This window comes from Pelophylax lessonae, assembly GCF_965119305.1.
Source record: "Pelophylax lessonae genome assembly, chromosome: 5".
Taxonomy (NCBI): domain Eukaryota; kingdom Metazoa; phylum Chordata; class Amphibia; order Anura; family Ranidae; genus Pelophylax; species Pelophylax lessonae.
In genome coordinates, this window is record NC_138772.1 from 211,069,675 (window position 1) to 211,131,136 (window position 61,462).

The window sequence follows — 61,462 nt, forward strand, 5'->3', positions numbered from 1 at the left end:
CATTGTGTTTAAAATTTGCAGTATAGCTAGCTTTTACTGCATAGTGTGGGCTGCCCTAATGGAACATGTGTTAGCACTCGATGCAACGAATATTAATGCAATGCATAAGAATGGTGAGTTATGAGGGTGGCCTCTAAACTCCTGCTTGCTTTACGTCTTGCAAAGTGCATCTTCATAGGGATGAAAGGTACCCTATCCAAATACAGCCCATTCCACCATTGCAGTGCATTAGCGCACATGTGTTAACGCTCATTATTACAGCCTGTGTTGTATTAAGATGGCCCATTCATTTGAATGGGCTGAATGAAGCATCAAAAAAAGGTGTCATTAAGAATAACACATGTGAAAGTGTGTCTAGTAGCAAAAGGTGGGCTGCTGCACCCTGAAGACAGCTAAATCTATGAATGAAAATCAGCTTCAGCCTGTCTCCTCCCAGGCCACATACCTTTAACTAATACCCGCATTGATATAGCTACCTGTCTCCAGGCAACATGCCCAGATAATTAACAACAGTTGTGATATCTCCACTCCATGTGCTGATACTATGTTGTTAAATAGCTGGGTTTGTTGCCTGGAGACGGGTAGCTGTATCAATGCAGGTAGACGGCGTGGCTCCCCCCTACTGAGGAAGTCTGGACTTTTGGACGCAACGCGTATAGGACAAGGAATCCCGTACATGATGTCATCCCTCGGCCATCTTTACACTAAGCTGCTTGCCAGTGAATGTCACTAATGAGCAATATACAGTATTCATTGCCTATAGTGCTACAATTGTAAGTACAATATTTTCTCTTTTATAATAAATGAGAGTTCCAAACTGGGAACACTAGGATTGTGTGCTCTTTTTTTGTCCCTACAAGTATATTACTTTTATCTGAGACCCATCCACCCAGTGAGTGGCCATTCTGCACAGGTTGTGGAGTCACCCTTTTCAGTTTGGACACAGTGGTGATTTTCTTTGATTGAAGCAGGATTATCCTTATCAATTTATCACATTTTTTAATTACATATTTGGACAATTGTTTGGCTGTATTTCAGTTTTTGGAGGATTTGTGTATGGTACACAGAGAAGGAATTAGAACAAATTTTTTTTGTTTCCTTTTTTGCACATTTTAAAGGGAGGGGGGGGGGGGGGTTATATGTTTATGCACATTGTTTTTGAGGTTGCTGATACCTAGCAACGTTGGAGACTTTGTGCCAATCTGTTCTTTGTGGAGACTTGAGCTACACCATTTTGGGTATTAGTTTACATAATAAGTTGTTGAATCGCTTATAGGTGTTGGAAAACAATTTAATTGGCACTGTTTTTTATTATTATTACTAGATTGTGCTGATTGATCACTTATTTGCACATACCTTTAACTTCTTTTGCCCTGTGGACAGGGCTTAACCATAGAGGACAGGTAGGGCATCTGCCCCGGGCCCCACATTGAGAGGGGTGCCATGGCTCCCTCCTCCTTCATCCTCCGTGCTGTCAAAATTTCCGCTGTTCTCTTCAGCTTCACTGTTCCCTCAGTGAAGATTCTGCCAGCTCCGGCTCACTACTGTCACTTCTAACACAAAAGAAGTGACAACACTTCTCTCTGTATGGCTGCAATGAAACCTGCCCTATCTCCTGCCCTCCACTATGCAGCTGGTTTTTATGCAGGTGCCATTAAAGCCTGAGGGCCGGACGCCACCACTAGCGCCCGGCACCCAAGCTTTACAGGCACCTGCATAATCTCTCCAGGCCAAATTTTGCTGTGTAACAGAGCCGAGGAAGCTTTCACTATGCTGATTTTCAGCTCTACCATGTCTTGTGACAGACAACAGGGAGGAAGCTGGGAGTAAGTACATCTCCCGTCCGCATCAAGCCACGCTTATAGTGGCATTTGTACAGATGGGGGAGCAGGGGGGTTGTGATGGCAGGGGAATAGGATTTACACTGGATGTGGGGATGTCAATCCTGTCAAGAAGGGGGATGGGAGAACTCTGTACTAGGGGATCGGGGAGATTTTGTGGTTAAAGTGGGAGTCATCTTTGGTTTAAGGGGGTACACCTCTGAACCCTGCACTCTGTACATAGTGCACCCCTGGACCCTGCACTCTGTGCATAATGCACCCCTGAACCGTGCACTCTGTACACAGCGCACCCCTGAACTCTACATTCTTTGTGTAGTGCACCCCTGAACTCTGCACTGTTTACGTAGTGCACCCTTGATCCCACCACTGTATACATAGTGCACCCCTGAACCCTGCACGCTGTACAAAGCACATTCCTGAACCCTGCACTCTGTACGTAGCACACTCCTAAACTCTGAACTCTGTACATAGCGCACCCCTGAATTCTGCACTCTGTACATAGCGCACCCCTGAACTCTGCACTCTATACATAGCACACCCCTGAACTCTGCACTCTTTATGTAGTGCACCCCTGAAATCTACACTCTGTATGTAACGCACCCCTAAACCCTGCACGTAGCACACCCCTGAACCCTGCACTCTGTACGTAGCATTTTTCTGGACCCTGCACTCTATACATAGTGCACCCCTGAACCCTGCACTCTGTACTTAGCACATTCCTGAACCCTGCACTCTGTACGTAGCGCACCCCTAAACCCTGCACTCTGTACGTAGCATACCCCTGGAAAAGCACATTCCTGAACTCTTTAAGTAGCATACTCCTGGTATTTATTTTTCCTTTAAGACCCTCCCACTCTTATACTCAAAGTATAGCACAGACCAGATTGCTTTTCTGTTGGAATTTTTAGATATAGTTCTACAGCATATGTGTCAAACACAAGACCCGCGGGCCGAATCAGGCCCTCCAGGCCATTTTTGTGGCCCTCGCACCCCTCCTGCAGCTGCAGGAGAGTTCCAGCCCTCCTTTGGTCCTCTTCTAGACCCTGCACTTTCTGCTTCCCAGCAATGCCCCAACTTCTTCCCAGCAGCTGTGCAAAGTAAGGGGGTGTACTATGATGTAAGGGAGGGTGGGGAGCTTTTGACTTCTCATAGTGGGGGGGTCTTTTGACATCTGATGTAGGAGGGGTGGGGTGCTCTGGACATCTAGTCTTACCGATTAAACCGGCCCTTTGAGGGCAAACATAATGATGATGCGGCCCGTGAAGAAATTGAGTTTGACACCCATGTTCTAGAGGAGAACTTTTTACTTTTTAAGGATTCATATTATTTACAACTGGCCAGAGCAGCAATGAGTTCCAATGTTGCCACCCCCATATGCCAATGCATTCATGGATATGATTGAAAACGCATTCCTTTACAATTGTGATTTATTTACCAATAATTGTGCCTGCTGGTACAGATTCATTGATGATGCCTTTGTCATATGGGTGGACGACATGGACTCATTAATGATATTCAATTCATATCTAAACTATCTGGTTCCAGGCTTGAAATTCAATATGTGTGTGGATAAGACAAAACTTCAGTTTCTGGACACCTGTTTATCCATACATAACAGACATATTATAGCAACCTCTATAGGAAACCCACTGATCGAAATCAATTACTACATTACATTTGCTTTCATCCCCCAAGTGTCTTCAAATCCATTCCTCTGAGCCAATTTGCCCATGTCTCAAGGATTGTCGTGATTCTGAGACACAGGAAATGAGATTGGATGAGATGGAGGATAGACTCCAACAACGGGGGTATCCCAGATATATAGTTAAAAATGAACGAAAACACTTTGTGAATAAGAAAGCTAAGACAACTGGTTGTAGGATACCTTTCATCTCCCAATTTAATTTGTTTTCACATCGGGTGTTTAATATATTAAAGAAACATTGGTCTATTCTAAATTCTAATTATCCATTGATCCCCTAATTTGTTTTTCCACCCTTACCCTCATACAGACGAGGAAAGACATTGTATGATTGGTTAAATCAGATCAATATCGTCCACAAGCTGTCCCTGTTACATTTTTGGGTCCACTCAAAAGTGGCTCCTATCCATGTTTAGGATGTATACATTGTACCAATATGATTAAGGGAAATGTTTTTCCCATCCTCATAAGGGATATAGTATAGCAATAAAAGATCACTACACATGTCAATCCTCTTATGCAGGGGTCTTCAAACTATGGCCCTCCAGTTGTTCGGGAACTACAATTCCCATCATGCCTAGTCATGTGTGTAAATGTCAGAGTTTCGCAATGCCTCATAGGATGCGTAGTTTCACAACAGCTGGAGGGCCGTAGTTTGAGGGCCCCTGCTCTTATGTAATCTAGATGATCAAATGCCCTTGTGGGCTTGTATATGTCTGAGAACTACTAAAATTAAGGAGCGTATTGCGAAACATAAGTATTCTATTAGGGATAAATTAGACAAATTACCGTTGGCTCAATATTTTCTTGATAAAGGACACTCTGTTTCACAGCTTAAGTACATGGTAATAGATGGCATACCACTAAATAGGCGAGGTAGCAATAGGGAACTCCTTTTTATAAAAACGGGAGGTGACATGGATTCATTGTTTAGATACTCTTAGCCCAAAAGGGTTAAATTCTGATTTTGATTTGTATTTATTTATTTAGATTGATTTATTATATATTTTTTCTTCTTGATTTTCCCCCTTTTTTTCTTGTCTTTTTATTTTTTCCTTTTTATTCTCTTGGATAACAGGTGCCTTATTGATACGATTTCCTATGTATGGAGAACTTCCCATGCCCGTTAGAGCTTTAATTTTACTCATAGGTGGACGATACATGATTTTGATTTGTATTTATTTATTTAGATTGATTTATTATATATATTTTCTTTTTTTCTTCTTGATTTTCCCCCTTTTTTTCTTGTCTTTTTATTTTTTCCTTTTTATTCTCTTGGATAACAGGTGCCTTATCGATACGATTTCTTATGTATGGAGAACTTCCCAAGCCCATTAGAGTTTTAGATTTACTCATAGGTGGATGATACATGTATACATGACTTAATGCTAATTGAATAATTAATGAGATTGGTTCCCTGTGTTCTAGATGCTATATATATATATATATATATATACTTTGATTCAGACATTGATTATTATGTATTCGATTTGAAGAAGGGTGCTATCGATATCAGCCCGAAACTGTCACCAGGAATACTTGTGTAACTATGTAATATTATATTTGTAATAAAATTACATTTTGTGCAGCAACCCCTTTTTGGATTTTTTCTATATAGGACTAGTGGGAGGGTCTGGTTGCTTGCACATATCTGGATTTCCATAGTGCACCTCACCCCTTGATTTTTATTATATATACACACGTGTGTTTGCGCTTTGAAATGCAGTTGGCTGCATGCACCTATGCACAGGAGGGCTCCTGACAGAGAGGGGGACATCCGGGACTGGGAGAAGAGGGGCCCAGACTGTAGCCAGGTGATGGAGGGGATGAATAGCAAATTGCACCTTCACCTGTGTAGAAAAAAAATCCTTGTACCAGGCCTGCTGCCCAGTGCAAGGACAGCAGTCCACTTTTAAGGTAGGCTAAATTCATTTTTTTTTTACAGTGACATTTGTTTTAATAATCTAAGCCTATTTTAGGGGTACAAAAATGTTTTTGTCTTATTTAACTATGCCCCTTTAAGTCCCTCCCACTGGTAACGCTACATGAGCCGCACTAATACTCTCCTTGGGGCACCCAAAGGCATCCTAGGTCTTTTACAGTCCTATAGTTTCAAGACTCACCTCTGCAGCAGATTAGGAAGGGCGTTGCTGGGAAGGAAGAAGAGCGCTCAGAAGCAACACTTGGCTTACCTTCTTCCAGTGGTGCCTCTCCTAATCTGCTTTGGAAGTGAAGATTGTAATTGCTTAAACCTCACCTATGCAGTGATTGTGTAGGCCTTCTCTCTCGGGTGGGTGGGGTGCCAAAGTCTTTTCCCCGGGTGAAAGAATGTCTAGCTTCGCCACTGCAGAAGAGTGTGGCCTGGGACTAGACAGGCTGAAGCTGTTTTTCATTTATAGATTTGGCTGTCTTTTGCATGTAGCGTCCCACTCTCTGCTACTAGATACTCTTGAGTAAGCTGGGATGAGCATCTTGGATGCCACCACCCACTAGAAGTTAAAATCCCCAGATGTGTCTAGGCTGGTGCGGTGAGTGGTGCCCCATGTGTTTTGGTAAAGGTCACATGTAATATAGTGAATGGGGTCCTTGGGACCATAAAACCAATAAATATAGACTTAGTTTTGCTATTCTAATTATTCATTTAATAATTATCCTTGGTCATTCTATCGTATAGGTACTAAGCTGATAAAAAGCAAAACATATATTTTTAAGTATAACCAAAGGCATTTTATTAATTTTGGATACAATGGAGAAGAATTAGAACACCTGTCAGGTTTTTATTGCTATGTTCCTATTAGGGATATTCACTCTCTCTGTTTGTCATGTTTACCGTTATCATTGAAAGTGAAAGAAAATCCCAAACTTTGGGTTGTCCCCAGGACAGTAATAGAAAGGAAATCTTCCAATGGGGACACTACTAGTTCGGGTGACCCTGGAGGCAATCAGAGATTCCCTCACTTTGTAGGGATTTTCTTTCCTTTTCTGTTTTGGCTATGGGACAGGAAGTGAAGGGAAATTTCCCAAATGGGACACATGGCAAAAAAAAAAAAATCTTATAGCCCTCCCTTACTTAAAAATAATGCCTTTAGTTCTCCTCCTGTTATTTGCTTCCTATTAGTCTGTTAAATATACCATATGATCACGAGGTGAAAGAAGAAGAAGAAAAAAAAAAAAAAAAAAAAACAAATGCAACCACCATTTCTGGTAAACTGCAATATATATATATATTTTTTAGATATCCTTTCGTTTACTGCTATTTTACTGAGTTATTGGTATTTTATAGCAGTAAAAAAAAAGGTATGTGTTTTAGCCTTATGGTCTATATTAAAAAAAAAATTAGACTGCAAACATGGTTTAACACAAATGTATTATAGCAACAAAATGTGTACAAATAAGATATAAAAATTACAAAACACCCCAGTTGTTTGTTCTAATTTTTAAAAACCCGTTTTGATATTTCTATTCACGTTATGGATTTGTGATTGTATAAATTAAATCAATCAAGGACAGCTGTTTTCACTTGTTATCCATCATTTTCTTCACTCTCCACAATTATGGCTCCACTGTCCTCTTTCAGAAGTTTACCACCTGTTATGAGAAAATAAAAATATGGTTAAAAAAAGGATCCAAAGGATTCAAAGAATATGGGAAAAATATTAACACTTTAAAAAGATAGTTTATTCCACCACTTAGGCAGGCCATACATGTAGCGAATTTCTTTCCTGCAACCAAAAGATAGTGTTGCCAGGGGAATCCCTCCCGCCATGCCATTGTATTCTCCTGACGGGGGGGAAGACAGTTATTATTGCTAGCAGCTATGCCAGTCGCTATTGATAATCATATGTAAGATCCAGCTAGCAGGTTGTACGCAGGTTGATCCATCGATCAACTTGGTACAGTCATACTGCCCATACATGGTGGCCGAGATCCGAACGACCTATAGCCCCATTCACACTTGGCATGGTGGTAACATGCGTTCCTGCTCATGTTTTTTTTTTTTTTGTGAGTTTCTATGGGTCGCACATAGTTACATACATAGTTACATAGTTAGTGAGGTTGAAAAAAGACATCCGTCCATCCAGTTCAACCTATGATGTGTGTGTGTTTGCTGTTAACCATACATTGTATACCCCTCTATGTTGTGGTCTTTAAGGTGCCCATCTAACAGTTTTTTGAAACTATCGATGCTCCCTGCTCGTGGAAGAGAATTCCACATCCTTACTGCTCTTACAGTGAAGAACCCCCTATGTATTTTAAGGTTAAATCGACTTTTCTCTAGTTTTAGTGAGTGGCCACGTGTCTTATTGTATTCCCTTTCTCTGAAAAGTTTGTTCCTTATGCTAGGGTCGTCAGTACAGTATTTGTACTTTGATACCATATCCCCCTCTCGTCTCGAGAGAGAATAAGTCCAGTGCTTGTAGTCTTTCCTCATAGCCGATGCCCTCCATTCCCCTAATTATACATTCCCCTACATAGGACAGCCCATTTAAGTCAAAGTCTATGTGCAACAAACACGCTAAAGAAGCTCAAATCTTTTTGGGTGTAGACCATCAAGCAAAAAAAACGCACATTTGCTAACCACCTTTGGGGTACCTTTACGAATTAGTGGTACCCAAACACAAGTTATGCCTTTTTCCACGGTTTTAGTGTGATCTGGAATCCCAGGAAGAATCAAGAGATTCTGCCCACGATTCCCATACATTAAGGTGTAAATGTAAGACATAGATCACAGGTTCCTTGTTAGGGTTGATAAGCATATGATCTATCCTACCGGTGGCTTGAGAGAGGAAATTCTTTTGAGGTGCTGGAGGCAGGGCCATGCAAATGAGTTCTTGCACTGTGCAGGATTCAGTTTTTAGGGTCCATTCACACCAAGTAGGGGACTGTGTTGGACGAGAAAATGTCTTGTACCACTGCAGTGGCAAGTGGGTGACATGCGTTGGAAAAACATATGGCAGGTTGTACTTTTTTCCAAAGGAGCTCAGCATGTACACCACAGGGCAACCAATTGAACTTAACGAAATATCAATAAAGTTTGTTTAAAAATAAAAGTGAACAATGCAATGTATCGAGACAGGCACACCGGCACTGTAGTGATTGTGCCAGACCACACTGCACACCAGTCTTTGCATCGTTACCCAGCGGCTGGCATGAATTTGCCCTCAATCTGGTAACTCATTCTTGCAGATTACACTACATTGGAGGGGTAATCAGGGATTGCTTTTTTACACTTTGATTGCTGTTACAGTGATGATCATTGTAACAGCAATGTTTTGAACTGTCATGAATGGGTTTATTCACAACAGTTGTGATTACTAGTAATCTGTAATTGGCTACAGCTAATCACATGGCACAGGGTGCAGTGGGCCAATCACAGCATCACAATACTAAGCACAACAGTTATGAATAAAACCCATTCATAACAGTTTTGTTGACCCTGAGATCATGTGATCCCATAGCGGTCACATGACATCCCAGCCACTCAAAGCATCTGGTTTCTGTGATTTGCAATCTACAAACTGGACACAGTGGTCGCGGGAGCGGCATGCTGCGTATCCCAGGGGGCGCACTAGTGCGCATGTGCTAAGCGACATATGGGTATGTCGCTTAGCCGGCCTTTGCCACCCAGTTGCAGAAAATGTACTGTGAGCAGATAGGAACTGGTTAATCTGAGTTGTGCAGCTCAGACCACATTTACGGCAACCAGTCTGTGCTGTGGTGTAGTGACAGCCAGAGAGCACAAACCCAGAAGGAAGATGAGGCAAAGATGGAAGTGCCTAGGACCTGCTTAAATGGAGCGCATCGCTGGAAGGCTCCATTTGACAGGTCTGTCATAATGCAGTTCATATTAGCACATTATGGCATAAAGCTCATGGGGGCCCATAAAAAGAAAACAAATGTGACAGTTTAATACCACTTTAAGCACATTACTGTTAATATGCATGGGAATATCTGTGTTTACAACCAAGGTGCCATTCAATATGAATTACAGAATGATAAATTACTCAAAATGTCTATTATATTTGTAATTGTTTGTACTGAGTCTTTTGTAAGTATTTCAGTAATACACTAGTAATGATAGTCTTAAGCACACAGGTCTCAAGAGGCACTTTAGAAATGATTCCTGTAACAAAGGAGTCATCACATATGTGTTGTACCCTCATTAGTATTCATTAAACTAATTTCCTGTTTTCTATCCATATATATTATCCATTTTTCTTCATAATGTTGGTTTATTTTTGTATTAGATCATTACAATAAAGGCTAATTTGCATTGCCTTTTAGCATCAACAAAAGGTAAAAGATTTAGTCCTGATAAAAAACTGTAATTTAAACGGAACATCAAAATAACATTTTAATTTGTGAAATTGTTTGGTTGCATTTGGTAGTAACTATAATCAGTAGCATATTTTTTTAATAATATGTCCTACAAAGTTCATTCTCCATCTTACAGCATACATATGGAGATCAAACTTTCTCTATTGAATACAATTAAAGTGATAGTAAAGTCATTTTTTGAATTTGTATCTACAGATAAGCTTATATTAGGGCTTTCCCTTAGGTACAGTGAATATCTCCTAAACTTGCATTGTATAGGAGATATTCACACTGGATGCAGCCAATAACGCCGCTGGCGCATGTGCTCTGAAGGTGTGGCATACCATGCCAGACCTTCAGAGCTCTGTGCCAGGGCCGAGGGCTTCTGCATGCATGTGCGGGAGTGATGTCATTGTGGCTCTTGCAACCCATACAGCGGGAGCCCGGGAAACCGCAAGGAAGACTGGGGGAAGATGGAAGCACTGTCAGCGGTGAGAGTGCACTGCTGGAGAGCTTCGTTTTAAGATAAATATTTCATAATCTGCTAGTATGCAATGCCATTGCCTTGCAGGGGATTTTTTTTTACATTTACTACCACTTTAAAAACATGAGCCATGCTAGCGCTGTACACAAGAGGCACATGTCCGATATTACTTGCTGGTTGCCTTGGGTCATGATGCTATGATCACCCATCTTTATTCATTACAAGCCACCATCTTGATTAGACTTCAGATACCACAGCAGTAGAGAGCTCTTCTATGCTCCTTTGCTCCTTGTGCAGTGTCACATGAAGGTCTGTAGGGAGAATGGGGGGATGTTTGTTCTGCGGTGGGTTTTAAAGGGAAAAATCTAGATTAGAAGGGAGGAGAGATCTACAGTATGCTTGGAAGATGGGGGTTGGTGTCTCTACTGGGGGGATTTGTACTGGGAGGAGGGAGTCATTTTTTGTTTTACTGTGTACACTGGTATGTGTATTACTATTTTTGACTTGATGCATTCTGTGCCCTATGCACTCCTCCTGACCCCTGCGGTCATTGCATTACTTAATCCTGACCATTACGCTCTGTGTGTTGTGCACTCCTAACCCCTTTGCCTTATGCATTCCCAGTGTTGCTACCTACCAGATTGAAATTTACTAACACAACACCCAAAATTAGCTGGCAATTTACTTTTAGAAATGCCAAGTTTTTACTGGCATTTCTAAAAGTTACAAAATTAGTTTTTAGTGCAAATTTCAGTTTCCTGTCAGTCTCCATGGTAGCCTACGTGTGGGTTAACCCCGCCTCCACTCCAAGGGTATAGGACCCCCCTCCCATAAATTTCAGCTTTCAGGTACAGCAGGTGTTCCTTTTTTGTCCTCCTCCAGGGACCTACAATTCTGATGTCTTACTTTGTCCAGCTTACCTCAGGATACTTTGGATGATGTCTGCATGTCCAGGGCCCAGCCACGGGCGGGTGAGTGACATTTAAAATTCCCCAGCTCTCTGCGGTTAACTGAAGCTTGGCCGGCATTCTCTGACAGGGTCTGAAGATTCTCATTACAACTCTTCATGGCAGCGGTATTTGTGATTTATGTATGCTTTGTTTGTGTCTTTCTCTATCGCTGTGCGGCGTTTGTTATGGCCCCAATGGCGCTGGAACGCTTCCTGCGTTCCAGCAACCCTTCCTCTTCCTCCTCTGCTTCCTGCGACCAATCGGTGGACGTTTCGTAGTCCCGCACATGCGCAGTGCGTCACGAACGAAGCCGAGGCTTGGTTCGCGCATGCGCACTAGCGATCGCGGCCGCATCACCGCTGACGTCATTCCGGCGGGAGATTTAACCAGCTGTCGGTTCCCCTGTACTTCGGGAAGTACTGTGGGTGTTGCGGCAGCTTCCCTGTGTCTCTGGATTCCTTGCTACAGGTATGTGCAATGGATGCTTGACTGTAGAGGGGGGGGGGATGGTTTGCTACCTCACACTATATCACCTTGGTGTCTGATGTGTATTACCTTTTCTTTATCAGTCTGGTTGTTGGCCTGAAGTATGGATCCTACGTCACCGCCCTCCTGTGGCCAGCCCTCTCATAACAGGTGGGTGCTGGCATTTTCGGGGGGGGGGGGGGCGGGGGAGGGCTAGCTGGTCCCTGTTTCATGGCTATATCCAGTGTCTCCCCGACTTTCTCTTTTTCCATCAGCTCTTCCAGGCCTGGTTTATCCCAAGAAAGAGACCCTGTCAGACCTCGTGGGAGTTCATCCTCCAGATCAAAGCGCCATGAATCTCCATCAGGGAGTAGGCAGCAGGGGAGATGCTCTAATTCCTCCCCCAGACATCACAAACAACACCAGAGTCACCGCACATACCAGAGAGCCTGTTGGGGTTGTGGGGCGCATGTCCCGGAGGACAAGTCCCTATGTGAGCCATGTTTTGCTCAGGCAGCCGGTGAGAGGGAGCCCGAGGACCATAGATTGGAATCCCTGGTAAAGAGGATAGTGCAACAGTCCCTGAAAGAATGGGGTACGGTCCCAGCACTTGGTCCCACTACGTCTAGTTCTCCAGCTGAAGCGCTGGAAGATCAAGGCCCCTCTCAACCGAGCATTACTTCTGCAAAATCATCTGACAGTGATTAGGAAGAAGAAGGGGCAGTAGGCGGCTTTGAGTTTGCCCTGGTTTCACCCCTGATCAGAGCCATTAACCACTTGCCGACCGCCGCACGACTATCTACGTCGGCGGTCAGCCCCTCACAGGCAAAGTGACGTAGGGCTACGTCGCTTGCTTGTGAGGGTCTAGGGAGCGAGCGCGCGCCCCCGGAGGCGTGCTCCCGCTCCCGCGTGGTCACGGACCCCCCCCCGCGCGTGTGACCGGCGGACCCGATGTCCGCCGGCCACTTTGCGATCGGCGGGGGAGAGGGAGAAAGTCAGGCGGCTTGTGTAAACAAGCCACCTGTCATTCTCCTCGGTGTAAAAACACTGATCACACGGATCTACTATGTAGATCCGTTGATCAGTGTCCTTACAGCTCAAGCCACAGCCAATCGCAGTAGAAAGCACGCCCCTAGGGACACACACAGCCCCTCCCTCTCAAATAAAGTTAACCCCTTCACTACCAGTGTATTTTTACAGTAACAGTGCATATGTATAGCACTGATTACTGCAGTAATGTCACTGGTAACCCCAAAAGTGTCAAAAATGTCAGTCAAGGGTCCGATCTGTCCGCCGCAATGTCGCAGTACCGCAAAAAAAATTGCAGATCGCCGCCATTACGCGTTAAAAAAAAAAAACAACAAAAATGACAAAAATCTTTCCCTTTGTTAGTAAACGCGATAACTTTTACGCAAACCAATCAAAATACGCTTTTTGCGATTTTTTTTACCAAACATAGGTAGCATAAAACACATTGGCCGAAAATGTTAAAAAATTTTGATTTTTACATTTTTTTTTGGGGGGAATTTCATATAAAAAAAAGTGAAAAATATTGCTATTTTTGCAAAATGTACGTTCTTTTTTTGTTTATAGCGCATGATCAAAAAATCGCACAGGTGATCAAATACCACCAAAAGAAAGCTCTGTTTGTGGGAAAAAAGGACGCCAAATTCGTTTAGGTACAGCGTCGCACGACCGCACAATTGTCCGTTAAAGTCACGCAGTGCCGAATCGCAAAATACCCCCTGGTCAGGAAGGGGGTAAAATCTTCTGGGGGTTAAGTGGTTAAGGAAGCTCTAAAATGGGAGGAGCCTGTGTCTCCCCAAAAAAAGCAGCGAAAGTTCTTCAAGCACCTCGGCAAGGAGCGCGTTAACTTCCCTTCCCTCTCTGAATTTCAAACCTGAAGATGTCGCCCGTCTAGAATCTGCTCCCCTTGTGGATGCTGCAGTCACAAGATTAGCAAAGCATGTTACTCTGCCCCTGGATGATGCGGTTTCCTTCAGAGATCCCTTGGACAGGAAAATAGACCTAGACCTAAAGAGGATCTATGTTACGGCCGGAGCGGCCTGCAAGCCTGTTATGGCATTAGCGACGATGTCTAAAGCTATGGAAGTTTGGGTGTCTGATGTCGAGACTAGACTTGGAAGCATCTCGGAAGAAGCTGTTGAGAGCTCTCCTATTCATGAACTCAAGTTGGCTTCAGTGTTTCTAGGAGAAGCATCTATTGATGTCCAGATCAATGTTATCATCAGTGACGGCAAAAAGGACCTTGTGGCTCCGCCCCTGGCTTGCTGATCCAGCCTCTAAGCAGGCATGGTGTAAGATCCCCTTCGAGGGTACTTCCCTTTTCGGGAATAAATTGGACAGCGCCATTGCAAAGGCCACTGGCGGAAAGTCAGGTTTCCTTCCGGAGGATAAACGCCTATTTGGCCAGAAGAAGCCTCAAACTAGGAGGCAATATACTGAGAGATCAAGAGATGCCCGCTCTTACAAACCTACTAGAGAGACTTTCGGAGAAATTGGAGAGGAGGTCAATCTTCTTCTCGAAGATCATCCAAAAATCCAGCGCCTGCTGGACAAGAATCTACTAAATCTTTTTGAGATTAGGCCCGTTCAGACATGCCAGGTGGGGGCACGCCTTCTCCATTTTCAGCGTGTCTGGACGGCCTCAATCACGGACTTTTGGACCGTCAGGGAGATCTCTATAGGCCACAAATGGTCATTTCTGGCAGATCCGGTTCCACGGTTCATTCCAACTCACTTGCCCTGTCTAGAAGAGAGAAGAGAAGTCTTGCTCGCCTATGTAGACGCTTTGGTGGCTCAAGGAGCAGTAGTTCCGGTTCCAGAGCAGGAAAAATTTCAAGGTGCTTATTCACCCCTCTTCTTAGTCCAGAAGAAGAACGGAGCTTGGAGGCCCGTTATAGATCTCACATACCTGAACAGGTTCATAAAGAACGAAAAATTCAAGATGGAAACCCTCTCCACCAATCAAAAGGCAGTACTGCCAGGAGACTGGCTCGCCTCAATAGATCTGAAAGATGCGTACTTTCATGTACCTGTGGCAGTCGACTTTCACAAATATCTCCGCTTCTGTGTTCTGAACCGACATCTTCAATTCATTTGTCTACCTTTCGGCCTCTCTACCTCGCCCAGAGTGTTCTCCAAAGTTCTCCTGGCTGTAGTGGCCCTCATAAGATTAAAAGGAATACGTCTACATCATTACTTAGACGATCTTCTGCTGCTGTCTCAAGAAAAAGATCAGTTATTGGCACACAGAGATCAGGTCATATCGACCCTCAAAGAATTTGGCTGGCTGTTAAACCTACAAAAGAGTCAGCTGGAGCCCACTCAACGCCTAGTCGGGCGCAATTCAACACCATCGAAAATTCAATCTCTCTCCCGTTAGAGAAGATACCGATGGTGCGGGAGAGAATTCTTCCAGCTGTTTCTTCCTCCCGGCTGAAAGCCTCTCAGTGCCTCAAAATCATTGGCACCATGGTGTCCACAGCTCCGATGGTCAAATGGGCTCTTTGGCGTATGAGGCCCTTCCAGAAATGGTTCCTACAACAGTGGAACCCGGAAGAGAGGGAGCAATACATTCATATCTCCTCCAGCATGAGATTCAGTCTTCTTTGGTGGCTGCAACGCAAGAATCTGCTCAACTGCCACTCTCTGATTCCAGTCTCATGGACCATAATCACAACAGACACCAGCAACTCAGGTTGGGGGGCTCATTGTCTGTCGGAAATGGCCCAAGGAAAGTGGTCTTCTCAGAGACACACGCCAGTCTCCAATATATTGGAGCTCCGGGCAACCTATCTTCGTTCCTTTCAACACCTGGTGGAAGGGAAATCTGTAATGATTCGGATGGACAACACCACGGCAGTGTCTTATGTGAAGAGACAAGGTGGGACACGGAGTCTCTCTCTACTACGAGAATTAGACCCAATTATGTCTTGGGCTCAGGCTCATCTAGTCGATATCTCAGCAGTCTACATTCCAGGTTCTCAGAATGTTCAAGCAGATTTTCTGTCCAGGGTCCAGTTGAACCACAACGAGTGGTCTCTCCATGTGGAGTCGTTCAAATGGATCCTGTCATTGGGAGTATCTCCCGAAGTCGACCTGTTCGCCTCTCCTTGCAACCACAAGTTGGAGAAGTATGTCACGAGAGGCAGATGCCATCAAGCCTATGGGACAGATGCACTAACCGACAGGTTGGAGTTCAGCAGGGCATATGCCTTTCCTCCAGTACCCATCATTCTCAAATTTCTGCAGAGACTTCAAGCGGAAGATGTAGAGATAGAGATGGTGGCGCCTTTCTGGCCAAACATGGTTTCCGCTGCTCCTACTACTAAGTTACCGGGACCCGATCCCTCTTCCCCTCAGACCAGACTTGCTCCTACAGGGAACATCAGTACACCCCTGTCCTGCAATAATCCGGTTGACGGTCTGGTTCTTGAGAGGGAAAGGTTGGAATCGCTCGGCTGCCCATCTACAGCCATTTCCACCTTAATGAATGCTAGACGACCAAGTACAAATAAGGTATACTGCAGAATCTGGTCGAGATTCATAAAGTCTGCATATCCAGAAGGTATGTCTTCCTCAGTTCCTGGGATTCAAGAAATACTAAGTTTTCTTCAGGCAGGCCTAGATATGCCCCTTTCAGTGGCTACTCTAAGAGTCCAAGTTTCGGCATTGTCTGCCTTCTCTGGGATCATGTGGGCTCAACACCCACTTATTCAACAGTTCTTTAAAAGAGCAGTCAGGCTCAATCCTCAAAGAAAACCTAGGTTTCCAAAATGGGACCTTCCTCTTGTCCTAAATGCCTTCTCAAAAACAGGTATAGAATCCTCTTCTTCTATCAAGGATCTGACCATTGGGACTGTCTTCCTGGTAGCCATCACTTCGGCTAAAAGGGTCTTTGAATTAAGTTCCCTCGGCTGTAGAGAACCATTCCTGACTTTCTTCCCAGATCGGGTAGTGCTGATAGCCATGCTGAATTTAAATCCCAAAGTCACCTCTGTGTTTCACCAGAACCAGGAGATCATCTTGCCTACTTTTCGGTCTTCTGATGAGTCTAATCCTCATCCGTTGGATGTAGGAGAATCCTTAAAAGTCTATCTCCAAGCAACTGCACCATTCAGGCAGTCAACCTCTTTATCCTGTTCTGGGGGAAGAACAGAGGTAAACCTGCTTCATCCAGAACTATTGCATCATGGATAGTGGCGGCTATCCAACAGGCTTATAGAGCAGAGGGTCTGGCTCCTCCAGAGGCGGTGACGGCGCACTCTACAAGGAGTATTTCTACGTCCTGGGCGGCCTCGCGACACGTGGCTCCAGATGTGATCTGCAGAGCGGCTTCATGGTCTTCGGTCAATACTTTTATGACCCAATATTGTGTGGAGCCTGCTTCTCTGTCTTCAGTTAATTTTGGGTTGACTGTTTTGTCTGCAAATAGCATGAATTAAAGTTTCTTTGCTAAAGCATTCCCACCCGTGTGGCGTGAGCTAGTTATTTCCCACAAGTAGGCTGCCATGGAGACTGACAGGAAAACGGAAAATTCCTATCAAATACTTACCGGAATTTTCCTTTCCTGATAGTCTCCATGGCAGCCGGAGTTCCCACCCTCTCGTCTTGGATTCGGCTAAGATATGGAACACCTGCTGTACCTGAGAGCTGAAATTTATGGGAGGGGGGTCCTATACCCTTGGAGTGGAGGCGGGGTTAACCCACACGTAGGCTGCCATGGAGACTATCAGGTAAGGAAAATTACGGTAAGTATTTGATAGGAATTTTCCGTTATTTAGACTACAAAAAAGTACAGTATGCAATTAGCAATGTGATTTAAGGTAGGTATTAGGGCAAAAAACATTTCCTATTTTATTTTCGTCATGAAACTGACTCTCACAGTGACACTGACAGCAGTGTGCAGCAGTACAGATGATGATGACACCACACCGACACGACATATCCCCTCCTGAGACACAGTGACAGTCCCTCTCCACGCCAGGTGGTCCCTTCAGTCCACACTAGTCCAAACAACACTGACAGTTCTGCTTCTGGCGTGCCTTGCCCGCATCAGCTCGACTCCCTTGCACCATGACATCACATGGCGCACTCAGGCATAGCCTCCGCCAGACCCGCACTCTGCCCGCACCGCCCAAACACACTGTAGCAAGCAATCAGATGGTTTTGGTTGGCTTCGTACCAGAAATACACATAAGGTGTTCCGAGCCCAGCGTCAAAGCTATATTTTTTATTGGCAACCTTTTCCTGTCACTGGCATTTACTGGTGGGAGAAAACTGCCCATTTTTTACTAGCTGCCAGTAAAAATACTGACGGTTGGCAACACTGTGCATTCCTTACCACTATGCTCTGAGTATTTCACACTCCTGACCCCTGTGCTCTAATTATATTATATGTTCTTAAACATGGCACACTTTAGGCTATATTATACAGACAATTTATTGCCCGAGCAGTTGCTGGTTGCCAAGTAGTCACTAACTATTTTGGTAAAGTTCTTATTTAGACCCGGTTCACATTTGTGCGAGTGCCGGGTTCGCATGTAATGTCGGAGCGCACTGCTCCGACATTACATGCGATCAGCTGTGCGGTGCGAGTTTAGCCATACAGTTTGTATGGCTAAATTCGCATCGCACCCGGTGCAAACACGCACAGGAGGCATTTTTGCAGCCGCATCAGGATCGGATCGCACAGCGGTTCACACTTGTGCGATCCCATCCTGTGCGAACTGCACGATCGCACTGCGATATGCGATCAAACTGGGGGTGTCGTTAAGATTACATTGACACCCCCAGCGTATCGCATATGGCAGTGTGAACTGCCGGGGGTGCGTGTGCGATGCGGGAACAGGCTGCGAATTCGCAGCCTTCCCGCATCGCATAAATGTGAACCGAGCCTCAGGGTAGACTGCGTGCAAAAAAGCATATATGATGAAAGAACATTTTTTTTTTTAATATTAGACTCTTGCTTGAGACACAATAATTAAAGCAAATTTTGTAGGTACATTGACATACATGTGCTGTGCATACAGTGAATAAGATCCAACAATTGGCGATACACACTCCACCTCATTTCTCTGCTTTGAGTGCTCAAGGTTGTCTGAGGTCTTTCACAGTCCTAGCAAAGCCCTTGGTTAAATGCAATGTACACACGATGCTATTGACTTCATTACAATTAATATATACTGTATGCCACACTAAATTACATTTGCACAATTCATGATTAGAGAATAATATTAGATATGAAGGAATACTTATTCTACATGTTTGCAATATACAATTGCAAAATAATTTTTACTACATAATGTGACTGAATTAACCACTTGACCTCTGGAAGACTTTACCCCTTTTATGACCAGACCATTTATTTTTCTATTCAGCACTGTGCTACTTTAACTGGCAAATGCTCGGTCATGCAACACTGTACGCAAATACATTTTCCCCCTCACAAATAGAGCTTTCTTTTGGTCTTTTGGTTGTATTTGATCACCACCACTGTATTGTTTTATTTTTAATTATATAAATGAAAAAAAAATTGTGAAAAAAAACCCTCCCCGATATTTTTTTTTTGTTTGGTTATAAAACATATCCAATAAAATGACATTTCTTTATAAATTGCCAAAATGTATTCTGCTACATGTCGCACGTGCTGGCAGTGATCGGGGCTTATCTTGCTAACACTGCGTTTTCGGGGACACTAGTTTGGTTTTTAACCGTAACAAGGATACAGACCTGGACAGACACTAGACTTGTAATGGCATTGATCAGCGATTTATAGAGTGACTGTGATAGTGTGGCAGGCAATCAGGGACAGGCGCTAACTGACACTGCCTAAGAGGGACACTAACTTTCTCTATCTGACGTCCCTAGTGACACTAATACAGTAATTAGTGATAATAATGTACACTGACACTGTACTAATGGCACTGGCTGGGTGACAGTGGTGATCAGAAGGGCAATCAAAGGGTGGTAACTCTCTGCCTAACAAGTGTGCAGTATGTGTGCTGATTTTACTCGTAACGTAAGTGAAATCAGAGAGAAAAAACAGCCAGATGTGTGTTATGTTTACTAACACACACACAGATCTGTGCTGTAATTGGCCACAGTGACCAGCAGGTTCACAGCCAAAATCATTGGCTGTGAGACTGCTGACAAACTCATTCTGTGTCCAAAAACAGCAAGAGAGGCAGATGGTGCACACGTGTGTGCCTTTAAACCCAGAGGTTCGGCGTGACATATGGGTACTTTATGGTGCCCAGGGGAGCAGTAAAATTACTACTGGCTGATCGGTAAGTGTTTAAAAAGTTAAACAAACAAGAGCAGGTAAACCGTGAGAGTATGATTGGATCATGTGGTCCCATTTGTGAGACGGGAAGTGTGTAAACATTCCCTTACATATGCAAATTTAAACCGTATACCTACTGTATCTATTTGCCCATTGTGCAATACATTGCAAACATTGAGCCTCCATTATGCCGCCTGCCTTCTATACCAATCAATGGCCTTCGGACTGGGGTACTGTCTTTGGAGAGGCCATATATCTCCCAGCACCCTCACAGCAAAAATCTCTCTGGATTGTGGACAGGAAAGTTGCAGGATAAGGGCAACATTTTAGGAATAACTGTACTAGAAGTACAGATATCCTTTAAGCTGGTCACTTTCACAGCTTTATTTCAAAAGCATTTAAAAAGTAAAGTTTTTATAGTCTACTCACTATGCTCTAACCAGGAGCATCAAAGTAGAAAGCTCCATATCCTATTTACTGTAGATAGAAGAAATTACTTTGATGTTTATTGAAGTCTGCTGCCATCTTGTGGCTAAATTGTATATTTCAAGACTGGGGGTAAAATAACCTCATTATTTAAGTCTTAAAGTAAATATTTGTTGGAGAAAAAAAAAGGGGCTGCCATAACTGTCCTCTCTCTGAAAATGCTAGCCACCTGGCAGTTATGCTGACCGACCAGGCTGTAATAATTTTAAACTCATAAACCGAAAATATGCATACATATTGAAGAAAAGTCAGAAATCCTTATCTGCATACTTTTTTCTGGGCCAGTGACCTAAAATCCTGAGGCAGGAGGGTCAGCATTATGGTCAAACAACTTACAATTTTAATTACGATCCACAAAGTCATCCTCCATGTTTTTTTTTTATGTCATGGAAAGATAACATTGCAGTGTATGTAAAACCTTTTTTGTTTGTTTTAGTTTTATACAGGGTAGAGAAGAGTTATAACCCCTTATTAAGTTAGTTTGTGTTGTCTGTCCCACTAGGGAGATTTCTCTTAACTTTTTGTCCTAGAAATGCGCAGGAAATGAGACGTAATCTCTCCATAGTGGTTTTTCATAATTTATTTTTTGTGTTATTTCTTTCCTCTTTTTTTGTGTGATGAATTCCGGTAATTTTTGTTGCTATTCTTTTTCGCTTGTTTTCTTAGTTTCCCAAATGTCACCCATTATACGGGATTAAAAGTGTCATCTTTGCCGTATTTGAGTTCCAGATGGCCATTTATGTTTCCTCCAAGTGAAGGTTTGTTAGGAAATTAGAAATTCTCAGAATTAGGTTACTGTCATATGTGGATAATATAAATAAATATAAACTCACATTTTGTGAAATAATGATTTATTTTGTCCTTTTTTTTTTGTTATGACAAGAGCATGCAGAAGTTCAAGTGCAATTGTAATTGAATGTTTTCCTGCTCCAATAACTTGACATATCTAGTCTAGTGTTCAATAAAATCTCTTCATTAGTTGTGGTAGGTGACTGGCTCTTTTTATATTAATAAGGAAAGTGTCTTCTTTTTCAAGGATGCTTTTAAAAATCTGGGTCAGTAATAATATAAATAATACTGTGGATGTTCTTTTGTGAGAATACTATTTCAGTTATATCTGTTTAAGAGTTCACTTATATACAATCTTAAAGCTAAATTCCGATTTTTTTATTTTTTATTATAGTTACATTGGCCAATCCTCTATCTATACTGATTTTAGAAGGTGGATAAAAATAACGGAATTTTTGTAAAATCTTACCGGTAAAATTCCTTTCTCTGAGTCCTCAGACAGTCGCCGCCTCTTCATATTCGTCACTAATGGGGTTATTGACCTTTGCTCCATAGGAGTAGCTAGGCAACAGAATATATTAATATCAAAGCTTTTAGCATATCCCACCCCCAGGGGGTGGTCCCCTCAGTCCATACATCCCTGCTTCCTGCATTTCCAACTCAGTTTCAGTAGCATAGCAGTAGAGTACATAAACAAACCCCAAAAGAGGGGCGGGGGCGGCGACTGTCGGAGGACTCAGAGAAAGGAATTTTACAGGTAAGATTTTACAAAAATTCTGTTTTCTCTTACGTCCTCCGACAGTCGCCGCCTCTTCATATTCGTCACTAATGGGGACGTCCCATAGCAGTGTAGACATGAGGGGCGGGAAAAAAGCAGCCGCGCCTAAAGCAACGCAGTACCCACATCAGAGAAAGGAACCTTACCAAAGTAAGAGAACCAACTGGGCAACAGGAAAAACGTGCTCAACAGGAGCAACAACCCAGGAAAAAACAAGTAACCTAGGGGTAAAAACACCCCAACAGCCAAGGGCCCAAACAAGGGACCCTAAGGCACCGCCGCACTAAGAACTTTACGGCCAAAGGAAGCATCTGCCGATGCCTGAACATCCACTTTGTAAAATTTCGAGAAGGTGTGAACGGACGACCAAGTCGCCGCCTTACACACCTGGGCCACAGAAGCCTGATGACGATAGGCCCAAGACGTACTCAGAGACCTGGTAGAGTGCGCCTTCACAGGAAAAGGAGGAACCTTCCCCTTCAAAGCATAGGCTTGCACAATGGTCTGTCTGATCCATTTGGTGATGGTCGCAGCCGATGCCGCCATGCCCTTCCGAGGTCCCTCAGGAAGGACAAAGAGAGAATCCGACTTGCGAAATGATTTAGTCAATGACAGGTAAACCCTGCTCGCCCTAACAACATCCAAGGAATGCAAAGCCACCTCCTTCGGATGCTTAGGCTTCGCGCAAAGCGAAGGCAGAACAATATCCTCATTGAGGTGAAATTCCAAGATCCTCTTCGGAAGAAAAGACGGGTTAGGTCGCAAGACCACCTTATCCAAGTAAATCACCAAATACGGAGATTTGCAGGACAAGGCCGCCAGCTCCGACACCCTGCGAGCCGAAGTGATCGCCACCAAGAAGGCAACCTTCTTGGACAACAGAGACAACGAGATCTCCCTGATATTTTCAAAGGGAGCATGTTGCAACATGGACAGAACAAGGTTCAAATCCCATGGAGGCAAAGGTTCCCTCCTAGGAGGGACCAAATGTCGCACCCCTTGAACAAAGGTGCTAACCAAAGAGTTAGACGCCACAGGGCGTTGAAAGAGAATGGCCAGCGCAGAAATCTGACCCTTAATCGTGGCCAACGCCAAACGCTGGTCCACGCCCGTTTGAAGGAAAGCCAACACTCTCGACACCGAGTACGAGCGAGGGGAATACCCCCTGGACTCACACCAGGCAAAGTAAGCCTTCCAAGTACAGTAGTAAATCTTCCCCGAAGAGGCCTTCCTAGCCTTGATCAAAGTGGGAATGACCTCAGGGGAAAGACCCCTATCCTTCAGGACCTGGCTTTCAACAGCCAGGCCGTTAAAGCCAGCGACTGTAAAGCAGGATGGAATATCGGTCCTTGAGACAGGAGATCTTCTCGAAGTGGCAGGCGCCACGGAGCGTCGACCGCCAGATTCACGAGATCTGCGTATCAAGACCGGCGAGGCCAGTCCAGTGCCACCAGAATCACCGTGTGCGGTTCTGAGGCCAACCTGCGAAGGAGCCTGGACAGCAGCTGAATCGGTGGAAAGGCATACATCAGGCGATACTGATGCCAGGGCGCCACTAACGCGTCTGAGGCGTCTGCCCGAGGATCGCGCGTCCTTGCCACGAACCTTTTCACCTTGTTGTTTAGACGAGACGCGAACAGGTCCACATCTGGGGACCCCCACTTCACGCACAACATCTGGAAGACATCCGGTCCCCTGGACCAGGGACCATTCTCCCTGGTCCAGGGTCTGGCGGCTCAGATAATCCGCCTGCCAGTTCTCCACCCCCGGAATGTGAACTGCAGATATCGCCGGGACGTGCGTCTTGGCCCAAGACAGAATGTCGGCTACTTCCCGAGCCGCGCGGGCACTCCTGGTGCCCCCTTGGTGGTTGATGTAGGCCACCGCTGTGGCATTGTCCGTCTGTACCCGAACTGGACGGCCCTGAAGCCTGTCCGTCCAACGCAGAAGACAGAGATTTATCGCTCGCAATTCCAGAATGTTGATCGAAAGGGAGGATTCCTCCCCCGACCAAGTTCCCTGGGCGGACAGAACGCCCAGAACACCACCCCAGCCCGACAGGCTGGCATCCGTGGTGATCACCGTCCACGACAAAGGACGAAAAGACTTGCCCCCCGACACCGCTGGGGACTGGAGCCACCACAAAAGACCCCTTCGGGTGAGATGGCTCAACGACAGCCGCAGATCCAGAGATTGCGGACGCCCGTCCCACTCGGCCAGGACCTCCGCCTGAAGCTCCCGTGTGTGAAACTGGGCGAAGGGAATCGCCTCGAAGGCCGAAACCATCAATCCCTGACTTCGCACTGAAGTGTCCGAAGCTTGTCTTCCGGCAGGAAGACCTTCGCTTGAACAGAGTCCAGAATCATCCCCAGGTAGGGAAGACGAACTGACGGACACAACGTTGACTTCGGAAAATTTATCGCCCAGCCGAAGTCCTGCAGAGTCTGCATCGTGATGGACAGGTCGTTCACCAGGCCCTGACTGGTCGCGGACCGAATCAGGATATCGTCCAGATACCCCAGGACAGAAATGCACTGGGCCCTCAATAAGGCCAGAACCGGTGCAAGCACCTTGGTGAAAACCCGCGGAGCCGAAGCGAGACCAAAGGGCAACGCCACGAATTGATAATGATCCTCCGCAATGGCAAATCGAAGGTACCTCTGGTGACCCTCGAAAATGGGGATGTGAAGGTATGCATCCTTCAAGTCGATGGAGGCCATGAATTCCCCCGGAACCAGGGCAGCTACCACTGATTGCAGGGATTCCATGCGGAACTTGCGAACCCGCACAAAGCGGTTCAGAGCTTTCAAGTCCAGAATCGGACGTACCTTGCCCTCCTTTCTGGGCACAGTGAACAGATTGGAATAGAACCCCGGAAATCTGTCCCGATGAGGCACCGGAACCACCACTCCCTGGGCCCGCAGGTCCCGCACCGCCAGGTGCAGATCCTGCAAGAGCTCCGGAGTCAGCTGAAGGTTTGAGGGGAAAAATCTGCCCGCCGGCCGAGAGAGAAACTCGATCTTGTATCCAGATCGAACGATTTCCTGAACCCACCTGTCCCGAACGCGGTCCAGCCAGGGTTGAAGAAAACCGAGCAAACGTCCCCCCACCCCAGAAACGGGTGAGCGCCCCCCTTCAGGCCGCATTGTTATGGGCAGCAGATCCGGACTGGCCGGACTTCTGCTTACCCGTCCACGGCTTCTTCTGGGAGCCTTGGCCTTTGAAGGGCTTGCCCTTATAGTGCGACCGAAAGGCACAAAAGGACCCCTGAGAGGGCCTAAACAAGGCATTCTTCTTACCACGAACAAACTTATTCTTATGAGATTGGGGCAAGAGAGTGCTCTTACCCCCAGAAATACCCTTTATCAGAGTATCCAAAGATTCGCCAAAAAGGCGAGATCCCGCATAGGGCAAATTAGCTAAAGTCTTGCGGGAAGATTGGTCAACAGACCAACATTTCAGCCATATCATAGAAAGACGCGCAGCCAAAGGGACTAAATCCAAGTCCACATCACACAAATACATGACACCCTGATGAATCTGATCCACCATAGCCAAAGTTGTCGGCGGGGCAGAGTCAGCCACCAGAGTGCGCCTGAGCACCTGCGTCCAATCCGCAATAGCCTGGGCTGCCATAATGGAAGCAAAAATAGGCTTCAGCATAGAGCCAGCAACCATATAGGCATGACGGGCCAGAGATTCCAACCTCCTGTCCGTCGGGTCCCGGAACACCGGGGTATCCTCAGCAGGGATCGCAGTTGATTTATTCAAAATCGCCACCGCGTGATCCACCTGAGGCGGCACACACCAACGCTCATCAGTAGCTGGTGTAAAGGCATAACGCAGCTTGAACCTACTCGGCACAGCAAAAGGTTTCTTTAAATTGCGCCATTGCTCATCAACCGCGCGCTGAAATTCCGTAGAGCAAGGAAAAACCTGTGATGTTTTGCGTTTCCTTTGCGTCCCATAAGAGGACATCAAAGCAGGAGGACATGGTTCATCCTGCAAATGCAGCGTTTGCTTGATAGAAGCAACCAACTCATCCATGAGTGCAAGCTCTTCAGACGAGCCAGGGGGAGAATTATCAACCCCTTCCACCTCAGCCTCCCCGTCAGACCCCACAAGGTCTAGGGATGAGTGAGACCCTGAGAAGGGCACTCCAGCCATAGCAGCCCCATCGCCCTCTGAATCAGAAGAAATAGACACCCTGGGCCGTTTTGTGGATCGATCAGCCACCAGCATCTGCACTTGAGCAGCTAAGTTTGCCACAATAGGGGCCAGATCAGCCCCCTCGGGGGAAGCAGCAGCCCCTTGGCCCCCGAACCAAGGTGGGAGGAAACTTGCAATCCTGAGAATCCATGCCCCAGCAAAATAAGTAATAAAGGGGTACTGCCCCTTTAAGATCGTGGCGAGCGTAGCCCACCGCACCCACTGAATACACCGACCCCCACAGGGACAAGAAACTGGGCAAGGAATACAGGAAAAAAGGAAATATAAAAACCTGGAGAGATCACACAGGCTGCTGCACCGATCGCTGTCCCAGAGCAAAAGGAAGTGATGCAAGACTGACCGCCCCTATGAAGCCTATGCAAGGCTACACAAACATGGCCGCTCGGCTGAGGAATCCTTGGGCAAATAGAACATGGCGCCGACATGTGGCCTGATCGATCGCTGCTCAAAATGGCGGTGTTTGGCGCCAAAAACGCCGTACATTACCTCACAGGACCTGCACCATGATTTTTGCCTCAAAAAATGGCAGATCGCCGCAGCGATCACCGCACAGCATGCCTAGAATCTGACTGCTTCACCATGACACCCAGCAGAGTGGGAGAGCCCCCTCTTCACAGCCCACACACAGGCAGCAAGTCCACACAGGAACTGACAGGGAGCACAGCAGCCACACAGACATGCAGGGTCACACAGTCGCAGACTGACACCCAAATAGACAGGTCCCCACATAGAGTTACACTTACCAGCCCGGATGGCGTGGGGAGCCTGCTCCAGCGACCAAACCGCTGCACTGAGGACAGGGAGTGTCGCAAGCATGACGCCGCGGAACTGCGGTGCGAAACCACAATGGCGTCCAGTGAGGTAGCCACCTCACCGATAGCATCCCTGCAGCGAACAGGGATGGGTCGCTCAATGTGCCAGGGCAAAACCTAAGCTGAACGCTCGATGACAGGCTGGGAAGCCCCTGGCCCTGAGCCCTGGCATCCAGGGTGGCCAGACTGAGACCCAGCTCTGCACGATCATCTTCATCAGAAGAAACTAACTAACGCTGAAAATAAACAGCTAAGCAAAAGAAAGAGAAAAAACTTCAAATAAAATCAAAAAGAGAAAAGAAGCTGAGACTAAGAGCCCCAGCATGGGAACAGCCCAACCTACTCCTGAGCTAGGCATTAGAAACTGAGTTGGAAATGCAGGAAGCAGGGAGGTATGGACTGAGGGGACCACCCCCTGGGGGTGGGATATGCTAAAAGCTTTGATATTAATATATTCTGTTGCCTAGCTACTCCTACGGAGCAAAGGTCAATAACCCCATTAGTGACGAATATGAAGAGGCGGCAACTGTCGGAGGACGTAAGAGAAAACATGATTTCCACCTCGTCCAATCACAAAATGCCTTGCATTCCTTGAGAAAAATGCAAAGCAATCTCTGCATGGCACCCGCTTGGCATGGTGCAACCCCCTGTAGTAACTATGCAGCAGGGCAGCCGCTCAATGTGGGAATTGGAAGACAATGAGAATCACAGTAGTAGCAGGGACTACTACAGTGATTATCTGCTTCCACAAGGAATGGCAAGATACGGAATATGCAAACTTATATTGGTCCAAGCTGGACTACGCAAAAAAAAAAAAAAAAAAAAAAATCCATACTTGGAATTCAGCTTTAATATTTTAAATTACTTTCTGCCTGAGTGACATTCAGTTCATATTCCTTCACCATTTTACCACCTCTTGCTGAAAGCCCTTTTGTCCTGTGATAGGCTAATTTTTTCTCTTTCCTCTCATTGTTTGTTCTGCTTGGGATTTTGGGGATTATTTGCTGCTTGGTTTTACCCATTTTAAGGTCTTTGCTGTAGTTGCTGTTCTCTAGGAGATTTAAAATAAGAGAGCTCCAGGTCTAAACACCCAGAGACATGAGAGGTAAGCCACACTCCATCTCAGTGAGTTCCTAGACTGGACAAAGAAATAAAATGAATGCTCACAGCATGAGCATGAATGCTATTATTCCCAAAATATGGATGTTATTGTAGTGTGCAAAGATAATTTATTTGTTGGCCTTTGAGTGCCACATCCCTAGTTCAAATGTTAAATTCAAAAGGGTTGAAAAACCCATAGGTATGGTGGGATTTTTAAAGGCATAAATGAAAATGTAATTTAAAAAATTAAGGTTTATTACAAAAATATATCTTTTTTTAAAACAACAAATATGTTTTATTAAAAAGTCATATTTGTCACTACATAGACCAGTAGCACTGTCCCCGCAGGGACTGCTGAATAATGACTTGATGGGCTCCCCTGATTACCAGCACACGGTTACATTAAGATATAGTTTGTTGATCCCTCCTTGTTCTTGATGGCTCGTCACACAAATAAACAGTCTAGGGGTGCTAGTTTTTTTTTATGTTTATTTGGAACTTGGATAGGAGAAGGGAATAGTGGGATACTCCAGTTTGAACTATTCAGATTAGCTCAGGACATCTATCTCTAAGCCTTCTAGGTTGATTGGAAGTAGGCTGCTTAATCCACACTGCCATAAGTGTAGAAAGGGTTAAGGCTCTTGCTCTTCACTTCCTAGCAAAACGACTTAGTGGATGATAACTTATCTTCAGGACACTCTCACTAGCATCCCCTTTCAACCGACACTCGTCCACTGACTATCCTAGGAGCAGGTCAGGCCCCTTGACACGAGATTCTGTACTCACTGTACTGCAGAGACAGATCCTCCAGTGTCTGCCCTCTCAGTCAGCTTCTCTGTACCTCCGGGTTCAGTTCTTCATTGCTACTCTCCAGGCCCTCAGGACGACCTCCTGAGGCCGCACGGTACCTCTACAGAGGAGGAGGCAGCCTCCCTCTGGGATTTCGCTACCCAGACGAAAGACCTCAAGCACATGTGCTCCTGGCTTTTATTCAGTATCCCAACATGCACCGAGGTCGAGATTCAGGCTGAATCCTGAGCGTTACAAGAGATGAAATGATCCATGCCTAACTGTGATATCGGTGACCCTCTACTGAGCCGTTCAATTGAAGGTGGATGTCCAGTTTCCTTTTAATCGATCAAGGAGAGTTGTGTGGAGAGCGGTGAAAGAGACAACCCTCCTCCGCCTCCTACTAGGTGTTTATACACCATTGCTCATATAGATCCATTCAGCATATGCCAATTGGGTCCACTTGTTCCGGGAAACCCCCTTATTTTTGGTGGTGGTGAAACTCTTCACAGCAGTGATTTCTGGTCGTTGGTTTTCACCATCCAGTATCCACTTGGATCACGATTTGGAGATTTGTTTTAAAACTTCTATTTGAACTTTTTTAATGTTATGGACTGCACTATTTGTACACTTTCTATGCGGATATGGCACATTTATTATGATTTGTTGTATTTTTATTCAGTTCACCATATCACAATTTAAGTGAGGTTATTTCTTTATTTTTTTTATGAAGGTTTATCACTAACACAGGTAGAATTAACATATATGTGGAGGTATTATTTATCATTGATACTAAATTTGCATTATCTATTGACACTAATTTTGCACAATTTTTTCATATGAATTTTTTCATTGTGGTTTATTTTCTGTACATAATATCATTCCGAATCAGGAGCGATATTAACACGTTACATTAGCGCTGCACGTATCGTCATAACATTTTTTGAATTATATTTTGATTTGTGCCTTTTTAATCCCACCATTCTTATGGGTTTTTCAACCCTTCTGAATTTAATATGGTAGTGCGTGATGGTTATGAAGCAACCGCCCTTATCTTTGGGAAAATAAGTCAGCCAAGAAATTTGTATATGGGCAGTAGATATCCAGTAATGCTTCTCTGTATTAAGGTAAATTTGATCAAATGAAAAGTGACTTTTGCTCTTTTAGCAATAAGTTGTAAAACAAAATCTATTAATCTGTACCTGGGAGAAGTGGTGATGTGTGTAGTGCAGGAGTGTCTTTTCGTCTGGGTTTCATCAGGTTTGGTTCTTTAGAAAGAACAGGGGAGATTTTGGTTGTTTGCTGTTTTTCTATTTCATCAAACTTTTTCAAAAGTATTTCAGAAAAATCTAGAATAAATGAAAAAGCATATAATATCAGTCTAAATACTATATATTCCGATCAAGAAATATATACTCATACCTCTGAAAGCAACATGAAATGTCTTCTGATCTATGTAAAGTGGTTGTAAACCCTTACATATACCCAGTAAAGTGATTGGCCTCAGGTGAAACAGAGAGAGAAACAAATCCTCCTTATACCATACCAATACCATACTGTATGTTGTACCTGTGTTTCTGCAGTTTTCTCTACTCTACAGCCAAAGTGCATAATTTATTTAGCTTGTCTGAGCTTTCAGAAAACTGGGGGCAGAGAGATGAAATTACACATTACAGATCTCAGTGAGGAGAGCTGAGAATTGATTGGAGGGAAGGGACACACCCTTTTCTCACAGTACACAGGAACAGAGTTGAGGCATTCAATCATAGGCTGTGTACTGAAGAAACCTCCCCTGTCACCTCTTGGTGTCAGGAAAACTTGTTAGTGATTCATGCTGATAGAAGAGGAACAGTGCAGCAGACAGAAACGACACTTAGCGTTCTTAACTGAGTCAAGTGCACGCTATCGGGGATATGTTTTTGTTCATATTTCATGTCTGAGGTTCACAATCACTTTAAGTCTTAAGTAAAATGCACACCAAACCTATAAATAATATGCTGATGCAGATATTTAACAATTTAACACTTACAAATATATTAAAAGAGATCAGAATGTTTTTTTCTTGATATATTTTAATTGAGGAAATGGTCAGGTAATGTACTGACATGGACATGGATTCAAACAATAGCCTCGGGTAGAGCTCTCCAAACATCATATATTTTACAAATATTCATAGGCCAATAAAAATTTGTTTTTCAAAAAAAATAACAAAAATATTCAGATGAATGAATGAGTTTTGCTTGGGATGTTTTATTACTATCAACAAGATATTATTTGGAACAACAACAAAAAAATCTTCTGTAAAAAAAACATAATAAATAGTTTCTATATAACCTTGAGCCCATGAGAGTCCCCCTTACATCTGAGTCCCCATAAAAGACCCCTTACATCAGAGTCCCCCCTATATAAGAATCCCCATCAGAGTCCCCCTTTACGTGAGAATCCCCATCAGAGCTCCTCTCCTTACATCAGGGTTCCCATAAGAGTTGCTTTTTCCTTACTGAATATGACAGAAGATCTGGTTTGGTTAAATCCATGAATTTAGTGGTCCTTATGTCACTGAGGTTGTTCCTAGAAAGCCTTGCTATTGTAAATAAAGAAGGCCTATTATATTTGTTGTACTTGCCTGGTACAAATGGTAGCTTGTGTAAGGCAGGTGTATCTTTTCTTCTAGGCTGTTTTTGTTCTATTTCATTCTTCACTGTTGAAACTTGACTATTTTTACCACTTCTTGCTTTCATTTGAAGATCACAATTCCTCATCAGTTGTTCGGAAAGGTTTTCTGTAAGCAACCACAATATAATGTTCAAAACTCAGCTTTTTCTTTTAGCTATTAGCAAGTGATATTTAACGATATATTATTTTAAAGCATATTTATGTATAATCAATGGCACAACACCTGTTAACAGTACTTAAAACAGAGCTTCACCCAAAAGAGGTAGTTGCGCTTCAGGGCCTCCTCCCCTGCTCATATTTTTTTTTGGAGGGGTGGGGAAGGGGTACCTGGTTTAGACAGCTACCCACTAACATTTCCGCTTGGGTCGCCTCTCCCCCCCTCCCTCCCTACCCACAGTCTCCTGAGACACGTCACCAGTCCTAGAAGACTGCGGGGCCATTCACCTGACTGTTAAACCACAAGCGGTCACAGCTGGGTGCCCACTGTCTTTTAAATATTTATCTGCATTCTATTATATAAATAGCGACTGGCGTTTTGGTTCCATTTACCCCCTGTGTCTGCCCAAAGCCAAATATTTGTCTTGTTTGCTTGGAGGAGAATATAATTGTCTGTATATGGTCCCGATGAAGCTTACAGCGAAACGCGCCGACCTTTGAACAGACGTACTCTCATACCCACGCAATTTTTGTATTTTTATTGTATACATGACTTACAATCAATAGTTATGTTCGTTTGCATATATGCTTGGTGATCTGGACCTTCTCTTTGGTCAGTCTCACCATTTTAATGGTTATTGGTTCTAATATTTGAATTAATAAATGTTTTTTTTATATACCTTTGTATACACCTGTCTCATGATGTGCCCACCGGTCTCATGATGTGCCCATAAAGTCCACACATATTTACAGTTGTTTCATACAACTGTTTTTTTTTGTTCTGCTAAAGTTTTACAAACATGACTGGAGCTCTTCTTTAATAACAAAGATTCTTATATTGCCCTGGTGAAAAACTTCTATGTTGATTCATCTATGATACAAAGTACTAATTTAATATTTCTTGCATGCCTTTTTTTCTTTGTTATGCCCATATGACCATCACTTTTATGCCTGTTAACACTAATGCTTGTAATAGTATAAGTAGCACCCTCTAGTGTGCTATTAGTTTAGTGCAGGCAAATGTATAACTTATGGTAAGTGTGAGTCTGGAATCTGGGTCAGGGTGTATTCCAAGTCAGGCTGGATGACTTATACAGGCAGGTCTCTGGTACCTCCCTCTGGGTCTGGAAGTTTAGAGAAACTTCTAGTAGTTAGTGAGCATAGGCCAGGAGGGCTGATCTGCATACTTGAGGGAACTTGACCAATCCCCAGGTGGAATGACCTGGCAGGGAATTTGAGTCAGCCCTTAAATATGGATGACTCATGCTAGCTGGGGAGACGGGTAAAATATGTAGTGTTGAGGAGGCTTTGGACATTGGAGATATGCAGGCCAAGAGGAAGATCAAGGGCATAGGCCACCGGGTTCACCTTATGGAGGATGCAAAAAAGCCCAACAAAACAAGATGCCAGTTTAGGACTGGGTACCCTGAGGTTGAGATTACGTGTCAACAACCACACCCTCTCCCCAACCTGGTACAAAGGAGCAGATAAACATCTCTGATCTGCCTGGAGCTTCTTACGCTGTGCAGAGACCCGTAAAGACTCTTGAATCTGCCCGCAAGAGGAACGGAGGGCACGAAGATGATCCTCCACAGCCGGAATGTCCTGTAGTGAGAAACTACTCAGGAAACAAAATGGGTTGGAACCCATAATTGGCCATGAATAGGGACATTCCAGAAGACGAGTTGATGGAAGAGTTCCTAGCACACTATGCCCAGGGTAGCAGATCAACCCAATTGTCCTGATAGTCAGAGATATAGCAGCAGAGAAATTGCTTCAGAGCTTGGTTGGAACGCTCAGCTGCACCATTGGACTGCAGATGATAGGCCGAGGAGAAGGAGAGTCGAATACCCAACTGGGAGCAAAAGGAGTGCCAGAACCCGAGACAATCTCCTTAGGCAACCCATGTAAATGCAAAGCCTCCTTGGCAAACCCCGAGGCAAGCTTCTGAGAGGTAGGCAGCCGATTAAACGAAACTGTGACGTGAGTCACTTTGGTTGGGGGGCTTGTGAAACCCCAATTGCTTTAGGGAGGGTGGGAGACTCCTTGTCCAGCATCCCCAGTCCTTCTTATGTGTAAATCACCCTGTGTCTATAAGGGGCACAGGGTGACCAAAAACTACAGTACAGGCCGGGACGACAAAATGGCAATGCAGATGGACTTTCTCGGCAAACTGAACTGTGATTGTAGTATGGCTCCCGGACATCCCCAAGCTGACCCATATTGGATCTAGCTGGGTCTGCCGGACTATGGAACAGGGGGGAAGTATTGTCACAGAATTAGGAAGCTAGACTCCTGGCCACTGTCTGTGTGGAGCAATTCTTTTTGGTAGACTCATCAACTCAAGCCATCTGTCTTTCACACAGCAGCCCATTGTCTGCTATGGGGATGTGTCACACTTTAATGCTGTCTATTGTTCTTTGGGATCTCGATGCCGGTGTGTCTGGCCTGGAATGAGATTCCTGAATGTTCAGGTGTTTAATTGTGTCATATATTGTTTGCCTGCTAGCATTCTGTGCATTCCGCCTAGGCTGATTTAAGTGCTCAGTTAATTGGTATGTTAATGATATCATGGTCAGCCCTACCTCGTTATCGTAGCTATTGTGTGATATTTTGTGTAAATATTTGACTGGCCAATGACATACTTCTCCAATGTATAAAAGTCTGTGAGTTGGTTTTAATAAACAGTTCATTCTGGTTTCACTCCAAAACTTGTACTGTCTAGTTCTTGGGGTAACTATAGCCAGAATCACGGATCCGGTGTTCCAGAGCTTAGGAAGCAGGTTACTGGCGGAGATACCCAGTCGGTGGTGTCCGGATTCCGTCACATTGGTGGCAGCGGTGGGATGCTTCCTGCAGTCTGGGACATCCAAACCTCCACCGGGATCCAAGATCGGGATAGCAGACTTTGGTGGCTACAACGGAGATATGGACCTGGCATCAGAGTTCGAGGGGGTGCTGCGGATTTCCCTTTCTGTATACCCCAGGACAATATCTGCGGATCAATACCTGGAGCTCAGGCAGCAGATTCGGGTGGGGCTCTGGCTTGGAGCCCTCCAGCTTGTTGGTATATACCAGGGAAAGTGCTTTCCAACCCCAGGGGAACAGGCCAGTGATCAACGGAAGTTGCGGATGGCATTCCTGGGAGAGCGGCCCCAGAAGCAATGGGTATCCGAGTTGGACAGGCTGGTCCAGCAGGAGATAGAGCTGGACAATCAATATCGGGCTCTGCAATGGCACGCAGAGCAGAAATATTTAGGAGAGACATCAGAATGCTCTCCGGAGGGATATGACTTTGGTGGCCCTGGATTGCTGTGGGAGAGCCTTACAGATGTCTTTGTGTTTGGGGATGAAGGGGAACCTACCCTTGAGAACCTGCGAGAATACAGAGAGGCTATGCTCCGTCTCACAGGGGTCTCAGAGCTTGAACCTGATCTAGAACACTTGCTAAGGAAAGAACAGCATCTGGAAAGGGCATACAGGAAACTGCTAGGACACGTTCAGCAGCATGCCTATGAGTCGGCAATGGAAACTCCGGAGATTGCTGTTCCCAAAGCTAAAGTGCTGACAACAGGGCAGAGCTCTGCTAGCCTCTGCCCAGCACCAGTAACATCTTCTGGATTCCACAGAAAGGAGATGGTGAACCTCGATCCCCAGACACCACCAGAGACTGGGGATTTAATAGACTTTTCTATTGAGGAGGAACAACCCGGTGAGACTCCTGCAGAACAGCTCACTTCAGAGCATGGCGCTGTGGACCCCTGTATACAACAATCGGTGGCCCTGAAGGATGTGTGCAAGGTCACCGATGTTTCAATTTACTTCACAGTGGAAAAGCTGGAAGCTGAGCAGAACGCTACTGGCCTCTGCCCACAACAGTCTCTCCTTGGTTGGAAAGACAGTACAGACTGGGGGTACTGTGAAGACCCACCGATGGCTGGTGGAGATGGGACCGAGGTCTCTCTACCGGCCCTACAGGGAGGCTGGGCAGCCGGCCCAGGTCCCCAGCTACAGCAGTGTACCTTCCAGGGACAGGAGACAACTAATCCTTCTCCCCAACCACAGGGAGACAACAGACCTGACCCCAATGGTGCAGATGGGACCGCGGTCTCTGCACCAGACCTACAGGGATGCTGGACGGCCGGTCCAGATCCCCCACCTACCCCGCAGGAATACAAGGAGGAGGAGGTAAGTGATCCCTCCTCTCTACAGTAGACCCCCAACCAGGTTCTGGGGGTAGTATTCGCCAACCCCAACCCAGCAGAAGGGCTGGCAACAGAGCAGAGCGCTGCTGGCCTCTGCCCCCAACTAATAGAAGATGGATTCCCTGTGGTAGTGGATGAGACTTTGGTTCCCACTTACACAACCCCAGAAAAAGGTCTGGCATTGGGACAGGAGGATGTCAGCCTTGTTGTGCAATCACTGGTGGATTTTCATACAGAAAAAGTATATGAGACTACAGTCTCCACCTGCATACCCCAGGGATACTGGGCAGTCGGCCCAGATCCCCAACAGCATGATGGAGTGATCCCAGTCACCCTGTCTTCTCTCCAGTGGCTAAATGGACTCCAGGGAGAAGGACCAGTCCACACTTCTCCACAGCAGGGGTTGTGTTCTACAAGAGAGGCAGAGGTTGGCTGGGTGAGTAATGATCCGTTCCGGACAATTTGTTTGGGGTGCTGTGTGGGTACAGACATTGGGGGACTGGAACTACGGACTAACTTTAAAGTCAACCCGTTTGGGGTCTCCTTCTGTGTTAGTCTCCTGCCGAAAGGGGAGATATGTGACGTGAGTCACTTTGGTTGGGGGGCTTGTGAAACCCCAATTGCTTTAGGGAGGGTGGGAGACTCCTTGTCCAGCATCCCCAGTCCTTCTTATGTGTAAATCACCCTGTGTCTATAAGGGGCACAGGGTGACCAAAAACTACAGTACAGGCCGGGACGACAAAATGGCAATGCAGATGGACTTTCTCGGCAAACTGAACTGTGATTGTAGTATGGCTCCCGGACATCCCCAAGCTGACCCATATTGGATCTAGCTGGGTCTGCCGGACTATGGAACAGGGGGGAAGTATTGTCACAGAATTAGGAAGCTAGACTCCTGGCCACTGTCTGTGTGGAGCAATTCTTTTTGGTAGACTCATCAACTCAAGCCATCTGTCTTTCACACAGCAGCCCATTGTCTGCTATGGGGATGTGTCACACTTTAATGCTGTCTATTGTTCTTTGGGATCTCGATGCCGGTGTGTCTGGCCTGGAATGAGATTCCTGAATGTTCAGGTGTTTAATTGTGTCATATATTGTTTGCCTGCTAGCATTCTGTGCATTCCGCCTAGGCTGATTTAAGTGCTCAGTTAATTGGTATGTTAATGATATCATGGTCAGCCCTACCTCGTTATCGTAGCTATTGTGTGATATTTTGTGTAAATATTTGACTGGCCAATGACATACTTCTCCAATGTATAAAAGTCTGTGAGTTGGTTTTAATAAACAGTTCATTCTGGTTTCACTCCAAAACTTGTACTGTCTAGTTCTTGGGGTAACTATAGCCAGAATCACGGATCCGGTGTTCCAGAGCTTAGGAAGCAGGTTACTGGCGGAGATACCCAGTCGGTGGTGTCCGGATTCCGTCACAGAAACAGTGGCACATTTTGGGGAACCGGTCGAAAACCATGAGGATAACCGTGTAACCTCGAGACGCGGAAAGTTCCACAATAAAATCCATGGCCAGGTGAGACCAGGGGTGTTCCCCATTGGGAATAGGATACAGTAGGCCCAAGGGAAGGTGCCACGAAGATTTGTTCTGGGCACAGACCGAACAAGCAGCTACATATGCAGCAACATCAGTGTGGAGTGATGGCCATCAGAACTGAACAGAACTGGTTCTTACCAGGATGACCGGTAGTCTTGGAAACGTGGTACGTGTGCAACAGTCTGATGCGCAGCCCCTCAGGTACAAAACATTTGCCAGGTCTCTGTGGGAACATCAGGTTTGGCAGCCAAGATATGTTCCCCAAGAGGAGAGGTTAAGTTGGTGCGGATGACAGCCAGGATATGATCCAAAGGTATGACCGGTGTCCTCCCTGGACAATTCAGAATACTGACGACACATGGCATCAGCTTTAACATTCTTGGATCTTGTCAAATAGGAGACCACACAGTTAAAATGAGACAAGAATCTGGCCTGACGGGGTGTGAGCCTCTTGGCCTCCAAGAGATGCATCAGATTCTTATGATAGGTGAGAATGAGAAATGGAGCCGCAGAACCTTCAAGCAAGTGTCTCCACTCCTTGAGAGCCAGGATAATGGCCAAAGAGCTCTCTGTCTCCAATCTCATAATTACATTCAGACAGCTTCTTGGAGTAGAACCCACAAGGACATAAGGGTCCATCAGGTGTCCGACACTGAGAGGAGGGTGCCTACTCCCGCCTATGACGCATTCTATCTCTAGAACAAAGGGCAAACCAGGATTAGGATGAGAAAGAATGGGAGCTAAAGCGAAAGCAGACTTGAGGGCCTTGAAAGCTTGGATGGCTAGGTGTTCAATTGTGGGGATCACTGCCTTTCTTGGTAAGATCTGAAATAGGTTTGACCATAGAGGAAACGTTCCTGATACATTTCCGATAGTAGTTGGCAAACCCAAGGAAACGCTGAATGGAACTGAGACCACTAGGGCGAGGCCATTGTAGAACAGTCGAAACCTTCTGAGGTTCCATGGAGAACCCTTAAGCAGAAATAATGTAGCCCAAGAAGGCAACCTGAGACAGGTGGAATTCACATTTCTCAAGCTTACAGAAAAGCCCATTCTCACGCAACCGTTGCAGCACCCGTCTTACATCCAGGTAGTTTGATTCAATGGAGACAGAGTAAATCAAGATGTCGTCCAAATAGATTACCATGCATTGCTGCAACATATCACGAAATACATAATTGATGAACTCCTGGAAGACAACAGAAGCTAAAGGGCATCACTAGATATTCGTATTGACCATTTCTGGTATTAAACGCGGTCTTCCACTCATCGCCCTCCTTGATCCTTATGGAGTTATATATGGCCCTTAGGTCAAGTTTGGTAAAGACCATTGCTCCCTTGAGGCGGTCGAACAATTCAGTAATCAACGGAATCGGGTACGCATTCTTGACTGTGATGCGATTGAGGCCCCTATAATTCATGCAAGGTCTCAACTCACCCCCTTCTTTAAGAAGAAAAAAATCGGCTCCCGCTGGAGAAGTTGACTTGCGAATGTGCCCCCGAGCAAGCACATTCCGCCACGTACTCCTTCATGGCCTTATTCACCTGCAACTGAGAGAGGATAAACCCTGCCACGATGGGGAATGGCACCAGGTTGCAAGTCTATGGCACAATAGCAACTTGATATTCATGATATTTAGTGGGTAGTACTGAATCTGAGGAGGTACAAACTACGCTAATAGGCCCATGGATACAAACAGCGCCACACTGTGGAGACCAAGAGAGGATCTCGACCGACTGCCAATCAAAGGTCGGATTGTGTTTCTGAAGCCAAGGGTACCCCAAAACAACAGAGTAGTGTGGGGACGATATAACCTGGAAACAGGTTGACTCCCTGTGAACAGCCCCTATCGCCATGTCAACAAGAACAGTCTCGTGGGTAACCTGTGCCGGTTGTCCAGTGGAGAATGCGTGTTGGAGGTGAACCAGTTACTAGCGGCCCCTGTAGGGGTAGTGCTACATATAAAAGTGAAAATTTTAACATTTTATAGGAATGAATTTGTGAAGTAGACGTCTACCCTAACACTAAAACCTCTAATTCTACAGGCAACCACAATCTAAGACAAACTTTCTAGCCCCGTAAAGAAGAAATCGGCACACATAACTTTTTTGAAGTCACTCTGGTCCGGTCTCCAGCGGCGGAAGCTCTCCAGAGGACACGGCCGACAACGGCTGTGTAATGAATGGGAAGTGACGTCACCCATTAATTACTATCGGGCTTCCATTGACGGCTGCCCCCTCTACACCTGCCTACACAGAGAAGCCGCCCATGACAGCTCAGCATGGGACCAGACCAAAGCAGCTTTAACCGGTTGCCAACTGTGCACAGTATATTTACTGCGGTAGTCAGCCCCGGCCAGGCAGAGTGATGTAGATCTACGTCGCTAGCCTGTCACCGGGTTTTGAGCCAATAGCGGGCGAACGCGCGCCCGCTGAGGCGCGCACCCGCCGCGGCTCGTTCACAGAGGAGTCCAGGCGTGTGACCGGCGGACCCGATGTCCGCCGGTCACACTACGATCGTCGGTAGAGCGGGAGAAAGGCGGATGGCTTATGTAAACAAGCCACCTGTCATTCTCCCCTGTGTAAAAATGGAGATCAGACGGTTCTACTATGTAGAACCGTTGATCTCTGTTTTTACAATAGGAGACCTGTCCCATCACAGTTAGAATCACGCCCCTAGGACACACTTAACCCCTCCCTCTCCAATACAGTTAACCCCTTCCCTGCCAGTGTCATTTTTACAGAAACAGTGCATATGTATAGCACTGATTACTGCAGTAATGTCACTGGTACCCCCAAAATTGTCAAAAATGTCAGTCAAGGGTCCGATCTGTCCGCCACAATGTCGCATTACCGCAAAAAAATCGCAGATCGCCGGCATTACTCGTTAAAAAAAAAAAATAAAAAATGACAAAAATCTTTCCCTTTGTTAGTAAATGCGATAACTTTTGCGCAAACCAATCAAAATACGCTTTTTGCCATTTTTTTTACCAAACGTATGTAGCATAAAACAAATTGGCCGAAAATGTTAAAAAATTTTGATTTTTAAATTTTTGGGGGGGGGGGGGGGAATTTCATATAAAAAAAAGTGAAAAATATTGTTATTTTTGCAAAATTTACGCTCTTTTTTTGTTTATAGCGCATGATCAAAAAATCGAGACATGATCAAATACCACCAAAAGAAAGCTCGGTTTGTGGGAAAAAAAGGACGTGAAATTCGTTTAGGTACAGCGTCGCACAACCGCGCAATTGTCCGTTAAAGTCACGCAGTAAAAAATCGCAAAAAAAACCCTGGTCAGGAAGGGGGTAAAATCTTCCGGGGCTAAGTAGTTAAAAAAGGTATGTATAGCGATTTCTTCTTTACAGGGCTAGGTAGGTTAGTTAGATTGTGGATGGCTGTAGATTTATAGATTTTAGTGTTAGGGTGGACTTCTACTTTAAGCCTCCATCCCGTCCCTTGGTTTAGACAGACGACAAGGTTAGACTATTGTTCGGAAAGCATCTCTAACAATTGAAGATAAGTGCACTTGTCTGGAAAGCAAGGCCAGCAGTATTTGGATCTGATGTTTTCCCTACAATTGCAGATATGTGCTCTTTTTATCCAGTAGTTTGCAATACCTACACCAGTGTTTCTCAACCTTCTTTCAGTCAAGGCACCCTTAAAAAATTATGGACAGCCTCGAGGCACCCCATTCTAAAATATACACAAGTTCAAGTAGGACACCCAACGTTAGAGTTGATTTATCAAAGCAAATATACTTATTCAAACTGCTACTGACTATTATTCCAATGTTTTTCTTCTCAGTTTTTCACCATCACTCAATCTAATGTCATACCAACACTGATGGAGAGGGGCGTGGGACAGTCAAACAAGGATACTATGCAGGCGACTGGCATCCTCCTTATCGACTGATGATGCCATTGGTTGTTAGGATGCTGACAGGAAGAAGATTGTAACAGTGCACAATGAAATCCTGTGACTTTGTGTAATTAAAAAGGCAGCCTTCATCCACACGCTGGCTTGTATACAATTTTTGGGCATTTTGTATGAATTTTGCCAAGGCAACCCAGGGTGCCTTGGCACACTGGTTGAAAAAGGCTGACCTACACACATATCTAATAGTATCCAATTGTCATATTGTCTTCAAAAGGTCTCCTGCAAAGATTGCTTGATGAAACAAATGTAATTTGAGAAAAACCCTAATCAAAACCAAATGTTGTTTATCAGACAAACACTTGTCCCTTATTGACCAATGAGTAATATATTATCGAAGAATGCACTGTATAAAAACCAGCTTGACTTGTATTTTAAAAGAAATATTCTGATCCACTGATCAATATGTCGGTGTTCAATATTTTTATGCAATTGCATTAATGGGCTTCTTTCCATAAGAACAACAACAGGACTTTACAATTTCTACAACACGTTTAAAACTGGATAGAAACAGATTCAGCATTCTGCAAAACTTGCATTCTGGAAATCTTGCATGACAAAGTATAATCCTATAAAGTTATTGTCTCTATTTTCACATTCCTGTTGCTATAAATGGCTAGCATGGTGCAATACAGTTTAACCTCCATTCACAATTTAGTATATAGCCCCATAGAGCATGTAATAATCTGTTTGAACTATCACATCAAGGGTTAACAATCTCAGTCATTCAATTTGTGACCCCAAGAGGAGAAACAGTACACTTTCCCTTCCCATCTGGCAGGATGTCTGTTACCAGAAGACATGTGATATCAGCTTTCTAAATTTCAGCAGGGTCAGTCATTATCCATTGTGCTCGAGAGTGACTCTGGATGACTCATCATCATATCCAATGAATTATAAGACATAAACTCCAATAATGGTATTTACCTAAAAGCTTACAGTGCTGTTCTCGTTTATCCAATATGTCTTCTGAGATATCTAGTGGCGGCACAAATTCTGTTGACATAACTGATTTTTTTTTCTGTCACTGTAAAAAGAAAATCCCCAATAAGGGTTAAATAGTCACACATATGTATTTGTAATATAAGCTGCAGAATTATCCTGTTCATTCTTATGTCTTTAAAGTGGTTCTAAAGGCTCATGGTTTTTCACTGCATGAAGGTAAAAAACCTTCTGTGTGCAGCAGCCCCCCCCCCCCCCCAATACTTACCTGAGCCCCATCTTGATCCCGCAATATGCACAAACATAGGCAAAAAAATGACAGCACTGTGTCTAGGTGTATCCAAATAAATACTTTTACAATCCTTAAAAGTGCCTAAATCATAAATCCTACTGTGTAAAAGAAAAATTATTACTAAATTGATATTATATCAAAGAAAAAAGCTAAATTTTTTTTTGCTTATCTGAATGTGTGAAAAGGTGTTCTGGTGCTTTCATAAATACCCACATATGAATGTGTTAAATGTAACAGGAAAATGTTACAATCTTTGCACAATATGCAGAAGCACCTTGACTCTGGGGACTCTCTCTCCTTATTGGCTGACACTGGCAGGGAAGGGGTTAACCCTGTGGGTGATCAAGGGGTTAAAATGTGAGCCTAAGGGAATGATTCTAACTGTGGGGGGCATGGCTTCTGAAATGACCATAGAGACATGTGATCCTATATAGAAGGATCACATGGGCTCTATGATCATTTCAGAGAGAAGACCCGTCTGCTGTGTTTACAACAGCCAACCGTCCTTCTCTCTCAGCAGGGAGTGATCACGGGTGTCAGGTGGCAATCTGAGCCGCCTGACCCATGCATCGGCTTCTCCGCAGCCGAGTGGGGGCGGAAGCACGCCGGCCCCCTAGCTTCCCGCACGCGACCGACGTAGATCTATGTTGGTTTGCGCAGGAGAGCCACCCTGCTGCAGTAAAAAGGGGCTGGGTGGTCGGGAAGTGGTTAAAGCGGAGTTCCACCCTGAAAAAAAAATACCCCGGGACAGTCAGGGCTAGTGCATTTAAGCAACGATAGCCTCTGAACTGTCCCCTGTTTCACTTACCTTTTAGAATAAAATACTTACCTTGAAAATGTTTTGTCCAGCGCTGCCATCTCAGGTGTGGGCAGCTGAAGCCGGAGCGTCCTCTTCGGTGTCCTCTTCGGTGACGTCTGAGTCCCAGAATGCCCTGCACCGACCCTGCTCGTGACTTCCGGTGCAGGCGCGTCATCCCTGCACAGCTTCTGGGCATGCTCAGAAGCTGTTCAGCAGGGAATGACGCGCCTGCACCGGAAGTGACAAGCAGGGCCAGTGCAGGCGCATTGACTCCTGGGATTGATGATGCTCATCTCCCAGGAGTCAATGTAAGGAGGAAGTGACAGCGCGGGCTGTGGCCGCAGAGGGAGGAAGAGGAAGGAAGGTGAGTATATTTTCTTTAAAAGCAAGGTAAGTGAATAAAAAAAAACATTTTTAAGTATCCAATTCTTTTTCAGGTAATTTAGAGCAAGTGGACGGGGTAAAGTTGATTTTGAGGGTGGAACTCCGCTTTAAGTTGGGTAATGGGTAATGCAAAAATATACACAAGAGGGCACAAACGCCTAGTGCATTACTTATTACTTACGTTATACTCATAAAGTAGGAATAAAATCAAGCTGGTAAAATGTGCTTTCAATTAATTTTTTTTTTTTTTCCGGTAATGTACTAGGTGTTTGCGCCCTCTTGTGTATATTTTTGCAGTGTTTGTAAGGACTGCCCAGTCCGAGAAGGGCTGCATCACTGAAACCATTGCCTACCATAGTCCTGTTGTTTGGGGAAGTACTGGGATTGAGCGCTGGATGGTGTTTTTGGTTTGTCAGGGTAATGGGTAATATACTGTATATGAATCCCAAATATGTACTTGTGCAGGTTGTTTTATTGTTGATTAAAGTGGTTCTAAAGACATCCTCTGCATTACGGTAAAAACCTTTTGAGTGCAGCTCCCCCCCCCCCCCCCCCCCAGGGCTCCCATATACTTACCTGAGCCTGATCTCAATATGGCGATGTGCACAAGAGCACCGCCCCCCTCAGCTCTCTCCTTTCTAATAGGCTCAGAGACACCAGCGGGAATTATTGGCTCCTGCTGCTGCACAGCCAGGGAGCGGGGGGCAGGACCAATGGACACACAGAGCTGACTGGGCAGCGAGCCGCCACAAGTGCCCCCTTTGTAAGTAGCTTGCTATGGTGGGCACCAGGAGTGCAGCGGGGGACCTGAGAAGAGGAGGATCAAGGCTGCTCTGTGCAAAACCATTACACAGAGCAGGCAAGCATGAAATGTTTGTTAATAAAAAAATAAATAAGGATTTACAATCACTTTAAATATACTATAACTGTAGTTTGATGAGCAGTTTATTAAAGAACACATGTACAGTATTTAGTACAGTGACATAAAAATCTTTCTTGATCATTTTGAAATTATTATATCCAACTAAAAAAATATTCTACAACATCATGACATGTCTATATCATACTGTAGATATGGGCTCATTTATTCAATATCTATTAATAATTATTTTGAAGTTGTTGGCTGGATGTTATGATATATAATAGATATATAGTATGAAGGCATCACCATGCTTGAAAAAAATCACTAAATAAAGCATAAAATATATTATTGTACTTGTAGTTTGACGAGGTATTATGAGACCATATAGAGCAAGGACCTTGCAGAGATTACTTTTTGAGTTACTCATAAGATTTTTTTTGCATATTTTAGTGCCGGTTCACATATGTGCGGCTGTGGAGATCGCATGTAATTCGGAGCGCACTGCTCCTTCATTACATGCGATCTCCTGTGCGGGTGCAAATTCAGCCATACACTTTGTATGGCTGAATTCGCACTGTATCCGCACCAAAGACGCACAGGAGACATTTTTTCAGCCGCATCAGGATCGGATCGCACAGTGGTTCACACTGCGATATGCGATCAAACTGGGGGTGTCGTTAACATTTAATTGACACCCCCTGCGTATCGCATATGGCAGTGTGAACTGCCTTTTGTGCGGATGCGATGCGGGAACAGGCTGCGTATTCGCAGCCTTCCCGCATCGCACAAGTGTGACCCGGCCCTTAATAAAGAGCCTAATTAATCCCAAAGCTCTGATATGGTTGTAAAAAAAAAAAAAAAGGAGCACATATTCTAGCAAATTACTGAAAAATAAAAAAACGAAATACCTACTCTACTCAATATAACATTTGTTCCTAGGTAAAAGGACTGATGTGCCCCATTAGCAAGGTTACACTACCTCAAAAGCTGAGTGATGCACTATGATTCAGAGGAGTTCATTTAAATTATTAATTGCAGGAATTAGGGTAGACGGCCAGTTGCGATATCGATTACAATGGGAAGTGAGAGAGCTGTCCACTATCACAGCTGTCACACTTTTAAATCCACTACATTTTTTTATGTTTAACCTTGACTAGTGCAGAGTGGACAAGTTGCTTCATATTAAAAATGGAAAGTAGTTAATTAATTAAGACAGATTTCCATTATGTTGGAAAATCTCTATGCAAGATACCTAACATTTTGATAGGTTGACTGTTAACATCTACATGTCAGTGCTACCCAACCTGATAAAATAGTGACGTCCTCACCCTTTTTGAAAAGATGATTATCTATGTCTCGATTCACACAGCGCAACTCCATCGCAGCTTGCAAACGACTTTTGTAACAGAAGTTAATGCAAGTCGCCCTGAAGTCACCCCCAAGTAGTGCAGGAACCTTTTTCTAGGTTGGAGCGACTTGAGTTGCTCCAATTAGAACGGTTCCATTACACTGAAAGGGGGCTGACTTGTCCGGGGACTAAATTGTCTGACAGGTAGCCCCAGTGTCAACCGAGCCTAAGAGAGGCCATACACTGATCGAAATTCATTTGATTTAGCAGGGACCAGCCGAATTCCAAACAGTGCGTAGTTGCCCCCAATCATTTGATTGATTTCGGTCAAACCTGGCTAATCATTGTATTCCGACAGGAGCTGGAGCCATTGTCAGAACACAGTGTCCCAGCTGGAGGGATTCCTCTATCCATCTAATTTGTGTGGTTTAAAAATTCTAAAAAATTCTAAAAAAAAAAGAAAAAAAAAAAACCAACACAAAAAAAAAAAATATGATCCTTTTTAGTTTTGCAAAGTTATTTGATATCACTTCATCGGGGTGCAACAATTCCAATTCATATTTTATCCAATGTTTAACTATTTACCAGTTTAGAGTTGTAGCTATTTAGTCACAAAAAAAAAAAAAAAACGCTTTAAAACAAGACAGTTTGTCCAATTCTCTAGATATAAAAGTACAGTAGATGATGAAATACAAAGCTTTGTCAATTTACATCTCTCTGTTGACTATTTTGCGTCAGACTAGCTCTGTGCTCCTGTCATCTTCAGTACATAGTTACAGTACATGGTTAAGTAAAAAAAAAAAAGACTCCTAGTTCAATTAAAAAAAAAAAAAAAAATTCCATATGGTCTAAAATAATCTGTATACTGAGCCCTAGGTTTTCTGCATGCTGTTATAGCTACAAAGCTGTGATAGATACAAGGCTGTGCTAGATAGCTTAGAAAAACAATTGCCACTTTGTTCAAAGTGCCAGTCTATTTAAAAAAAAAAAAAAAAAAAAAAACATTTACCAGATGACACAATACTATATATATGTATGTATATATATATATATATATATATATATAATAAACTATTTTTTTTAAAAGGAAAATGAGAAAATCCTTAAAATAATATATTGCAATAATGGTAACATTGGCTTATTAGTGAAAATTATGAAATTGAAAACAGTAGGTAGAAAGAAGATTGAAGTTTGATCAAAGACGTGGTACTTACAAGTAGTGCAGGACTGTGTGGGAGCTTTGTGCAGGCTTTGTTGCTGGTCCAGCTGACCGTGCCTTCTGTTCTGCGCTCCTTTTAAATGATTGGAACATGAGTTACCATGGAAACATTCTGTCTGGGACCAAGCAAAGAGCTTCAAAAAGTATTTGTAGCATCTCATACATAATCGTGTTGGGATTCTGACCTTACGTAATCAAGTAAAACATAATTAATCTTGTAACAAAGAAAATAATGAAAAAAAAAAAAAGAGAGTCACACACTAATGTCTTCAATGGTTTCATGCAATGATATCACACAAAGATGATGCAAGTTTACTGATAGTTACATGAATGGGTTAGAACAGTGGATATGCCTTTCTCCAATAAGATATATCTGATAATACAGCCTAGTGTGTTTATATAATTTGCTTTTATATAAATAAAAGCAAAAATAAATTTAACATTAACATTTTAACATTAATTTAACATTAACTATACAATAACCACTCTAATAACAAATTCTACCTTTCCATTTAAAAAAAAAAATATATATAACAATGAAAGTAACACAACAGCCTGTAACAAATTGTTATATAATTTATTTACTTGAAGCTGAACTCCAGGATAAGCAAATGTTGCCTAAATACAAAAGGCATGTACTGTATATTCTTACTTGAATCTTGATGTGTTTTGTGTATTTTTTTCAGATCAATGCAGCAATCCAATGTGAAACTTTTCCTCTATAAGCAAGACCAGTCACTTTTGCTCTCTATCTTTGTGCAGGGGGACTGGTCTTATCTCCGCCCCCTCATGCAGGCAGCCTGTAGTGGGTGAAGCTGCTTGGCTCCTCATACAGCTCTGCTCTCTCTACAGGCTATGCACAACTGATATCACTGCTACTTTTCCAAGGTAATATCTGGGGTTTCAAGGGTATTTGGGGCATATAAAGTGGATTTTATATCCTTTTTAGTTATTGAGGTGTATATTTTATTGACAGTTTTTGTGCATTTTTGTGCTTGAAGTTGAGATTTTTTTTTAAATTGTATTTATCAGCAAAGATGTCATTGCCAACGCATGCTGAGTATAAGAAAAAGTTAGATCAGGGGTGCTTAACCTGTGGCTCTCAACCTCAAAACAGGGATGTGCATGCCTGAGGTCCATTGCACAGAGCAGGTAAGTATGAGATGCTTGTTGTTTAAAAAAAAAAACTGATGTAGCACCCTCCTATGTAGGTGCTAGGTAAAATATATGTGTGACCCTGTTCTGCTTATCAGGAGGGTCTGATTTGTCAGTTAGCCTGTCACATGTTTCCAGGTGTGTTCTGTTGAGTCTGGGGAGTCTCCCCACTGTATCCAATGAGGGGCCTTGTTGCGCAGTGGAGGAATCCTAGCCAATAGCACACCAGGGTTTATGACTGTCCCAGTGGGTGGGCATTGCTGCAATGCATCCTGGGATTGGAAATAAATCTGAGGGGAGCATGTGACAGGGTGTCTTTGGACGGGAAGTCAGGTCCCAGGAGGAGGGTGACGGCTGTCTCTCCTCCTGTTGCTGAGGAAGGTGGTCCAGGCAGTCGGCCTAGGGACCAGGGGAGGAGCTGTGCTGTAGAGGATCCAGTGTGTGCTGACCAAGTGGAGCTGCTGGGCAGGATTCTTCTGGAAAAAACCGTTTCATGAGTACTTAGGTACCTGCCCAGGGTTCTGCCTAAGAGAGGGGACCACTCCAGAGAGGTCAATGGGATCAAGGAGCCAGCTAACCCAGTGTGTTGTAGTAAAGAGGGTGCCAAGTTGTGAAGCCCTGAAGATTAGGGGTTAAAGGGGGCGCTAGGAAGGGCCCTGAAGTTGCTCAGCAGTAGAGATGTACGCCGCTGCGGGAGAACATATGCGATGTTCGGTCCGCCCCCTATAATTCATCATTGAGGCAAACTTTGACCCGGAACCTCCCAGTCAGCAGACACATTCCAGCCAATCAGCATACCTCCCTCCCACACCCTCCCACCTCCTATAAAAAAGCAAGGGCAGCATCCATCTTAGATCATTCTGAAGCAGTGTGTTAGTGAGAGCAGGAAGTGCTGCTGCTGCTGCTGCTGTTAATAGCCAGGGACAGTTGTTAGTCAGTGTTCTCGGTCTTGTTAGTCAGTGTTCTCGGTCCACTCCTGCTGTAAGGACAGCATCCTGACAGCACCCCAAAAAGCCCTTCTTAGGGCTGGTATTTGAGTAATTTTATATATATATATATATATATATATATATATATATATATATATATATATATATATATATATATATCTATTGTCCCCAAAAAGCCCTTTTTAGGGCTGGTATTTGAGTAATTTTATATATATATATATATATATATATATATTGTCCCCAAAAAGCACAGGCACAGTACCTTGCAGTTTAAAAAATATTTTTTTTTTCCTCTGTCATAATTGCAGTGAGTGTCAGGTCCACAGAGTGTACTGTGCCCACTGCAGTGCCCACCACTGATATATATACGGTAGCACAGCAGCTTGTTGCAAATTGAAAAAAAAAATATTTTTTATAATTGCAGTTGCCTGGGCTGCCAGTGACTGTCAGGTCCACAGAGTGTACTGTGCCCACTGCAGTGCCACTGCCCACCACTGATATATACGGTGGCACAGTGGCTTGCAAATTAAAAATATATATATATTTTTTTTATAAATGCAGTTGCCTGGGCTGCCAGTGACTGTCGGGTCCACAGAGTGTACTGTGCCCACTGCAGTGCCACTGCCCACCACTGATTTATACAGTGGCACAGCAACTTGCAAATTAAAAATATATATATTTTTTTATAATTGCAGTTGCCTGGGCTGCCAGTGACTGTCAGGTCCACAGAGTGTATTGTGCCCACTGCAGTGCCACTGCCCACCACTGATATATACGGTGGCACAGCAGCTTGCAAATTAAAAATATATATATTTTGTTATAATTGCAGTTGCCTGGGCTGCCAGTGACTGTCAGGTCCACAGAGTGTATTGTGCCCACTGCAGTGCCACTGCCCACCACTGATATATACGGTGGCACAGCAGCTTGCAAATTAAAAATATATATATTTTGTTATAATTGCAGTTGCCTGGGCTGCCAGTGACTGTCAGGTCCACAGAGTGTACTGTGCCCACTGCAGTGCCACTGCCCACCACTGATATGTACGGTGGCACAGCAGCTTGCAAATTAAAAATATATATATTTTGTTATAATTGCAGTTGCCTGGGCTGCCAGTGACTGTCAGGTCCACAGAGTGTACTGTGCCCACTGCAGTGCCACTGCCCACCACTGATATATACGGTGGCACAGCAGCTTGCAAATTAAAAATATATATATTTTTTTATAATTGCAGTTGCCTGGGCTGCCAGTGACTGTCAGGTCCACAGAGTGTACTGTGCCCACTGCAGTGCCACTGCCCACCACTGATATATAGGGTGGAGCAGCAGCTTGCAATTTAAAAATATATGTATTTTTTTATAATTGCAGTTGCCTGGGCTGCCAGTGACTGTCAGGTCCACAGAGTGTACTGTACCCACTGCCCAACACTCCTATAGGGTGGCACAGCACCTTGCACTCATAGTACCACAAATCTAAAAAAAAATGACAGGCAGAGGCAGGCCACCCCGCAAAGGCCGTCGTGGTCGTGGTGCTGTGATTTCCTTTGGCCCTAGAATAATGCCCAGTGTTCAGAAGCCACAGACCCTGAACTAAAAAAATTCTGAGGACATAGTTGACTGGCTTACACAGGACACCCAATCTTCTACAGCTTCCGCTCGGAACCTTAATGCACCATCCTCACCATGTCTCAGTCAGGCAGCATTATACACATGGACGTACATTGTGATGATGATGATGATGTTGTACCTGCTGCTGCTGCCTTTGCTGAGTTGTCAAGTGAAGCGGCTGATGATGACGATGTGTCTGTGGATGTCACCTGGGTGCCTGCTCGAAGAGCAGAAGAAGAGGGGGAAAGTTCAGATGGGGAGACAGAGAGGAGGAGGAGACGAGTTGGAAGCAGGGGGAGGTCATCGCAAGGAGCTAGTGGCACAGTCAGACAGCATGTATCGGCACCCGGGGTCAGCCAGACAGCACGCCAATCAACGCAAGCTGTTGCCACCACCAGAATGCCGTCATTGCAAAGCTCAGCAGTGTGGCATTTTTTTTGTGTGTCTGCCTCTGATAGCAGCAATGCCATTTGTAACCTGTGCCAAAAGAAACTGAGTCGTGGGAAGTCCAACACCCACCTAGGTACAACTGCTTTGCGAAGGCACATGATCTCACATCACAAACGCCTATGGGATCAACACATGAGTAAAAGCAGCACACAAACTCAAAGCCACCATCCTCCTCCTGGTCCAGCATCTTCAGCCATGTCAACCACTGCTGTCCTCCTTGCCCCCTATCAACAACAACCCGCCCCTCCCCCTCTCACCTTCAGCAGTTCCTGCTCATCTGCCCACAGTCAGGTGTCTGTCAAGGAAATGTTTGAGCGTAAGAAGCCAATGTCACAGAGCCACCCCCTTGCCTGGCGTCTGACAGCTGGCTTGTCGGAACTCTTAGCCCGCCAGCTTTTACCATACAAGCTGGTGGAGTCTGAGGCCTTCAAAAAATTTGTCGCTATTGGGACACCGCAGTGGAAGGTACCCGGCCAAAATTTTTTTTCACAAAAGGCAATCCCCAACCTGTACTCTATTGTGGAAAAGGAAGTCATGTCATGTCTGGCACACAGTGTTGGGGCAAGGGTCCATCTGACCACTGATAGCTGGTCTGCAAAGCATGGTCAGGGCAGGTATATCACTTACACTGCGCATTGGGTAAACCTGCTGGCGGCTGCCAAGCATGGAATGCGTGGCTCTGCTGCAGAGGAGTTGGTGACACCGCCACAACTTGCAGGCAGGCCTGCTGCCACCTCCTCTACTCCTCCTACTCCATCCTCTTTGCTAACCTCCTCGGCTGAGTCCTCTTCTGCTGTTGCATCTTGCTCCACACCAACTGCACCCCCCCAGCTCCCCAGGGGCTATTCCACATGCCGGATACGACAGTGTCACGCTGTCTTGGGGTTGACTTGCCTGAAAGCAGAGAGTCACACCGGACCAGCACTACTGTCCGTCCTGAACGCACAGGTGGATCAGTGGCTGACCCCGCACCAACTGGAGATCGGCAAAGTGGTGTGTGACAACGGAAGCAATTTGTTGGCGGAATTGAATTTGGGCAAGTTGACACATGTGCCGTGCATGGCACATGTGTTGAATCTGATTGTACAACGCTTTGTGCAGAAGTACCCAGGCTTACAGGATGTCCTCAAGCAGGCCAGGAAGGTGTGTGGCCATTTCAGGCGTTCCTACACGGCCATGGCGCACTTTTCAGATATTCAGAGGCGAAACAACATGCCAGTGAGGCGCTTGATTTGCGACAGCCCGACACGTTGGAATTCAGCTCTGCTAATGTTTGACCGCCTGCTCCAACAAGAAAAAGCGGTCAATGAGTATTTGTATGACCGGGGTGCTAGGACAGCCTCTGCGGAGCTGGGTATTTTTTTGCCACGTTACTGGACGCTCATGCGCAATGCCTGTAGGCTCATGCGTCCTTTTGAGGAGGTGACAAACCTAGTCAGTCGCACCAAAGGCACCATCAGCGACATCATCCCATATGTTTTCCTGGAACGTGCCCTGCGAAGAGTGCTGGATCAGGCCGTAGATGAGCGTGAAGAGGAAGAGTTGTGGTCACCATCACCACCAGAACAGCCTTACCAGCGCTTGCTGGACCTGCGGCAATGCTGGAAGAGGAGTCTGAGGAAGAGGAGTCAGAGGAGGAATGTGGCTTTGAGGAGGAGGAGCACCAACCACAGCAGGCATCCCAGGGTGCTCGTTGTCACCTATCTGGTAAACGTGGTGTTGTACGTGGCTGGGGGGAAGAACACAACCTTGTGCAAATGGGGCCTTTTAATGCTGTCATGCCTGTTGAGGGACCCTCGTATAAAAAGGTTGAAGGAGAATGACCTGTATTGGGTGGCCACGCTACTAGACCCCCGGTATAAGCAGAAAGTGTCTTATATGTTACCGAATTACCGGCAGTCACAAAGGATGCAGCAGCTACAAAATAAGTTAAAAAGTATGCTTTACACAGCATATAAGGGTGATGTCACAGTACAACGGGAATCCAACAGGGGAAGAGGTGAAAGTAATCCTCCTCCTACCACTACAACCACGCCGGCAAGGACAGGACGCTTTACAGACGTCTTGTTGATGGAGGACATGCGGAGCTTTTTTAGTCCTACGCATTGCCACAGCCCTTCGGGGTCCACCCTCAGAGAACGACTCGACCGACAGGTAGCAGACTACCTTGCCTTAACTACAGATATCGACACTCTGAGGAGCGATGAACCCCTTGATTACTGGGTGTGCAGGCTTGACCTGTGGCCTGAGCTATCCCAATTTGCCAATGAACTTCTGGCCTGCCCCGCTTCAAGTGTCCTGTCAGAAAGGACCTTCAGCGCAGCAGGAGGTATTGTCACTGACAGGGCCGTCTTTAACACAGGGCAAAAGGGGCAGCTGCCACGGGCCTAGCCATTGTTGTGGGGCCCAAAGCAGCTGCCCCTTGAGCCCTCACTGCCCCACAAATAGAGGATAAGTGCATTTGGTAAGGCCCAAGAAAATATTTGCCCAGGGTCCAATCAATACTAAAGACGGCCCTGGTCACTGAGAAGAGAAGTCGCCTAGGTCAAAAAAGTCTAGATTACCTCACCTTTATTAAGATGAATGAGTCATGGATCCCGAAGGGACTGACAGTGGGGGATGCATTTGACTAAAAAGGCCTGATGACATGCCTTGGGCTAAAAATGGTCCACACGCTGCTGTATTTAATCTCTACATGCCGGATGCAAAAAAACAAAAAAAAGGCACATGCATGTGTCAATTCCCCTTCGTGATCGTTACCTTGTTGTGGTGAAGGGGCTTGCGTATCACAATGAAGCGATCACCTCTAGGAGTGTGTTGGCACACCCCAGATGATAAGGTTGTTGCTTCATTGTGAACAGACCAAAAGCGATCCGCAGGATAATTTTTCATAGAAAAAACATACATTTTCTTTAATTTAAAAAAAAGAGGACAGCCTCTGCGGAGCTGGGTATTTTTTGGCCGCGTTACTGAATGCTCATGCACAATGGCTGTAGGCTCATGCGTCCTTTTGCGGAGGTGACAAACCTGGTCAGTCGAACCCAAGGCAACATCATCGACCTCATCCCATATGCGTTTTTTCTGGAGCGTGCCCTGCGAAGAGTACTGGATCAGGCCGTAGATGAGCATGAAGAGGAAGAGTTGTGGTCCCCATCACCACCAGAAGCAGCCTTGTCGTTGTCGATTGCTGGACCTGTGGCAACGCAGAGAGAGGAGTCTGAAGAAGAGAAGTCAGAGGAGGAAGGTGGCTTTGAGGAGGTGGAAGACCAACCAAAGCAGGCGTCCCAGGGGGCTTGTTGTCACCTTTCGGGGACCCTTGGTGTTGTACGTGGCTGGGTGGAGGAAGAGACCTTCAATGACGTCAGTGAGGACAAGGAACGGGACACGGCTAGCTTGGTATCCAACCTTGTGCAAATGGGGAGTTTGCGGTTGTGCAAATGGACTGACTGACTGACTGTTAAATGGGTGTCAGGTCACTTGTGGCCAGGTGACAACTGCACCCTAATGGAGGCAGGGGCGCAGCGTGAGGTAGTGAACCCGATAGCAGACGGACCGGAACATGAGCCCAAGATTCCCCAGGGCGCGGAGTCTAAGACCCAGCAGGTGTTCACCAGAGCCTCTAGTGGTGAGGATGGACTTGGCTGCAGCTGGGCCCAGGTCGCGGCCCCTGGGGTCCCCCAGGTCACACTCCGTAGGGAGAGAAGGGAAGCAGCCACTCAGGACACACGGAATGGTGATGGGTAAACCGAGGTCGGGGTAACAGGCAGTCAAGGGTAACCACGGGACAGGCCAAAGGTCAGGGTAACAGCCAAACAGGAACAGTCAGAGACAAGCCAAAGTCGGTACACAGAACAGTAGATCAAGCACACAGGAAACTAGCAACAGGGAACAGCAAAGCTGACCTGCAGTGCACTGGTTAATATAGACTTCCTGGAATGACCTGGGGTGGAGCCAAACAGGGAAGAGAGATGATAAAAGCAGCCAGAAGGAAGAGTCTGGCCCTTAATGCAGACATGAGGATGAGGAACAGGTAAACTACCAGACATTTATTGCATGTCCATGACAATGGGGAGTTTTGTCTGTCAGAGTTTGGTCAGACTGTCACTGTGAAGCGGGCGTAACCCTTACACTACCTGATTGATACAACATCATACCTGATCGTATACACACACTGAATGTTTTAAAGCACGTTATTCCAAACAATTTAGGAATGTTAGGTGATTTATGCCCTTTATGGATTAAAACCCGACTGTGCGTCAACTACGTAATTTTCCATGGGAGTTTTGCCATGGATCCCCCTCCGGCTATACTGAGCTTTTTCAAGAGGCTTCAGTAGTGTTAAGTCTCGTACACACGATCAGATTATCGAAAGATCTTATGTCTGATTTTTGTTGCATGCTAGTCTCCTATCGAAAGTGAAGAGGTTACTTTCATACGAAAATTCACATACGACAGAATTCAACTTCAGAAGTGATGTCATGTATTGAATTGTTTTGTATGTGTTTTTTCATTTCTGAGCATGCCTAGTCTTGCTCGTATGATTTTGTTCGGATGAAAAACTGTACTAATTAAACGAACATCCATATTTTGTTGTCCGACAAGTCGTAATCGGCTGTCGAAAGCACCATACTAACAATCCGAAAATCGGCAGATTGCACTGCTGAAATGTTTATGGACTACAACTCCCAGCAGGCCATTTTCTCCAGGGAAGCTGAACAGGCCCATCCTCTCTTGCTTCCCAGGATCCATTGTGTGATCATCGGTTTGCCGCAGAGGACTGTGGCTTACTGCACAATACCCACCTGTCTGCAGTCTCAGCCCAGGCAGGACGGGCGATGTTCGCTACGTCGCGGACATCCCTGCAGCATCGCTGATCGTATCGCAGTCAGTGGGACTCACTGAATCAGCAGAGCATCTCAGAATCCCACAGCGTGGAGAGTTGACCGGTTTCCAAGGAGTTATAAAGCGGCCATCAGGATTGATGAGAGAGCACCTGCTCAAAGTCCAGTTACCAGCCACTACTATATCTCTTTGAACACTGTATACAGACACCCTACATCTTAATCAAATAACAGATCGCCATTAGTCAGAACTAGTTACCTTGCATTGCTTGTCTCACTGTATGCTACATTTGGGGATTCTTTGTTCTTTGAGCTCCAACTGCCGTTGAAGATATTGTGAGCGTGCTTACTAGAGCCTTGGACCAGGTCATGAGAAGATCAGAATTAATGCAGCACCCCAAGCTTGAGGTTCTTTACTGTGAGACTATACACCGTATCCTCCTGAATGCAGCATTTTGAGGGGGACACTGCAGAGCCCAGCTACCCTGCCACCTAACTCACTCCCAGTGGCAGATTAGAGATCCCACTGTGCACTAAGCTAAGTTAACTCTTTCACTCTCCTTTACCTGCACCTAGGTCCATGGGCTCTCCCATGCTGTGGGTTCAGTCCTAAATTCTGTGGGGCACCAACTGCTAGGAGGGAGTCAGTGCACCAACCAGATGACTCATCACCCAAACTCAGTACCGCTCTCCTGCTGTTTGGCTGCTATAGCATTCCCACCAGTCCTGGTTACCCATAGCAACCACCTGTTAGACATGACTTTTCACTGTCTCCACTGCATGGTTAACCTTTTCTTAGTGGCACTCTTGCTTCTCCTCTTTATCCCCCTAGATGTTACAGGCCCAGTTCTTTAGATACACCATGTACCTTCATACACCCCTTTAGATAAGCTTAAAACCAAGCATTTAACAGGTAATGAAACTTTACTGAGCATTTCATAACATAGTTCAACAACACAGCACACATGAAATAGAGTCCAGTCCTAACTATCTAATGTAAAAGCAGTGGGGTTGTAGAGCTTAAGGATGTAAGGACAATTAATGTTCTAACAGGAAGTAAATAAAATGATAATAATATAATAATAATAATTATAATAAAATAAAAATGATAATGGGGGGGGGGGGGGTAGGGTGCACAGGGGGGATTATTATTCCATGTGCATATCACAAGGGGGTGGTGTCATAAAGGACTATACAGGAGTCCATCTGTAGGGTCCAAGACAGTTCCAGGGATGGATGGTTGCTGTTCAGGGCTGGCTCTCAGGAGAGTGAAGTCAACTCTGCATAAATGTGTATAAGGAGAGAAAGGAGAGCGCCTCTGAGTGCAAATTAAATTTTATTACAGAGATTACAAAGTAGTAACTCACATGAAGGTAACTTGTGTCGCGTTTGTCCGGGATGTCAGTTTTCTCCGTTGGTGGTAAAGCAGTGGTCCGCAGGGCCCAGAGTGTCATCAGGGAACAGACAATCAAGCCGGCTTGCTGTTTACTTCCGGAAGTAAACAGCAAGCCGGCTTACTTGTCTGTTCCCTGATGACACCCTGGGCCCTGCGGACCACCGCTTTACCACCAACGGAGAAAACTGACATCCCGGACAAACGCAACACAAGTTACCTTCATGTGAGTTACTACTTTGTAATCTCTGTAATAAAATTTAATTTACTCTCAGAGGTGCTCTCCTTTCTCTCCTTATAACTATCTAATGTAGGCTGCCCAGGTTCATACCTTGCCCAAAGGAAAGTCCATTTAGCTCAAGTCCAGTAATGTTAGGTTACTACGTCCAGGGAAAATCCCAGCAGTGACACAGAAGAGGCCATGTTCTCGAGTAGGACTACATGGGGCAGCAGTCCTTTCTCTGAAATCTCATGTGAAAAGAGCCCTTCTCTGAGCATTCCCCTGGTATTTAAAAATCCACTTCAGGGGGCAGGACCCAAGAAAATCCAGTAAAGATCAGAGACAGTTAACCTTTTCCCATCCTAGGCAGCCTGAACTAACTACATAGCTATGCAGTACACCTAGCAGAAATATGTTAAGGAGTACACCGTAAGCAACTGCTTACATACACATGTAACAGTAACATGTGTGTATATTAGCGCAACCACATTACAGTTGTTGACAGTGGTGACAATCCATTAAAATGGCACTCTAATGCACTAAGACACTGCAGTTCCAATGTACGTGAATTGTGTACGCTGTGTCAAAGAAAATGCTGCATGCCCTTTTTTGTCCACTCAAAACAAAAGCCAAAAAGCAACTGTTCTATCTACATTGTATGAATATCAACCAAAGACTGCAAGTACCAATATACAAACAAAAGGAAAATCCAGGGTGGCAAAATAACTATGCATAACTTCTATGTGAAGTCATATGTATTCCAGAAAATCAACGTGATTTAATGAGAAAAGAAATGAATCAATAAATGGATCAATTCCACCATTCCTCTGAGAGCAGTTCAAAAAAGACAGGAAGTCTCTGTCTTGACATGCACTCTCAGTTTCTCTAGAGGTGCTTAAAATGATTGCAGCTGGTTATTACAGCAAAGCCAGGTTGTAAGAAAGCAATATTAATAACACATAAAATCATATGCTTATATATCTAATGAATAAAAGTACATTTTCATATGGACATATCTGGAATATACAGTAAACTTAAATGTTATTTTGTTTATCATCCCATTGACTTTCCTATACATTTTAATACATTTATTTTACTTAGTTAACTTTTTTAATTGTTGTTTTTGTTACTGTTTAAATTGTTTTCATTATTATGGGTGGTAACCTCCGATTATGTTACGTCTTTACATATTATTCATGTATTATTTTGTTATGTGTTCAGTGGTTTTCTATCTCATCCAATATGCTTATCTTTCCTGATAAATATACATGCAAAAAAATATATATACATACAAAAAATATAAGACATACTGTACTGAATACTACACATAACATGAATACAATAAGTATTATTGCTAGACAATGAATAATAAATGAATAAAATAAACAATAAAATATATATATATACCAAGCACGAAACATGGAAGCGGCAACAGCAGGTGATGTAATGATTTGAAATCTAAACAGCACTACCACTTTGTCATGATGATAGGCCAGGATGAAATGTAAGTCAGGTTCCTAGGGGAGAAATACATAAACAGGCATGCATGGTGAGAATATGAAACCGAAATTTAAAAATGATTATTCAAATCAATATTAGGTATTAAATTCCAACTTAAACATTTAGATGTATCCAAAATTATGCATATCACCACAAACCATAACGAGGCTGAGCTAGATGAATTAAGAATGTTCACACAAAAAAGAGTGTCGATTTATTTCTAAACTTTAATGATGGTGTAGCGGTAGCAGACTACAGTTATCTGACACTGCAGACTTGTCCTCTGCCTTCCCAGACTCTATATTCCCCTAGTGCTGAGCTCGGATTACATGCATCATACTCCTGATCCTAGAGGAGAGCATTGTGGGAACTGTAGTCAGCCATCTGCTCCTGGGGAGAATTGTGGGAGAAACTTTAAAGAGATTTGTTGACCAGGCCCACATCTTCTTGCTTCCCGGGATCCATCGGGTGTGCACCAGTTTGCCGCTGTGTGAGAGGATTGCAGCCTACCACGCGACTCACAGCATTCGCAGCTCCAGCCCAGGCGAGACAGACACCGCTTGCTTCTCCAGGGGTACCTCCAGCAGCATCACTGGTCGCTTCGGAGTTGGGTGATGTATCGATACCCGGGTATGAAAGGGGTTACTGTCGTTTAGGACATTTCATTCCCGAACACAACCGGACTGGACACTCCACTCAGCCGAACAAGAAACCCATCCAAATAATCCCCCCCCAAATACGAGACAAGGCTCTGTATTGAGGGTCAAGCAGGAATCAGACTGTTTATTAAAAAGGAATAAACGCTTTATATACAAGTTAGAAGTAATGCAGTCACTACATGAACAATGACCCAAATCCAGCCCTCAACATCACACAATGGTTACATAACGAGCCCCCAATACACATTACTCTGAGTGTCAATACATCCCTTAGCAGACAACAGGTGAGTTCATTAGCACACTTTACAATAGGTGAATGGAAAGCCATCTCAGACAAGAATTCACAATTTAATTATTCAGACAAAAGCAACATCGTTAGACAGTCGGTCTCTACATTAAACTTCCTGGAATGCCTATATTAGGAGTTGTACTTCCTGGTCAGAGACCTCACAATGTACAGGGAATAAAATCTTCATATTTCAAGAGAGACATCATTCCTGAATATCCCTGTCCCATTTGGAGCAATCCAAACCATATCCCCAGTGCCCCCCAGTTTCCTGGTCACCCCGCGCCCAAAGTGACTTACGTCATAGGTGACTCCATCTCAGCCTGCTTGCAGTATGGAGAATTGACTTGGATCGTTCATCAAGAAGTCATTAAAGGTCCTCAGGATTGGTGAGAGGGCACTTACCCAACATCCAGTTACCAGCCACTAATACATCACTCTGAACACTGTATACAGACACCTTATACTTGGATCGCTAAGAGGATTGCCACCAGTTAGAACAATCTGCCCTGCATTGATTGATTTTCACTGTGCCATTCTTAGGAATCCTTTGTTTCTTTGAGCTCCAACTGCCGGTGAAGATAATTGCAAGGCCTTGCATTCTCAACACTGCAATTTTATTGCACTTCAAGGGAACACGCTACTTGTATCTATATTACTTCATCTCTCATTAGGATAAAGGTATTATAGACCAGCCTGGGGTTCTCCTTTAGCAGTAGTATTACATACAGCAACTAATAGCCTTCTTGAGAGATCCATTTACTTACTGGCTGTTATTGTGTACATTGGTATTATTTACTTGTCACAGCTAACTGTCATTTACGTACTTTAAGAACTATTTCAACTGAGTCTTAGCCGTTTATCCAGGACTTGGCTGACTAATACCATTTTAGGTCTCTTTTTTTGATTAAGTAAATCTGAGAGAGCTAAAATAACATTGTCCCAGTGTGTTATTTAAAGGTATACAAAACATGTCTGAACCTAGAGT

At 44.7% G+C, this 61,462-nt stretch overlaps 1 protein-coding gene across 1 annotated transcript; it reads right to left on the reverse strand.

Moving 5' to 3' along the window:
* Nucleotides 1-6,880: 6,880 nt before the first annotated feature.
* Nucleotides 6,881-47,506, reverse strand: PPP1R17 (protein phosphatase 1 regulatory subunit 17). The gene is made up of 5 exons (XM_082259491.1): nucleotides 47,412-47,506; nucleotides 42,498-42,597; nucleotides 31,680-31,835; nucleotides 30,256-30,402; nucleotides 6,881-7,131 (listed from the first exon to the last, which is right to left on the reverse strand). Exons 2-5 carry the CDS (start codon nucleotides 42,574-42,576, stop codon nucleotides 7,067-7,069), a joined length of 447 nt encoding a protein of 148 aa, XP_082115617.1. The 5' UTR covers nucleotides 42,577-42,597; nucleotides 47,412-47,506; the 3' UTR covers nucleotides 6,881-7,066.
* Between the last annotated feature and the right edge of the window lie 13,956 nt (nucleotides 47,507-61,462).

Coding starts and splice junctions, on each gene's coding strand:
- PPP1R17 (XM_082259491.1), bottom strand. CDS start 42,576: ATGTCAACAGAATTTGTGCCGCCACTAGATATCTCAGAAGACATATTG. Junction 30,403..31,679: donor CAAGCTACCATTTGTACCAG/GCAAGTACAACA, acceptor CATTTATTCTAG/ATTTTTCTGAAATACTTTTG. Junction 7,132..30,255: donor CACATCACCACTTCTCCCAG/GTACAGATTAAT, acceptor TTCTCATAACAG/GTGGTAAACTTCTGAAAGAG.